Genomic DNA, 72,089 nt, shown 5'->3' with positions numbered 1-72,089 from the left:
TGCAACACAGCCTGGTATGGAAACACCAATGCCCTTGAATTAGAATCAGATTTAACATCACAGTATATATTGTGAAATTTGTTGTCTGTGCAACAGCAGTACAATGCAATACATAACAATAGTGAAAAAACGAATTATGTTTTGTGTGTTTGTGTATACACACACACACACACACACACACACAGACACACACATATATATAGGCATGGCTCTGGGCCTAGACAAAAGGAGCAAAAAAAACAAGCAGCTTGTAGGATGGGGGAAGAGGCAGAACGAGCCTCTTGTTGGATTTGGAGTAGGTGAGAGGAGGGAAGCCGGAAGCCAGGAGCAGATGGGCAGTGATTTGGCCACCACTGCCGGCCCTCCAACTGGAGAGTGTCCTGGTTGAGGGTGGAAACACTCTGTGAAGGTTGGAAACCACCTGATGATATCTGCTCCTGGCTGAAGGCTACGGTTACCTCATAAGGTATCTGGAGAATGCACCCTAACAGGTGTTCGTAACAAGTAAGATATATATATATATATATATATACATATAAGATAGTTAAATTAAATAAGTAGTGCAAAAATATAAATAAAAAACTACCTTCTGTACCTCCTTTCTTACAGCAACAAGGCATGAAAACAAGGCATGACCTGGATGATGAGTGTTCTTATTGATTGATGCTACCTTTTTGAGGTGTTGCTCCTTGAATATGTCCTGGATATACTATGGTGGCCAGTGCACTTGATGGAGAACATGATAAGTTTATAATTTTCTGCGGCTTGCTTTAGTCCTGTGTATGCAGCCAGTTAGAATGCTCTCCACAGTATATCTGCAGAAATCTATGAGTGCCTTTGGTGGCATACCAAATCTCCTCAAACTTCAATTGAACGGAAAATCCTACAAAAGAAGAGATTTGGCCCAGCCACCAAAGGTACAGCCCTCCCCACTACTGAGCACATCCACATGAAGCATTGTCCCAGGAATGCAGCATCCAGCATCAGGGACCACAATCACATAGGTCATGCTATCTCCTTGCTTCGTCCATTAAGAAGGTGGTGCAGAAGCCTCAGGACCCAAACCACCATGTTTAGAAACAGGCTTTGCCCCTCAAACATCAGGCTTTTGAACCAATGCAGATAACTTCACTTAGTTTCTCTTGCCAAATTACTGAACTGTTGCCACAACCTGTGGATACACTTTCAAAGACTCTTCATCTCATGTTCTGCATATTTTTGCTTGCTTATTTATTTGTTTATTTGTTTGTTTGTTTATTTAATATTTGCCCATTTTGTTGTCTTTTGCACATTGGTTGTTTGACCACCCCATTGGGTGCACTCTTATTGATTCTATTATATTTCTTGGATTTACTGAGTACACCTGCAAGAAAATGAATCTCCAGTCTGTAACACACGCAAAATGTGTTCGGGCCAAGACCCTCAGGGTCTCGGACTGAAACGTTAACAGCATTTCTCCCTATAGTTGCTGCCTGACCTGCTGCGTTCCACCAGCATTTTGTGTGTGTTGCTTGAATTTCCAGCATCTGCAGATTTCCTCGTGTTTGCCTCCAGTCTGTATATGGTGACATAAATGCACTTTGATAATAAATTTACTTTGAACGTTGAAAAAAGCGAGTCAAGAGTGGATATTGGACCACTGGAACATGACATTGGAGAGGTTGCATGGGTGACAAAGAAATGGCAGATGAACTTAATAAGTATTTTCCATCGGTCTTCACTATGGAAGGCATCAGCAGTATTCTAGAAACTACAGAGTGTCAGTGAGCAGAAGTGAGTGTAGTTGCTATTGCGAAGGAAAAGGTGCTTGGGAAGGTGAATGATCTGAAGGTAGTCAGGTGGAGTACCCTAGAGTTCTGAAAGAGGCAACTGAAGAGATTGTGAAGACATTAGTAATGACCTTTCAAGAATCACTAGGTTCCAGAATGATTCTGGAGGACTGGAAAATTGTAAGTGTCACTCCATTCTTTAGGAAGGGAATGAGGCAAAAGAAAATTAGTTAGCCTGACTTCAGTGGTTAGGAAGATGTTGGAATTCAATATTAAGAATGAGGTTTTGGGGACTTAGAGGCACATGATAATGGAGGCCAAAGTCTGTATGGTTTCCTCAAGGGAAAACCTTCCTTGACAAATTTGTTGGAATTCTTTGAGGAAATGACCAGCAGGACAGACAAAGGAGAGATTGTGGATGTTGCTTACTTGGATTTACAAAACACTTTTGACAAGGTGCTGCCCATGAAGCTACTTAACAAGAAGAGAGTCCATGGTGTTACAAGAAAGATGAAGACTGGTGGATGGGCGGGAGGCAAAAAAATCAGAATAAAGGGGGTTATTTTATTGTTGGCTACCAGAAACAAGTGGAGTCCCACACGGGTCGGTATTCTTTTCATGTTACATGTCAATGATTTGGATGATGGAATTGACGGCCTTCTGGCCAATTTTGCTGATGATACAAAATAGGTGGAGGGAAAGCTAGTGCTGAGGAAGCAGTGAGTACCAGAAGTACTTGGAAAGATTGGGAGTTTGGGCAAAGAAGTGGTAGATGGAATATTGTGCTGGGAAGTGCATGGTCATTGTCTTTGGTAGAATTAATAAAGACATGGAATATTTTCTAAATGGGAAGCAAATTCAGAAATTAGAGGTTCAAAGGGACTTGGGAGTCCTTGTGCAGGATTCCTTAAACATTAACATGCAGGTTGAGTTAGTGGCAAATATAATGTTGGCATTTATTTTGAGAGGATGAGAATACGAGAGCAAGGCTATGATTCTGAGGCTTTATAATGCATTAGTCACCCCACACTTGGGAGTACTGTGAGCAGTTTTTGGCCACTAATCTAAGAAAAGATGTGCTGGTATTGGAGATGGTCCAGAGGAAGTTCATGAGAATGATTCGGGGAATGAAAGGGTTAACATATGAGCACCATTTGATGACTTTGGTCTTGTTCTCGCTGAAGATTAGAAGAATGAGTAGAGGAGTTCATTGAAACTTATCAAATATTGAAAGGTATAGACAGAGTGGATGTGGAGAGGATGTTTCCTATAGCGGGTGAGTCTAAGACCAGATAGCACAGCCTCACAATAGAGGGATGTCCATTTAGAACAGAGATGAGAAGGAATTTATTTTGCTAAAGGACAGTGACTCTGTGGAATTCATTGCCACAGCTGGCTGTGGAGGCCAAGTCATTAAGTATATTTAAAGGAGAAGTTGATTAAGTTTTTGTTTAGTCAAGGTGTCAAAGGTTACAGGGAGAAGGCAGAAGAATGGGTTTGAAAGGGATAATAAATCAGCCATGATGGAATGGTAGAATAGACTCAATGGGCCGAGTGGCCTAATTCTGCTCCTATGTCTTATGAGAAGTAAAAACATAAATGATGTGCTGCAGGAATGAGTGCTAGGTCTTCAACACTTCATAGTTCATGTCAGTGACTTGGATAAAGGAACTCAATGAATGGTTGTAAATTCACTTATGTTGCTAAGATATACCAATAAGTTAAATTATTATGAGGATATAAGAGGGCTACAAAGGGACAATTTATAGCAAATAGAGCTTGTTTTGGGAATATGTGGATGAGCAGGCTTGAGTGTCATACTAACCATTATCTTTGCTGCTTTTCTTGCTAAGACCCAGATTTTTGCTCCTTCTTTTGTAATCACAGGCAGCCCGTTTTAATGTATTTTTTCATTTGGTGTTCTGTCAACTGAATTGCAACCAGTTTTACACAAGTGAATACATGACGTTGGCACATAACTTTGACACAATCCAAATTAACCTAACACATACAGTGGGTGACTGAATTCATTGCAGATTTTATAACCCTCCTTTTAAATCAACATTTCACTTAAAGAGAAATTTAGCTTCACATCTGATTCCAGAAATTTCAGCTTTCTGAGTAAAATTAAAGTCTCCACTTTAAATGTGGTACTTTTGAAATTTTGAATGTGAGATGGTGATATCCTTAAAACTCAGAATAAGGTTTCCTTTCTGCCAAATTTTATCTTCTGGCATCACATGGGCATTTTATTATAAATTATCTTTTTATACCCCTTTAATTATGGTTTAATCTTCTGGCTCAGAACTTGACCTTTGTTTTATATTTGCATTGCTTGGACTGGGCTACAGGACCTTGGTCTGAATGGTATTGTAAACTGTTACACAAAGGTAAAAAAGCTGAAAGGTTCCGTATTCTAGTAATTTATAATAAAGGTGATAATGAAAACATTTTCTCATGGAATAACATTTTGAACCATCCTTTAACTATATGCCTGCCTCCACTGGATGATAAGTTCCATTATTTATAGGTTCACAGCCAAAAAACTTCATTTCGGTAAAAATGAGAGAAGTTCACATTGGAGCTATTGAATTGTCTGATTGCAAAGTTCACTGTCCTGAGGCAATGGATTTTTCTTGCACTCAGAACTAAGATTGAAAAAAACTATTCACTTTTTATGTTTTCAATCCTGCTGTGAAACAGCTACAAATTCATGACGAATGTAAATTTACTGAGCTGCTGTTGTAGCATAATAGTTCTTAAATGCCTGTCAGTGTTTACAGAGAGGCACTCCTCAGTGACCTATCATCCATCTCAACACAAGTGCTCTCACATATCTGCAGTTCAGTGTTAGTAACAGACTGATTAGGAACAAGCACCACATTATACAAGCGAGATCTACAGAACCAGCAATAGAGTAGTGTTCGCATTCTAAGCAGTGAAGTTTATGTGAGATCATTTAGGAATAAACTCATGATTTATATTAAAGTGGAAACCTCAGGTCTGATGATGAAAATATGGGGAAAACAAACACACAGCTTTTTAAGCACACTTTAAACAAATCGAATTTCCCTTCAAATTATTTTTGGACATGCTGTAAAAACACATCCCTGTGGATTATATTCCATACCACTTAATAGGTTAAAAATAGAAAAATGGTGTTGTGTACCAGAAAACTGGTTGTGCTATTTATTAGAAGTGGTGTTATAATTCAACTGGCAGGCTTTGGGACACAAAAGGAAACCTATCTGAGCACTTCCCAGGGCAAAACAATGACATTAAATATATCTGTCATGAATATTTAATGGCCTCTTTCCCCACACTGACCCAGTTTAATACTCTTGACCCTAATTAGAAATGCCATTGTCGAATGTAGGGATTGTCGTTTTGACAGTATGACATGCCCGAGGTATGTTGTAAATGTAGCTGTGAAATAATAGAACTCTTAGTCAGTGAATATTTGGCAGGCTGACAATTTGTAGATGCACAACCTTTATTCATAATTATTCAATTTTCCCTGAAAATGCATCCCATGCCAGTAAATCTCTTACAGATAAATGCATCATACAGCACTAAAACCAGTTTTTAAGTGCTTCATTACCTGATGAGTAAGGTTTGTTTTTATAATCTCCTGCTTCTACTCACATAAATTAACATTGTTGTTACTAGAAACAGTCGCTTAAGATTTATCTAAAGGCTTATGTGTGTAGGAATCAGATTTCACCCATCTTTGGTGCTCTAAATGGCTGCTATGTTTTGCCAATGACAAATCTGGTATAGCCAAAAGAATTGCTGATTGGTATCCTCATGTTTAGATATCACTGTCAATATTTTCTCTCATTAATAGGGCAAGAAACTGTTCACTGATTGCAGCTGCTGCCATCTTCATCTAACACTGCCTGCTGGGAAATGAGTCAGCACCATCTGAGAGTTCACTCCATGGCAACCAGACAGACAGTCATAAAGATAGGGGCAAAATAAGTAAGGGATGGAGTGGAGATAGGCTGTGGGTAGACGATCCAAGTAGTGGTGGGAGACAGAGCAGAGGGGATAACAATGGGGAGTGGGAAATCAGGACAAAGTTGATAATTAAACAGTGTGAACAGTCTTTCTGCTAAGATGGAGCCCAAAACCATGATTGGATCCCATGCTGCCATCAGGCTCTTGCGAGTTTAATCTTTGGGGTCACAGCCCACAGCACCTGGGCAACTGTTTCTAATGGTGCCGGTCTATGACAGGCAGCACTGAGAAATCAGTGCAAGGGAGTCAGTGAGGATAACATTGATGTCCTATTCAAAACAGACTTCTATACTTTCTTCCCAATTTGCTCTTTATTTTACTGTGAGTGAGCAAGAAAGGCTGTAGACTGCTTGATCCATTTTTTTTGTTGGAACTCATCATGTGATATATGATAAGGAGATGTTGGGTAAATCACAAGAGGATGTGCCTAGTCCAACTTCCTAATGAGTCAAAATTCTGTTGCAAATGGGCACACAGAATTCAAAACATATACAAAACAAATTATGTGCATACACACTAGGAATTAATGGTTTATTTCTAATTAAATTGATGGGTTCCACTCTGAAAAGAGACTTCAGAAATTTTCAGGCAGCATAGCTCCAGTGACCCAGGTTCGGTCATGGCCTACAGTGCTATCTGTGTGGAGTAAGCACATTCTCTGATTTCCACCCATAAGACAAAGGTACAAGAGCTGGTGGGCTAATGGCCACTCTACGTTACCCCTAGTACTGTATGTAGGTGAATAGAAAAATCTGGGGAAAGCTGAGACAGACGTGAGAAGAATAAAATAGAATTAGTGTGGCGTTGGTGTAAATTGATGCTTGATGATCTGTACAGAGTTGGTGGTTTCTGGATGTTACTCATCAGTTAGGCAATTGTTTTGTGTTTTAGCTAACCAGACATGCAAAGGAATAAAATGATTGAATTTTCCAGTCTACACTTATTGTAAACATTTTCATAAATTACAAACCACAGATGCTGGAATCTGAAATACAAACATAAAATGTTGGATAATATTTCTAATGTCTTCCGTTTTAAACATTTTTCATTTTCTTCATAAAAATTATGATTCGTCATTATGCAAAATCTGTGTGCTAGAGCTTTCTAACACATTAATCATCACCCAGAGCCAGATTTTCAGATCTTAATTTGCTTTGCAGGCTCTTTTCCAATTTCACCTGTTTGACGCAGAAGTCAAAACAGTTTTGATCATGTTAACTGGAGGAAAGGTGAATACCAAGCTGGAAGGGACTGACCTTCAGCAATCTGTGACAGTGTCTGAAAGAATTTTGTAGCTCTATTACACTTCAATGTTAGTTCTCTCTATTTATTATAAAGCAGCACTCCACCACAGGACAATCCAAATCTGATTAAAGACTTATGCATGAGGAATGAACAGAAGACTAATTCAAGATCCATTAAGAGGCATTCATGCACAAAGGCATTTAGCTACTAGCAACACTCCTTTATTTTTTAGAGCACTTTACAGAATCTTCTGTAAGAAAGAAAAATGTGACATTTTGGGCAAATGGGAGAGTCCCTGAGAAGCTTCTGAATGCAAGAAGGGGTTTCATCATGTTTGTAGCTGATGCAATGAAAAAGCAACTGTGAATATGCTGTTGAAATTGTTTTGCACATTTTCTATATCCAGTCACATTTATAAGAGCAAAAGATTTGCACTTAGTTAACTATTTGTGTGACCTCATAACCTCCCCCAGCAGCATTACAGAGGAGGTGAAAAAATACTTGAACTTTTATGGATGCTCATTAGTTCATGCTGCCTCTTGAACTGACTCAACAGGGCTGAGTGCAGCCAATTCACAGGATCCTGCAGGAGACATTGCTAAGGGCTGCTTGAAGACAATATTTTATCCTTAAAGTCAAGCCATCTTGAGCTCAGAAGGAAACTGAAAAGATCTGTATGCCTGCCAGAACTTCTTTATATTACATTAGGACTAGAGTGTTAATCAGAATTCATTCTTCAAACAATGCCTCAACATAAAAGTATCCCACATAATTTTACTAAGTTGAAAATTTAAAATGTGTCGCTTTATAAAACTGAGCTTCATAAAACCTGGTTGAACAATTCTCAACTGTAATATTCTCTGATTCATTAATTAGATTAAGATTAGCCATGTTTGTCACAAGTGCAACGAAACATGCAGTGAAATGTGTCATTTGCAGCAATGACCAAAGCAGTGTGAGAATGGCGCTGAGTACAGCTCACAAGTGTCGCTATGCTTCCGGTGCCAGCGTAGCATACCCACAACTTACTAGCGATACAAATGTCTTACAAACAGTGGCGAGAATTGAACCTTGATTGCTGGCGCTATAAAGCATTGTACTAACCACTACGCTATTGTACACTATTGGGCCTTCACCCCATCCTCCTGTCACCACAACAGGGACCGTGTTCCCCTTGTCCTCACCTACCACCCCACCAGCCTCCAGATCCAGCATATTATCCTCCGCAACTTCTGCCACCTTCAACAGGACCCCACCACTAAAGACATCTTTCCCTCTCTACCCCTCTCTGCTTTTCGCAGGGATTGTTCCCTCTGCGACTGCCAGCTCCTCACGTCCCTCCCCACAGATCTCCCACTTGGCACTTATCCCTGCAAGCGTAAGTGCTACACCTGTCCCTACACCTCCTCTCTTACCACCATTCAGGGCCCCAAACAGTCCTTCTAGGTGAGGCAACACTTCATTTGTGAGTCAGTTGGGGGTCATCTATTACATCTGGTGCTCCCGGTGCGGCCTCCTCTACATCGGCAAGACCTGATGCAGATTGGGGGACCGCTTCGTCGAGCACCTCCGTTCCATCCGCCACAACAGACAGGATCTCCCGGTTGCCACCCACTTCAACTCTGCTTCACAATCCCATTCAGATATGGCCATACATGGCCTCCTCTACTGCCATGATGAGGCCAAACTCAGGTTGGAGGAGCAACACCTCATCTACCATCTGGGTAGTCTCCAGCGCCTTGGTATGAACATCGAATTCTCCAACTCCTGTTAATTCCCTCCCTCTCCCTTCTCCCATCCCACTTTCACTCTGTCTCCTCTTCCAGCTGTCTATCACCTCTCTCATGATTCTGTCTTCTTCTACTACCCATAGTGCTTTCCCCTTACATTCATAACATAAGAACATAAGAGATAGGAGCAGGAGTAGGCCAATCAGCCCTTCAAGCCTGCTCCGCCATTCAACAAGATCATGGCTGATCCAATCTTAACTCTAGTTTTCATTGAATCCCAGAAGGCAACAGTGCCAACCAACAGGGCACCATGCCACCCATTTTATTTTATTATTCATCCCGCCCAAACCCATGTGATCACCCGGGGGAAAAAGAAACTGATTTGCCAATTGAGGAGAAAAAATCTGGAAAATTCCTCTCTGACCCATCCAGGCTATCGAAAACTGGCCCAGGAGATCACATGGCTGATCTAAACCTAGCCTCATGTCCACTTACCTGCTCGCTCACCCTATCCCCAATGCCATTTTTATCCAGGAAAATGTCTATCTCCATTTTGAATTTATTGAGTGTAGTAGCTTCCATAGCTCTCTGGGGCAGAAAATTCCACAGCCCCACTACCCTCTGAGTGAAGAACTTTCTCCTCATCTCAGTCCTGGAACGGCATCCCCTTATTTTAAGATTATGCCCCCTAGTCCTAGTTTCACCCATCATTGGGAACATTCTCCCCGCATCCACCCAATCAAGCCCCTACATAATCTTATATGTTTCAATAAGATCGCCTCTCATTCTTCGGAACTCCAATGAGTAGAGTCCCAATCTACTCAACCTCTCATCATACATCAACCCACCCATCCCTGGAATTAACCTAGTGAACCTTCTCTGCACTGCCTCGAGAGCCAGTATGTCCTTTCTTAAATATGGACACCAGAAATGCATGCAGTGGTCTCATCAATACCCGGTGCAACTGCAGTAAGACCTCCCTGTTCTTATACTCCATCCCCCTAGCAATAAAAGCCAGCATTCCATTGGCCTTCTTGACCACCTGCTGCACTTGCATACTAACTTTTTGTGTTTCCTGCACCAGGACCCCCAGATCCCTTTGCACAGAAGCACTTTCCAGTTTCTCTTCATTTAGATAATAACTTGCTCTATTATTTTTCCTGCCAAAGTGCAAACCTCACACTTGTCAGTATTATATTTCATCTGCCAAATGTCTGCCCAATCACTCAGCCTATCTATGTCCTCCGCACTCATTACACTTCCTCCCATCTTTGTGTCATCAGCAAACTTCGATACGTTGCACTTAGTCCCTTTCTCCAAATCATTAATATAGATTGAAATATAATATTTTAATATAGATACATTAATATAGATTCCTTCTTCACCTTTCCTGCCTAACCCCTCCCTGCGTCCCCTCCCCCACCCCTTGATCTTTCCTCTGATTGGTTTTTCACCTGGCACCTTCCACCCTCCCCTCACCTTCTTTATAGGGCCCCTGCCCCCTCCATCTTCAGTCCTGACGATGGGTCTCGGCCTGAAATATTGACTGTTCGTTTCCACAGATGCTGCCTGACCGGCTGAGTTCCTCCAACGTGTCTGTACATGACAATATTGTACCGCCTTTGCCTACAATGCCTACTGGAACCTTGGATTTTTTTTGTTTTGTCCTTGACTACTTACTGCACTCCCAAATATTCATGCTCCATTTGTTGATTTCCATTCTGTATATTGTTTTTCATTTTAATAAGTCTGTCACAACCAAAACTAATCTTGTCCTCAGCTGAGCTCTAACTCCAGCTGGACAAGAACTAAAACAACCTGCAACAAACGCACACCCTTTCTGGAAGGTCAGTCCACAATCAAAAAAAAGTTTTAATGCCCAGCTAATTGCAAGCTTTTCTTTTGTTGAAATTATATGTAATGCACAATATTATTCCTACATCCACAAGAGATGAAAATTTAATCCGTTGCCTTCAGACTCAACTGATAGTAAAATCAACATGTACTGTAAGCAAGCAGGCAACCGATTAATTTTCATTTTGTACATTATTTTGATTTTTTTTGTAAAGTATACAATACAGGATTGAGAATCCAACAAATTGCATATCAAGCATAGAATGATTTGATATTTAATATCTGCAGATTATACCTATAAAATCTGGTTGACTTCATATCAGTTTATTTATTTTGCGCAAAGATTCCTCTCAGAGTTTTTCAAAGCAAAGGATTATAAATGATTTCTCATATCTGATATATTAGATCCCAGTATTACACTGACAAAAAGAAACGTTGCTATGGATCTAAACTAATGGTCTAGAGATGAATGTATCAGTTGTTAAAGGAGAAAATGATTTTTTTCCCTCTTTCTTATGATAAATTATTTCAAATAGAAGGTAAAATCCTTTCTTCTTGGCACAAACCAGATTATATAGTCAGGATCTCACAAGTTTAGTTTCAAGTAAAAAAAAAACAAACCATGAAGGGCTTTTTTCTGATAGAGAAGTTTTGATCAACTCTGATAATCTGTAGTTTCGGGAATGGGTTCTCTTATTCTCTTAAGCAACAGGAAACATTCCTTCAGCTTTATGTCTGTGTTATGAATAGTTCAATACATACAAAAATGTATTCATAAGCACTGTCTGCAGACTCCCTTTAACCAGTGCAAATTAATGTCATAGATAGATTAAGTTAATTAAAGTGGTATGCAAAGTCAGATAGATCAGAAAGTCTTGAATTCATCTCTGCTGACTGTGGTATGGCCAATCTCAGGGTTAGAGCAGGAGAAAGGCTAGGTCAGATTTCCAGTTTCAACTGGATGGGGACAATTATTTACGAGGATATTGGATATGTACCCATATATTTTGTTGCCTTTAGTTCTATATTATATGGATAATAAGAAAATGAAATCTGTTTTAATTTTCATCTATGGCAGATTTCATATGTAGCACTCAGGAAAATACTTATTGATTACTTGGACCCCTGTACTTTGGAAACCTGCAAATACTTGTAAAACTACATCCTCTCTCTGCAGCCCTCTGCTAAGAGAGAGCGAGAAAAAATGCCATTATTTCTCTTTTACTGAACAACCTCTGGCAGTAGGCAACATTTGCGAGGTATTGCAAATACTTCTAGGTCCAGCCTGGTAGAAATGAGTTGGAACCTATTTGGGAGATGTGAATGACAAATGGAACTAGGACCACATGGGAGAGTTGGTGAATAAAATATATAATTGGCAAGTGGATGGAACTACACTGTGAAGGAAATGAGTGATGGGGATGGAGGAGTGTGTGGTGAACTACATATACCTGTCTGGACACGCCCCCCCCCCCCCCCCCTCCGCTGACTGCTCCTGTGGCTCCTCCCACAGACCCCCGTATAAAGGCAATTGGAGGCCCTGCTCCTCCCTCAGTCTCCAGGATGTTGTGTGGTGGTCTCTTGCTGCTGAAGCTGCTTTCTTCCAGCTAATAAAAGCCTATCTTGACTCACATCTCCGAGAGTTATTGATGGTGCATCAGAGTGGAAAAAGGGAGAAAAATAAGGGGATAGGAGGAGGATCGGAAGGAGAGTGGCGGGATTAAGGAAGACTGTCAGTGAGAGTTACCTGAAATTTGAAAACTCAATGATCATGCCATTGGGTTCTGGCCTAACCCAGGTGTTGTTCTACTAAATTACATTGGGCCTCACCGTGGCATGGGAGAAGACTAAGGATGGGTACAACAGTATAGAATTAGAAGAGGAAATTGAGGAAATTGAAATGGCATGCAACTAGGCGCTCAGGATGGCCAATGTGGTGTTCTACAAATCAGTCAGCACTTGATCTCACCAAGGTGAGAAAGAGAGAGAAAGTGAGAGAGAAAGAAAGAGAGGGAGAGAGAGGGGGGGAGGGGGGAGGGACTGAGAGAGAGAGAGAGAGAGAGAGAGAGAGAGAGGGAGGGAGGGAGGGAGAGAGGGGAGAGAGAGAGAGAGAGTGAGAGAGAGAGAGAGAGAGAATTTTGTACTCCCTCGAACAGATGAAAGTGCCAGGAATCAGGAACGGTTAAGTTGAAGAAAGTTGAATGGACTAGGGAACTACTGAAGAACTACAAATGGACAAAAGACATGAAGGAGGTGAAGATGTGGCTAGTAGTGGAATCTTGTTGCAGCTAACAGAAATGATGATGGTTGATGTACTGGATGCAGACACTGGTAGGCTTAAATTCTCCAATTCTATTCTGTTCTGTCTGGAGAGCGGATCCATCACAGAAAAAGCCCTCCTGACCTTTGAGCATATTCACAAAGAGCGCTGCCACAAGAAAGCAGCATCTATCATCAAAGAACCCCATGATCCAGGCCATGTTCTCCTTTCACAGCTGCCATCAGGAAGAAGGTGCAAGAGCCTTAGGTCCCACACCACCATGTTCAGAAACAGTTATTACCCATCCACCATTAGGCTCCTAAACCAATATATATATTTAGAGCATAAGAGTGTAAGTCCAAGAAACAGAGAAAATGTGAGTCCACTCCATCAACCACAGTAGCAGAGACACCACATTCTGATGAACATTTCAGATGACCTGCAATGGAAGGACTCATCTTGACAGCAGATACAGCAGAGATGGAGAATTGAGAGAAAGGGAAGGTATCCTTACATGATCAGGGTTGGAAAACCTACCATCTTGTTATGTATATGTGGGAGTAAGTGGTTTTATAGCAAATATCCATGTATAGCTAGTGTCCTGAGATAGAGACAGGGATCTAGCAAAGTGAGAGAATTCCCAGATAAGGTCCCTGAAAAATACTTGAGAGCAGCGTGGAAGTTAGTAGCAAAGGTCATAAAATTGATGAGCATGGGTGCAGCAGGAAGCAGCAGTAATGGAGGAGTCAATGCAAGAAACAGTTTGAATGGTATCAGAATGCAAGAGCACATTGCACTTGTCTGTATCAAATTGCTCTGTATGCTCACTTATAAATTATTGTCTAATGGTACATAAACAATACTGTAGCAACAGCTATTTGCCTCTGAAGTTCATTCCGTTACATGGATTTGAGGCAGAGTAATGCATTTATTAATTATAACTGGGGATTACTTTTTGGGCATTTAATCACAGATTTCCTCAGCCTGACTTATCATTGACCATTACTTTGCCAATTAGTCAACTGTTCTCTTATATTCAAACAATTACTTCCTCATTTCAATTCTATAGTTAAGCCCATATTTTTCCTTTATGAGTGTAAGTGGTAAATCTCTGAGCAAACTGTTAAATCTACCTTGGAAGTTAAAATGCAGCATGCTGTATTGAAAAGTACAATCCCTGACACACAAAAATGTCCATTAACAGTGAAAGTGTGATTAATGGTAGATTTCCCCATTCATTTTATAGACAGATATACCAAATATCTGCTGCCCAACTGCTTCGCACTATAGACGGAAAATAACATACCTACAGAATTTACCAACAAATGCAGTAAATCACCAAGCATTAGCATGGTTCTTAAGTCTAAACATGTCTCTGAGAGATGCAAGTTCAGTCCTTGATCAATGTGGGGTTTCAACTTACTTTATTGGTGGCCAACTTTTGTAAGATTGTACTTGACCTAGTCAAGCTCGATCCCTAACCTCCTCAGTGTTTTGGTGTTTATAAACAGGTGGTGAACTTATCCTCATCTCTAATCAGTACACAAAACTGCCTTCCTAAGCCTTGTGTGCCATGATATTATAGCTTAACACAATGGCATCGTAGTCAAAATCAAACTCTAGTTTATTGACTGACTGCCTGTAAAGAGTTGTGTTTTCCCTGTAACCGCAAGGGTTTCCTCCAGGTGCTCCGGTTGCTGGGTTAATTGGTCATTGTAAATTGACCCATGACTAGGAATACAGTAAGTCATGAAATTTGTTGCTTTGAGACAGCAGCATAGTGCAATACATTTAAAATTACTCTAAGCTGCAATATAAAAATATAAATAATTTGTGAAACAAGAGAGGAAAATAGTGAGGTGGTGTTCATGGGTTCATGTACTCTTCAGAATTCTGATGGCAGAGGGGAGTCCGCTGCGGTCAGGTCGCTTTCAGTGTGTGCTGCATCTGCGAGGCTGGATTCGACTGAGCTTTCATTGTCTGCTGCATCTGCGAGGCTGAGTCGGGCGGCGCCGTGGAAGTCCATAGCGGGGGTATTCCCTTCTGCCGTTGGTGTGGGATGGCGAGTCTGTCGGGACCCTGGGGACTTGTGGAAACTGTGTGATGATTTCTTTTGAACTTATAGTCCTTTAACATCTTTTACTGTGCCCATAGTCTGTTTTTTTTTTATCAATTATGTTATTGTTTGCACTGTTGTAACTATGTGGTTTTGTGCAGGTCTTGTAGCTTTAGTTTTTGGTCTTGTTTGTCTGGTTTAGAGTTCCTTTCTGGGGAATGCGCTAACACTGTAGTGTGATATTAATACGTAGCAGCCTCTCCGGACTCTGGATTGGGGATTGCCAAACGTTATGTGGATTTTCTAGTGTAGTCTGTTTTGTCATATGCTTTTGTGTTATCATTCTGGAGGAACGTTGTCTCATTTTTTAACTGCATTGCATTTGTGGTTTCTAAATGACAATAAACTGAATCTGAATCTGTAAGTGTTCTTAAAACATTGAGTGTACATCTTCAAGCCCCTGTACCTCATTCATGATGGTAGTAATGAGAAGAGGGTCCTTAATAATGGATACTGCCTTCTTGAGGCAACAACTTTTGAAGATGTTCTCTATAGTGGGGAGGCCAGTCTACAACCCTCTGTAGTTTTATTCAATCTTGTGCATTGGAGCTCCAAACCAAGCAGTGATGCAGCCTCTCAGGATGCTCTCTATAGTACATCTGTAGAAATTTGTTGGTCTTTGGTGACATACTAAATCTTCTCAGACTCCCTGAATTTCCCTTCATGACATTCACAATCAATTCCTTGATTTTACCAATATTGAGGGTAAGGTTGCTGTGACCCCACTCAACCAACTAATCTATCTCATTCCTGTACTCCCAATAAAATGCTGCACTTTCATAATGTTAGACTTTTCTGAATAAATCATTTTGGTTTCAGTAAGACAATATATAAATCCTGTAGTTATCTTTGTTCCTGGTTCTTGCAAACCTTAATAAGATTCTACACAGCAAATTGTAAATCCAACTGGATTTCTGGCGAGGGATTAAGCTGTTAGTAGTTTGCCAGAGAGGATTATCTCCTTTGCAATAGCTTCCTTCTCCACTGTTATGTTTGTGGAGTAATGCAATTTATTTTATTAATGCAAGACTCCAAAATAATAAGTTATGTATTAATGAGATGATGGTGAATTGTATCCCAATTAATTAGAGGGTGACGCATTGAATCACGTGATTGAACATTTTCAGCTCATGTAACATTGCCTGTCAGATGATTAATAATATTGCACATACATACTGTTTTCTGCTGATAATCTGCATGTGCTTACTTGAAGGATACCTTTAATATGATAAGCCTTTGATAACGACCATGTTGAGTGATTAGAAAAGGAAGTGGTATAAGTATGGTGAAAGACAGCTACTCGCGCAAAATTTTCAAGATTTGCTATTATAATTTATGATATATCTGAAATGAGTTATTGCTTTGTAACTGAATCCTTTATACCTGTTGTCAGAATGAAAAGACTTATAATGCACTTAAGGCTTATGGAGTGAAAACTGTCAATACCTCCAATTGAACTGTCTTTTTGTGTGTTTCCCCCTAGCTGTCAGTCTGTGGTTTGGCTCCTGTCCCCACTCCTGCTCTACTCCGGCCCCTGTAATACTGAGTACTCTGTCTCTCACCTGTTTCTCTTTTTTACCTGTATTGCTGCCACTTGTGTCTCATTGTGCTCCACCTATCATCTGCCTCTCTGTTTATTGCTCAGTGTATTTCAGTCCTGTGTTTTCAGCTGTTTGTTGCCAGATTGTGCCAGTGAGTTTTCCTGAGCCTTTTTTTTTGCATTCGTATCTGTACTCTGGCTGTCTGAAGTTCGACTCTGCCTGTTTCCCTATTATGGTTCTTTGAATTTCTCTGGATGTTTTAATCTCTGACTGAACTTTGATGCCGACTTTGTTTGCACCTCAGGATTTGTTACTCAATTAGTGTCACTGTGCACAGTACTGGGTCTGCAATTGGATCCCTGCTCCAGTGTCCAGACAGAAAACTCAATGTATGAATTCTTCCCTGATGAATGGAAGAGACCAGTGGAGCAGCTTGTCCCTGATCTTTGTTGAATTACTGGAATTTCATCAGAAAATAACAATGAAAACCATTTGTTTTGTATAATAGCCCTGAACTGAAATTACTGAGGATTCTAAAACCTAACTGTTCTGCCATAATTTAATAAGAATTAATCAAATACAGAACCATATTCTGCACTAATTGGATGAATTAAAACTAAATAAGTTTATATTTTATGAACTATCAAGTCACATGATGATTGGCAGAAAGTTCATAAAACTATTGCCTTGGTCTGGACAAAAAAAGACAAGATGATTCTGTATTGAGAAATGCCAAATGTATTTGTTCCCGTCCTATCTTCTGAAGGCAAAGACTGATATTAAGGACATATTTATGGAAGCTAGCAGGCTAATTCCGTACGTTCCTCATGATCAGTCCTCATGTGAGGATCTTAACAGAGTGGGCTTTTTTTTTAAGGCTATGGGAAGGGTGAAAATGCTTATAAATTAGTGATCCCCACATTATACTCATTAAAATCTTGAAGGTTTTCCCAGAAAGTTTGAGAATGGTAAATGGACTGTTATGGAATAAGTTTTCCTTAATACTGACCATTGGAAACTATGTCTAAAGGACTCACAAGACATTAATGTCACATCCCAAATGTCTGACTGCCAATCCATGCTCAACGTATTGATATCATGTGCTAAAGATTCAGCTAGCAGTGACAATAGTGTGGAATGCAAAACCGTGAGATTTGGTACCTGAGTGAAGTGGGGAAAATATCAGCCACACAAGAGTTAATTGATGCATAAAAATACCTGAGCCTGTTTCCAGAGGGGTATAATTGCACACCATTTTTATGCAAAATTTGCAGAAGGATTGTGCACAAAGCCACCTTAATGTGACTGATTGGTATTAAAACAATTATGACTGGATATTCTGAACCACATTACCATTTCAAAATTTCAGTAAGAGCCATGCTACTGAACGAAGTCACAAGGAAACCTGCAGATGCTGGAAATTCAAACAACACACACAAAATGCTGGTAGAACGCAGCAGACCAGGCAGCATCTTTAGGGAGAAGTGCTTGTCGACGTTTTGACAAGACCCTGAAACATCGACAGTGCTTCTTCCCATAGGTGCTGCCTGGCCTTCTGTGTTCCACCAGCATTTTGTGTCTACTGAACGAAGTATTGTTCAATTCTCTCTATTCCTGTGAATACTGGTGAATAGTGTGCAATTTTTTCATAAATGTAGTTAAAACAATACAAAACTCTGTGATCTCAAAGCACTACTTCTTCCTGAGAATACTTTTCAACTTAATTAAGTGGACCATTTCTGCATTACTATCTCACTTGTTAAATTTGGATTACTTCTGACCCAAATATATTGTAGACCAGTTATAGGGTAGAATTAAGTGGGCTTTTAGCAGGTTTGGAGATTGTTGTTAGTTCATTGCTGGAGTCATCATTCATTCATAATTCACATTGTTGACAGAGGAAGGGCCACAATAGTTGCTACAAGTTAACAAATCTGAGCACGGGATACCATAAATGGAACACTGTTAAATATTCTTGTGCAGAAGAATTTATGTCATTGTTGCCATGTACAATGACATAAAAACAGAAGAGAAATGTATCAATTATGAACTAAATGGTACATAGTCTTCGAGTGTAAGTGTGATGAGAATAAGGAAAATCTTGGTAACTACTGATGCAGGAACTGTTTAGGAGAAAATGCTGGAAGCAACGAGCAGACTAGGCAACATCAGTGGAATCAGACACTGAGTTAACACTTGGTTAATAATCTTTCAGCCTTTCTGATTTTCTTTCCGATTTTCAATATTCTCTGAAGTTCATAAAAATGAAAGATCTCATTAAGAGTTTGTCAAAGCATGAAAGATTATCTAACATATATTGTTTCTTGCAGTTTGAAACTCTACAACTCAACTGGCCATTTCAAGCCAAGGTCACACTGGTCACTGAGAAAATTTGGGGCTTCTCTAGCCCAGAAAGCACAGATGTTGACTGCAGATGTTTCTCAAAATACAAGCTGTCCAATAAAATTTCTTAAATCAATAAGGCTATGCAACTCACAATCTGGGAACTTTGGCACAGCATACTTTTTTGAGTAGAGAACATTATTCATTATTATTTAAAAAATTGTAAATCACATACACCTTACATCAAGAGGCAATGGTGCTGTAGTGAAAATTAATAAACAGAACACTTATAACTCGAGGTCTATCAGTATTTCAATGCTGAGGTTAATAGTTTTTTTCTTGGAACTTAGACCCTAAACTATGATGTATATTCACTTCCCAGGGCCCAAGACACTCATTGCCAAGCTCTGCTTTCCAGCACAGCTGCATGAGCTTCCCCGAGGGTAAAAGATGCTGGTGATAACACTAAACTTTTAATAAATATTCTTGCAACACACACAAAATGCTGGTGGAACGCAGCAGTCCAGGCAGCATCTATAGGAAGAAGTACAGTCGACGTTTTGGGCCGAGAACCTTCGTCAGGACTAACTGGAAGAAAAGATAATAAGGAATTTGAAAGTGGGAGGGGGAGATCTGAAATGATAGGAGAAGACTGGAGGGGGTGGGATGAAGCTAATAGCTGGAAAGTTGATTGCCGAAAGGGATACACAGCTGGAGAAGGGAGAGGATCATGTGACGGAAGGCCGAGGGAGAAAGAAAGGGGGAGGGGAGCAGCAGAGGGAGATGGAGAACAGGCAAGGAGTGATTGTGAGACAGGCAGAGGGAGAAAAAACAAGGGAGAGAAAAAACGGGGGTTTGTGGAAATAATAACTAAACAAACAAACAAATAAATAAATAAGGGATAGGGTAAGAAGGGGAGGAGAGGCATTAACAGAAGTAAGAGAAATCAATGTTCATGCCATCAGGTTGGAAGCTACCCAGCCGGTATATAAGGTGTTGTTCCTCCAACCTGAGTGTGGCTTCATGTTGACAGTAGAGGAGGCCATGGATAGACATATCAGAATGGGAATGGGACATGGAATTAAAATATGTGGCCACTGGGAGATCCTGCTTTCTCTGGCAGACCGAGCATAGGTGTTCAGCGAAACGGTCTCCCAGTCTGCATTGGGTCTCACCAATGCTTCGTGAGCACCGGATGCAGTATACCACACCAGCCAACTTACAGATGAAGTGTCACCTCACTTGGAAGGACTGTCTGGGGCCCTGAATGGTGGTGAGGGAGGAAGTGTAAGGGCAGGTGTAGCACTTGTTCCACTTACAAGGATAAGTGCCAGGAGGGACTTTGATGGGAAGGGATGGGGGGAACGAATGAATAAGAGAGTCCCGTAGGGAGTGATCCCAGTAAAAAGCAGAAAGGGGTGGGAGGGAAAGATGTGCTTGGTCGTGGGATCCCGTTGCAGGTGGCAGAAGTTACGGTGAATTATATGTTGGAACCAGAGGCTGGTGGGGTGGTAGGTGAGGACAAGGGGAACCTTATCCCAGGTGGGGTAGTGGGAGGATGGGGTGAGAGCAGATGTGCGTGAAATGGGAGAGATGTGGTTGAGCGCACAGTTGATGGTGGAGGAAGAGAAGTCCGTTTGTTTAAAAAAGGAAGACATCTCCTTCGTCCTAGAATGAAAAGCTTCATCCTAAAAGCAGATGTGATGGAGACAGAGGAATTGCGAGAAGGGGATGTCATTTTTGCAAGAGACAGGGTGGGAAGTGGAATAGTCCAGGTAGCTGTGAGAGTCTCTCTTCAACAGGAGTTCAATGAAACCCTCACTTGCTGCTCCCCATCTATAATTTCTTTGGTCCTTCAACTTTTCGATCACATTTTGACCCAGACCAGTTCCTACAGCCATATATCCTTCCTTGGAACGTGTCTCTGCTGTCAATTTACTCCAGTGGGCTTTAGGATTCGTTTTTGAGCATTTTGGATGTCCCCCTCCCACTCCCACTTTCAAATCTCATACTTACTTTTCTTTCAGTTAGTCCTAACAAAGTGTCTCAGCCTGAAACGTCGACTGCACTTCTTCCTATGGATGCTGCCTGGCCTGTTGCGTTCCACCAGCATTTTCTTGAATTTCCAGCATCTGCAGATTTCCTCATGTTTGTGTTAATAAATATTCCTTATGTGTCTTTTTGTTGCAAACAAGAACTAGTCTGAAGTTCTGAATATAAATTGCAAACAACAGTTTCATGTTGGTTGCACAAGGTTGCAAAGTAAAGTTACCAGGAGACTTGTCTATATTAGCCTAACACAAGACAATGGGGTTATGTTACTGCATTTGGAAATCCTAAATAGTTTGTAAACCTTGTGTAATATTGAAATCTTTTTTCAATGAGAAATCTTCCATGAGTGTTAAGAGTTACTTGTGTAAATTTAAGCATGTATCATTAAAAATAAATAACAGTGTTTAAACTATTTCATTAGCTGAAAGTATCTCCTCTTTGGTAGGGAGGGAGTCCCTACTACTCAACAATTGGGTATTGGCAGATAAAACTCAGCAGAGGCCAGTCAGGAAAGCAAGCTAGTCCATAATACCACAAGACCATAAGACATAGGAGCAGAATTAAGCCATTCAGTCCATCAAGTCCGAACCACCATTCCATCATGGCTGATCCCAGATCCCAATCAACCCCATACACCTGCCTACATCATTTGATGCCCTGACTGATCATGAAACGATCAACTTCCCACCTTAAATATACCCACAGACTTGGCCTCAACCGCATTCTGTGGCAGAGCATTCCACAGATTTACTACCCTCTGGCTAAATATATATTCTCCTTACCTCTGTTCTAAAAGATCTTGCCTCAGTTTTGAGGCTATGCCCTCTAGTTCTGGATATCCCCACCATAGGAAAGGTCTTCTCCACATCCACCCTATCTTAGTCCATTCAACATTCAGTAGGTTTCAATGAGATCCCCACGCATTCTTCTATTTTCAAGTGAGTACAGGTCCAAAGCTGCCAACCACTCCTCATATGTTAACTCCTTCATTCCCAGAATCATTCTAGTCAGCCTCGTCTGAACACTTTCCAATGACAACACATTCTTTCTGAGATTTGGGGCCCAAAACTATTGACACTACTCCAAATGTGGCCTTACGGGTATCTTATAAATGCTCAGCATTATCACCTTGCTTTTATATTCTATTCCCCTTGAAATAAGTGCCAACACTGCATTTGTCTTCTTTACCACACATGCAACCTGTAAATTAACCTTTTGGGAATCTTGTAAGAGGAATCCTAAGTCCCTGTGCATGTCTAACATTTGAACCTGGTCCAAGTGACTTTTACACCTTAAAACCTTTGAGCTTGCCTAGCACTTTTTCCTTTGTAATAGCAATGATACTCACTCCTGCCACCTGACATTCATGGACCTCTGGCACACTGCTGGTGTCTTCCACAGTGAAGACAGATGCAAAGTACCCATTAAGTTCAACTGCCAGTTCTTTGTCCCCCACTACTCCCTCACCAGCAATTTTTTTCCAGTGGTCCAATATCAATTCTAACCTCCCTTTTATGCTTTATATAACTGAAAAAGTTTTGGTATCCTGCTTTTTAATATTGGCTAGTTTGCCCATATTTCATTTTTTTCCTTCTTATAGCTTTTTTAGTTGCCTTCTGTTGGATTTTAACAGTTTCCCAATCGTCCAACTTCCCACTCACTTTTGCTACCTTAAGTGCCATTTCCTTGACTTTTATGCAGTCCTTAACTTCCCTTGTCAGCCACAGTGGCCTACCCCTGCCATTTGAGAACTCCTTCCTCTGTGGGACATATCTATATTGCACCTTGTGAACTATATCCAGAAACTTCAGCCATCTCTACTCTGCCATCATCCCCATCAGTATCCCCCTCAAATCTACCTGGGCAAGCTCCTCTCTCATGCATCTGTAATTCCCTTTATTCCAATGTGATATTGATACATGTGAGTTATGCTTCTCCTTCTCAAATTGCAGTATGAATTCAAGTATTTTATGATCGCTGCCTCCGAATGGTTCCTTTATGTTAAACTCCCTAATAAAATCTGGGTTATTACACAACACTCAACTTTCTCTGAATAGGCTCAATCACAAACTGCTCTCAAAAGCCATCTTGTAGGCATTCAACAAACTCCCTCTCTTGCCATCCAGCGTCAACTTGATTTTCCCAGTGTCCTTGCATATTGAAATACCCTATTACAACTGTGCCATTTCCCATATTACATGCTTTTTCCAGCTCCCTTAGCAATCTTAACCCCACATCCTGGCTACTATATGGAGGCTTGTATATGGCTCCCACAATGGTTGATTATACCTTTGCAATTTTTTAACACCACCCACAAAGATTCAACATTCTTTGACTCTACCTCTTTCTAAAGATGTAATTCCATCTCCCACCAACAGAGCCACTCAACCGACCACCTATGTTTTCCTGCCTGCCCTCGATAGAAAGATTATCTTTTGACGTTAAGTTCCCAACGATGGCCTTCTTTCAGTTATGACGTCATACTGACCAATCCCTAATTGCGCCATGAGTTCATCCACCTAATTCTGAATGCTAAGCACATTTAAATACAGCACCTTCAGTCCTGCATTCTTTGCCCTTTTGAATTTTGCCTCTGTGGTACAATTTAACTCTTTGCTCTTCGCTCTGCACTTGTACCCAATCATTGGCTTGTCCTTTCCTACATTCCTGTTACATCCATCATCTACTTGTAAACCTGTTGGCTCATCCTCAGCTCTATCATACTGGTTTTTATCCCCCTACCATATTAGTTTAAACCACTCCCAACAGCTCTAGTCCTTGAAGAGTAGGTGGAAAAAAGTATAACCTGCCTACAGTGAGGGTCTCTATAGATACCTATATCAGATAGGACTTAAAATCTTCTTTCGAGTTCAGGTTTTTGCAGACAGGGAACCTAATACCATCACAAAACCATCCATAATATCGGCAAATAAGCCTCATTTGGGGGCTTTGTTAGGGTTTGGTACTGTAGGATGGTGGCTATTTAGCTGCTTATTCCAAGTTTTTAATGACCTTATGTTATCAGCCTACAAAGCTGGATTAGTTTCATAACTACATTTGTAAAATATGCAAAGATTTCATGTAGTATTAAGAAAGGATTAATTCAGAGCTTTCATGTTCTAAACCCGTAAAATGAATGAGCTGTACTCACTATCTCTCGTAATCATCATCTCATATACAACAATATAACCTTGCAACAACCATTTCAACATTTCTTTCTCCCTATTATGCAATTCCCAAACCAAATTATAACAATAAGGTAGAATTCTTTGCAATATTAATAAGAATTAATCAAGTCAAAACCACCTCCCTAGCAGCTGTTCAGAATTAACTTGACATTACATCCCCTGGCAGCTTAATTAAAACAGATAAAATACATTTACAGATGTTCCAAAAAATTTTGAAAATTAAAACAAGAGCATAGAATTTTAAACTTGTCTAAATGGGTTCTAAACATACCATAGCATAACACGATGTTCTGTTGCAAATGCAGCTAAATGCATATTTAGCAACATCGCATTGCATATTGTAGCTCACCTCAGTAGGTAGAATTCTTACTTGATTCAGAATGTTATTTGCTCCTGGGCCATGAATAATCTACACTAATATTCCAGTGTTACGTCTGCATCAAACCAGAGAATGTTTGTTCTAGTTGTTCAAGTGATAGGGAGATGACCTGACAAACTTTACTTCATTAAGTAAAGTCACCAGAAAACAATTAAATGGTCAAGTTCAAACACAAGAAAATCTGCAGATGCTGGAAATTCAAACAACACACACAAAACGCTGGTGGAACACAGCAGGCCAGGCAGCATCTATAAGGAGAAGCACTGTCGACGTTTCGGGCCGAGACCCTTCGTCAGGACTAAAAGATAGTAAGAGATTTGAAAGTAGTGGGGGAGGGGGAAATGTGAAATGATAGGAGAAGACCGGAAGGGGTGGGATGAAGCTAAGAGCTGGAAAGGTGATTGGCGAAAGTGATACAGAGCTGGAGAAGGGAAAGGATCATGGGACGGGAGGCCTCGGGAGAAAGAAAGGGGGGGGAGCACTAAGGGGGAGATGGAGAACAGGCAAACAACTAAATATGTCAGGGATGGGGTAAGAAGGGGAGGAGGGGCATTAACGGAAGTTAGAGAAGTCAATGTTCATGCCATCAGGTTGGAGGCTCAAGTTCATGTAACTGCTGTTCATGGTATCTGCTGTATGACAAATGGCTGCTTTCTTTTCCCCTTTGCCAATGGTCCCCGTATTTTCTTACATGGGAGGTCATAAAGAAGCAGCCTTTTTTGTTGAGTGGGATTTCATGGAATAAAGATGCCATAGCACATTGCTCAGCTCAGTAAAATTATAATTTGTTGCTCTGTGATTGGATGATATACTGTAAGAAGACAACTTGAGCTAATTAAGGGTTCAAGTGGGTTTCTTATATTAAGAGCTGCCAATGACCATGAAATTCCTCCTCATTGAGAAATGTGCCCGAGCAGCAAAAGGGAGTTTAAAATTCTTGCATGTATACAATGAATGCACATCAAAATGGTAGCAAAGTGCTTTACACAATGTCATGAAGCTTGGGGCAAATGCAAGGGTTTTCAATAAACTGGCTCCTGCTACAATCTCTTGATCAGATTCACAAAAAGCACACAGAAGGGCAAGAAAGCACATCACATTCAAAAACTGCTGGAGGAAAAAGTGAATTAGTAAGTGATTGCAGCTTCAAGAACTGAGTTTCAGTGATGATGAATGAGAGTTCGAGATCTTGAACAGGAAGTAACAGGGAGTGTGGAGGTTACCCCAGGCACTTTGCTCTAGCAGAAAGTTGCACTCCTTTGATTAAATACTGCACAAATGGTGGAGATGGTTGAAGTACCATTAGAGAAACTTCAGCTGTTGTATCGGCATGATAGCAAAGTGGTCAGCTCAAAGCTTTACAGTACTAGCGACCTGGGTTCAATTCCCACTGCTGTCTCTATGTTTGGCTATGTTCTTCCCATGACCATGTTGGTTTCCTTTGGATAACCCGGTTTCTTCCCACAGTCCAAAGTCATACTGGCTGGTAGACTAACTGATCATTGTAAATTGTCCCATCATTAATCTTGGGGTTAAATCAAGAGTTGCTGGGCGGTGCGGGTCAAAGCGCAAAAAGGGCCTATTCCACACTACCTCAATAACTAACTAAATAAATAAATATCCATGATGCACAAAGCTCAAGCTCATGAAGTTTGGATGAATGAAAGCAAGGACAAGGAGGACAAGGACAAGCACTGTATTAACATGAGAAAAGGAATGTAGAGGTGATAAGCTCATTTTCTCTGAAGCTGCGAGTCCTGAGGCTGTATAACCTACTGATGCACCATCAATAACTTTTGGAGACGTGAGGCGGGATATCGGCTTTTATTGGCTGAAAGGAAGAACAAGCAGCGATTGACCGCCACACTACATCCTGGAGGCTGAGGCCGGGGCAGGGTCTCCAATCGCCTTTATACTGGGGTCCGTGGGAGGAGCCATGGTCAGTGGGAGGGGCCACAGGAGCAGTCAGCGGGGGGGGGGGGGGCGTGTCCAGACAGGTATATGTAGTTCACCACACCTACCCAGTGACAGGCATAAGGACATCTCTTGAAGGATGGAGGAATTTAGATTGATGGGAATGATCCAGTTACCATGTTCTATGAGGGAAGCAATAACATAAAGACAAAGTGGGTATTTCTGCTGAAGGAAAAGGGGAAACTGGAATTAAAAAAAAAGCAGTAAGATAATAATCTCTGAAATACCATACAAGTCTAGTGCAAATTAGCAGAGGGTCAAAAGGATAGAATTAAATGCACGGGCCAAGGATTGGCATGAGGTAACTGGGTTTCAATTCATGGGACACTGATGTCAGTGTTGAGGAAAGTTGGAGCATTCTGATGAAACAGTCTTTACTTGACTTGGTTTGGGAACAATGGTCCATATAAATTGACTTTCTTTAAACTCTAACACATTTGGAGGGAGGGAGGGAGGAATGTAGTGTGGAAGATGGGCAGATGCTTCAGTTGAGGAGAAATTTAGCAATTTAAAGATAAGACTTCTGAATGTATGCAGTGCGCAAAAGAAGATGGACAATTAATAATAAAATAAAAAATAAATGTATATAATCTAACAAATGCGGTGGCTCAAGAAAATGGTTGATAGTTGGATAGTTTACAAGATAGGAAGTTGTGTTTATTTCAGGAGCACAGCATTGAGATGAAACATCAAGCATAGCACAATGAGCACAGGGGCCTCCTCAAGCTTCGACCTCTTATCTTCTTATACATCTTTGAAGAGTGAAGCTATTGGGAAGCTTAATGTAAAGAAAAAGTATTTTTCATAGAAACTGCTCAGGTAGTTGCCAAGTTTCTTACAAAATCACATTCAAACTATGCTCCCAATATTTGAATTTTCTTTTGTTTTATAAGTAAAACTAATAAAAATTACAAAACAAGTAAATTTAAAGAGAATTTGCAAGTGGAACTAGGAATGGATTAACTTTTATCCTTGATAGTATAATTTGTGTTACATAACTTTTCTCAGTCTCTAAACATTTAATAAGATCATCTTTAATGTATAAGGACAGTCCCAATGTTAACAGTGATTATTAAATTTCATTTTATTCCCCCGTTTTGTCTAAACTTTGTCACTCAGCTATCAGAGGAGAGGGAGTTCAAATTTTATTCAAACTAATGTTGTTGTGTCCCACTTTGAGAAGATTTGATTTTTTTCAGCCCTGTCACAACAGTGGATAAAATCTATTGCCTGGAACTTCAATATGTTCTTGCTGTTTATTTTAGTACGAGTGAAAATGCAATACAAGCAGTGGGAAAAAACATTATAAACATCTGTAGGTCACTTCATGTCACTCTGATGCATTTCTTGAGTATTATGTTGTACACATATTATAACACCTTTTCTAAGCAACATTAAGCAATCTTGACAGTATTGGCACCAATAACGTAATGAAGGCCATAAATACCATTACTGACAAACCTGTCTCAAGTGGCACTGGTCGTCTAGTGGTTCTAACCCACAAGACCTCCATTCTCAGGTCAGTAACCCCAACATTCATTGTGATTCCAACATTCAGCTCTGGTTCAAACCAACATATTATCACTAAGAATTTCTAGTAGTGTTTGAAGCCTTGGCTTTGGGTGCTTCTGAAGATCAAAGAATATACATATAATAACATAAGAGGAGGCCAATCAGCTCAATTAATCCTTGCCAGCTACAAAGAGCAATCACATTATCTGAAACTGCTTTAACTGTATTCCTACAACTTAATTCTCTCCTGTGTGTCCATTAACTCTTAATGTCATCATGCTACACTAAACAGTAGTTTTTACATTTTCCAATTAACCTACCTACATAAGCTTCAGATGTGGGAGTAAACCAGAATGCTCAAAGGGAACCTGCACATCCATGGAAAGAATGTGCAAAGTCTGCAAAGGCAGGAACCAAGGTCAGGCCATGACTGAAAAATCATCAGCATACTAACCTGTGACTATAAAGGCAATTTGGGGCCTTTTACCTTGATAACTGTGCTCTCTTCTAACAAGCTCAGCATCACGGGCATTCTCTCTTTTCCCTCATTTCATCAGGCACAAGATACAAAAGCCTGAAAGCATGTACCACCAGACTTAACAATAGTTTGTACCTTGCTATTGAATTTTTCTCAGAATCAGAATGAGGTTTAATATCATTGGCATTTTTCATTAAATTACTTGTTTTTGTGGCAACAATACAATGCAATACATAACAAAGAGAAACAAAGATTGAATTACAGTAAATACACATACATTAAATATATATACATTAATATATGTATACATTAAATATGGACACTCAAAGCTGCAGCACAGATTGACTGTGTAGTTAAGAAGACATACGGTGCATTGGCCTTCATCAACCATGGGACTGAGATTAAGAGCTGCGAGGTAATGTTATAGCTAGTCTGGTCAGACCCCATTTGGAGCACTGTACTCAGTTCTGGTCACCTCACTACAGGAAGAATGTGGAAAATACAGAAAGAGTGCAGAGGAGGTTTACAAGGATGTTGCCTGGATTGGGGAGCATGCCCTATGAGAATAGGTTGAGTGAACTTGGGCTTTTCTCCTTGGAGCAACGGAGGATGAGAGATAACGGGATAGAGGTGTGTAAGATGATGAGAGGCATTGATCACGTGGATAGTCAGAGGCTTTTTCCCAGGGTTGAAATGGCTAGCACGAGAGGTCACAGTTTTAAGGTGCTTGGAAGTAGGTACAGAGATGATGTCTGGGGCAAGTTGTTGTTGTTGTTTTTTTTTTTACACACAGAAAGGGCTGCCAGTGACAGTGGTGGAGGCAGACATGATAGGATCTTTTAAGGGACTCCTGGATAGGTACATTGTGCTTAGAAAAATAGAAGCCTATGGGTTACCCTAGGTATTTCTCAAAATCATTACATGCTCAACACAACATCATGGGCTGAAAGACCTGTATCGTGCTGTAGGATTTCTACAAACGTTTGTACATTTCAATGTGTAAATTAAATAAGCAGTGCAAAAATAGAACTAAAAATCAGTGAGACTTAGGTCATGGAATCAATGTCCATTCAGAAATCAGATGGCAGAGGGGAAAAAGCTGTTCCTGAATCATTAAGGGCATGCTCACAGGCTCCTGCACCTCCTTTCTGATAGTAGCAATGAGAAGAGTGCATGTCCTGGGTGATCGGGGTCCTTAACGATGGATACTGTCCTGAAGTATTGCTCCTTGAAGATGTCCTGGATGTTCTAGTTCAAGAAGATGGATTTTTGAGCATACATCACTAAGTCGTTATGATTTTGCACCTTATTATTTAATCAGCATTGCATTTTCTCTGTAGCTGCTACACTTCATTCTGTATTCTGTTTCTGTTTTACTTGTTCTACCTCAATGCACTATGTAATGATTTATGAACAGTACGTAGGAGAAGCTTTTCACTGTGTCTTGGTACATGTGCCAATAATAATAAATCAATATCAACTCCATGTTTCTGCCACTAAATCTACCTGAAAGCGATCTTGGGGCTGAATTTAAGTCCAGATTTTTCTTAACAGAATACACTTTATTAATAATAAAAAATATTTACATGAATAAACTTCAACACCTCTGCGTTCTTTACATTTACAATCAAGGTTTTCCATATTGTTCTATTGCATTCATGCATATCAATAGCACTGTTGCCACTCAAGTAGAAATGCAGCAGTCAGGAGAGACTGGGACTTTGATAGCTCCAGCAAGAGAACCAAACCATTTTCAAGGCTTTGAATCAGTGAGCTGCTGCCTTTAACAAGTCCAGAGAGTCAAACAACCAATCAATGGACAGTGATGAGATGGAGCTCATGGGAGACTAGAGTTCAAAATCCAGTGGCCCCTCCTGATTAATGAACTGGAAGAGAATGTTAAAGCAGTGAGTGGCAATTCCAAGGAGTAGGGGTGGGCACTGCCACTGAGGAGGAAGATTGCTGTGGGGTATGAAAAAATATTTAAGATTTACTTGATAGGTTCAAATAATTTCCAAATAAAGCACATACAGTAGAGCTTAAATAGTGGTTGCAATTGTTACTACATTTTTGCACGTGAAACAAGGTACAGAGTTAGCAGAATACTAAAAACAAAAGAAGGACATGAAGTTAATAGATCAAAGATAGAGGGATGGGAGTGTGATAAAAGATCACTTGGAGAATGCCCAGAGATAGATAAGAACATACAAGCACATCAACCAGATAGAATCAAAGGAGATGCTAAGTTATTTGAGTGTGAATAGAATGGAAATCTTCCCAAAACATGTTCTCTTCTGATATAGTCATACAGTATAAGCACCATTTTCTGGATATCACTTAGTGGTAATCCCAACTAATTTTTACCACCCTAACTCAAGGCAATAGTTTTGATCTCAATGGATGGAGCAAATTAGTGCAGTCTGGACACGGTATCAAATCTGGGGCCTTCCTCACGTATTTGACATGGTTGCCCTTCTCCTTGAAATGGTAGGTGTTAGGAATACTTCCAAGTGAGATGAAATTTTGACCACAGTTGTTCTTTCTGCCAAACCTCCCCTAAAGCATGGATCTCTATCTTTAAGTGTAAATCCCAACCCACTCATTTTAATTAGTCGAATTACTGCTGTGTAATTTAGATACAGATGGGAGAAAAGAAGTGGCACTTGAAGTGATATCCGAAAACTAATATCTCATTTTAAATTAATGACAATTTCAACCATATATTATCTTAATTTACATAATACTATGTTTAATTAGCTGCAAAGTTTGCCATATACACTTAATATTTCATGCCTTGTTCCTTTTTATATTCTTGTTTTATTAATTTTGCATTGCGATTTCATTGTCACACTTGTCAATTAAGAAGAGAAATATGTAACCTAGTCAAGGCTTCGATGAATGTTGCAACTGGTCAATAGAAGATGAAACAATAAAATGATTTATTTATTTAGTGACACAGCATGGAGTAGGGCCGTCAAGCCTTGCTATCCCAGCAACCTCACCACCCTGATTAACCCCAATGTAACCACAGGACAATTTACAATGACCAATCAACTTACTCAGCAGGTCTTTGGACTGTGAGTCAAAACCAGTGCTTTCGGGGAAATTATCTAATTTTTATCCACCAAAGAAATAAAATTTGTTGCCTTCTTAATATGGGTTAGCTAAGACTTAAAATTCACTCACTGGAATCAATAATTAACTTCAAGCCTTATAATTTTAAGGTATGTTGTATTGATACATTAATGTAACATGCCACTAGGCTGTCTGTTCATCAAATTGTTCCCTTGAGGTTGAGATTTCCTATTCTACTTTTTCATTCATCAATATTCCAAGGCTATTCTTTCCTTCCCTGAAAGCATGGGCTCCTTCCTGAGATAGAATTCTGCAACTCCAAGCATTTATTTGTTCTGTAATTCATCTGCATGTCTGGTGAGTTAATTTAAATTAACTACAATTTCTTAAATTAATATTCCAAACCTGGAAATGTAAACAAATGTTTGTAATTTTGCTCAGTCATTCTCACTTTTGTTAACTTGGCATAATTGAATTATTAAGTTATCAACTAATACATGTTATATTCCATTAAAATTTACTATCTTGAATAACTTAAAGTTTCTGTCATTTTACCATGTCTAAATATTTTATAATTTTATTTGCACACAAGATTGAGGTCCTTGGCTTGTTTTAACATTGCAACTTTCAGAATCAAAATCACTTTATTGCCAGTATGTGAAGCATACCAGAATTGACGGTGGTTCAGTGCCAAGCAAGCATAGAACACAGAATAATACCACACCAGGCAACACAATGGCAACCAACAATTTATGAGACAAAAGTGTGAATAACCATGAGCAATCAAAAACTAGCAGAACAGTCAGATGTGCGAAGATCAATAATCAAAATTAAATAAAAGTGAACCTATGAACAGACTAAGTGTTTACCAACAGAAGAGTAGGAAAGACCATTTAACTGATACTGTGCGGGGACAGTTAGTGTGTTACTCTTAAATGAGTTTTGTTGCGATGTTGTTTAGCTACAGGAAAGAAGCTTAGTCCTGGTGGTGATGCACCTGTGGCTTCTCGCAGATGGCAATTTGGTGAATAGGTGACTGCTAGCATGGGTGGAGTCAGTAGTTTTTCTCAGCTCTTTCGTAATGATTATGTGTCAACCCTTGTTTTGCTGATTTACACAATTGATTGACTGAGTCTCTGGATGTTTCCTTCACAGACTGAGTTGAATAAATTGATGCTTGCACATCTCATTCATCGACTAGATAAATGAAGTAGATCCAGTGGTCTCTGAATCCATAATCCTACCAAATGACATCAAATTGAGAGCTTCAGCTGTGCAGGGATGGGAAGTTTCACTGCCGCAGGTGATAAACAAGCATTTTCTTGGTTGCATCCCCTGCAGGGTTTACAGAGCAAGCAAAGGAACTTTATGCTCCATCCATGTTATATATTGGCTGCTTGCTCACAACTCCATTAAAAATATGTTCATCAACAGCAGATATTCTGCAGATGCTGGAAATCCAGAGCGACATACATAAAATACTGGAGGGATTCAGCAGGTCAGGCAGCATCTATGGAGAGGAATATAGGGTCGGTGTTTTAGGTTGAGACTCTTTATCAGGACTGGAAAGGAAGGAAGAAGCCAGAGCTTAAAGTGGGGTAAGAGAAGGAGTGCAAGAAGGAGTGTGTTAGTAGAAGCCAGGTGAAGGGAAAAGTATAAATGTTTTGGTCAGCAGTCTTATCATTTCCCAACCTTAACAATATTTCCCTTCTTTTGCCATCTTCCCCTTTAATACAAAGTGTGTGACCAACATTCTAAATTAGCGATGACAGGATGTTTGGACCTAGATAGTACATTCAGCCCTGAGCAGTTTTATAATCATTTGCATTCTATGCACATATAACAGTCACGACAGAAACTGGCTGTATGAAATTGACAATTCTTGTTTTTAATCATTCTGGCATAGCTGCTCCCTAGAAGATAACAGGCTGGCACAGTCAGAGCATTTCAGCATAGTTTGTGTGCAAGTCTCCAGCCAGGGGAAACGGGAAATGCTCCAGGATCAATATGAAGCTGCACCAGGACAGAAAATGAGATCCACACTGTGTAAACCATCAGCATCTGACCTTTAGATCTTAAATCTGGATTTGTTGCTAAACATCTTCACTTCCTTAAAAAGATTTTGTTCCCCCCCCCAACAGAAAAAAAATGCTTGAAATTACAAATGTCTTTAACTGTAGCCACTGGATTTACTTTGCAAATTTTTACTTCACATGCAATAATGGAGGAGTGAGTGGAAGGTAATGAGGTATTTCTGCATTCCTCATGAATATCCATCAAAATCTCTTAATCCTCCAGAAGCAATTAGGAAGCCAAGTAGTGAAATAAATGGCATTGATAATAATCGGTTGGCCTTACCACATCATCTCATTTTAGACAACTTGCCAAAATTGTGCCATCTGCTCTGTAAGATGCTAACATAGAAAAAAGACTTTTAAACCTGATGCAAGACTAAATGATGAGCAGGCTCCAGAACCTGCAGTATTTATTCATTGCAGTCCCTTTAGAAAGAGATTAAGAGCGCTACCGATGGTTCAGTAAGTTTATTCAAGAAATAACTAAGCCATTAAGATCCTCCTTTCAATCCCTTATAAGCATCAAGTTTTGTAATCTCAGCTGGACTCAGCTCTGTCTGATTCACAGAAGGGTGTGAGGGTGTGGGGGTGGAAATCTTCTGTGTTCCTGCAGTATCCACGAGTCTCTGGTGGAAGCAAATATTGTGTGAACAAGTAGAAAGTGTGGCATGACATCTGACTTTGATGTTTTTTATTCGATGTCATAAAACCTGACTAATGATAATCATTCCTGAATAATGTCTGCTTGTACAAGGTATCTTAGAACATACAGCACATGAGCATGCCTTTCTGATGTCTGTGCTAACCATGATACCAATCTAAGCGAATCCCATTTTACTGTAGATTATTGATATCTCTCCATGGAGGGTCTCGACACAAACCGTTAATTGTCCATTTCCCCTCACAGATGCTGTATGACCCACTGAGTTCCTCCAGCATATTGTTCATTATCTCTAGATTCCATTACCTGCAGTCTCTTGCCTCCCCCAGTTCATGTACCTGCCAAAGTGTCTGTTAACTGTTGCTATTTTGTCTGATTCTACCACTTCCCCTGGATCCCACTACTTCCCCGCAAATGTCAATGTCCTAGCAAACTGTCAAGATTCAAATGGAGGAGAGAATAGGACAAGAAAAAAAATTAGGATCTGTCCACTACTTTCTTCAGCACCAGGTGAATCAGCACAGAAAATGACAATGTGAAGTATGGAAGACCTGGAAGATTTCGTACAACAAAAGAGATTTTACTTCCTCACAGTATCATTACCTTACTTGGGACAGTGATACTTATAAAGGTACACAAAGGGTGCAGCAGGTTTTAGACACTAGCACAGATTGATGTTGGTGTATTGATAGCCTAGCAATTCAACCTTTTTTTCTCCTCTGTTAAAGAGATTAATCTCCTGTATTTTGATGATTTAACAACATTTCATGGATATTAACATTTGTCCAAAAGTTCCGGAACCCTTGCTTGCCCTGGCAACAATGCTGCTGCTTTCCGATAAATAATCCTCTCTACAAGAAGCACCCTCCACCATCTGTGGTCTCAGAAGATGGGCTCAGTTTACCTGCGCAGTTCCTACTTATTTCCCTTCAAAACCCTTACCTTCAAAAACTACTTCAGAACCGAATCTTTATCACAGACCCTTAGACATCTGTAAAGCTCCAGCCCAGCAAAACTGCATGTTTTTCAATTTATGAACTGCATTAATGATTTTTTTTTTTCATGTCAAATGAATTAGTGTTGTTGCTGATAGTTCAAATTACCCTTTGGGGCTTGTAACACCACAGACCGATCAATGACCACAGTCTTCTAGTTTATTCAGATTACTTTCAACTGAGCAACTTATATTCCTCAAATGAAAGTTAAAATTACAAGACTATAATTTTATAAAAATAAAAGTATTACCCAATAAAATAATGCAAATTTGCATACTTTATATTTCGAGTCTGTGTGGAAGGATGAGCAGTGGTTGGTTTGTCCCCAATATTTTTGCTCTAATAATGATTTTTAAAATTCCAGTTCCTAGAGAAATACTGCTGGATACAAGACCAGGTTTGAGTAACGTCAGTAGAGATTGCAATTGCAATCATGTCGCCTAGTGAAATCTGGATAAATTACCTGAGGCAATGAGACTTTCAGACCTCAGTCTTCATGGACTTCGTTGAGTTTTCTACTTTCATTGTCTGGAACAGAAATACACTTTGCCTTTATGCAGAAACTCTTGCTGAGTAGCATACATGCCAAATTTTCAGATAGAAAAACTCAACCTTTTCCTTATCTTACTGCACCATTAAAGTTGAACCTGGCAGCTTTGAGTTTATTAATTACAGGTAACATCTAAAACATGTATTAGAGCAAAAGTATAATTAAGTATTGGGGTCAAACCAGCCGCTGTTGATACCTCCACAGAAATCTAAAGGAAACCCCCATGGTCAGGGCGAGAACCTACAAACTCCTTAAAGAAAACAACAGGAATTAAATTCTGATCTTTCAGCTGGCACTGTAAAACGATGCATTAATAGCTAAGCTACCGTGCCACCATCTCTGTTTTCTTTTATTAATTAAGTACTATCCAAATGATTATATTGCTGAGGCACTTCAACAATAGCCCTTTATAGACCAATTCCATCATCCAGAGGACCAAGTAAGGTGATGAAAGGGTATACATCACCTCACTGTTCCTCTCCATGTCAAGGACCATCTGGAGCTGGGTATATCTCACTCGTGTATTTGGCTCACTAAATACCTTAGAAACATAGAAAACCTACAGCACAATACAGGCCCTTCAGCCCACAAAGCTGTGCCAAACAAGTCCCTACCTTAGAAATTACTAGGCTTACCCATAACCCTCGATTTTCCTAAATCCATGAACCTATCCAAAAATCTCTTAAAAGACCCTATTGTATCCACCTCCACCACCATCACCAGCAGCCCATTCCATGCACTCACCAATCTCTGCGTAAAAAAACTTACTCCTGACATCTCCTCTGTATCTACTCCCCAGCACCTTAAACCTGTGTCCTCCTGTGGCAACAATTTCAGCCCCGGGGAAAAAGCCTCTGAATATCCATACAATCAATGCCTCTCATCTTATACACCTCTATCAGGTCACCTCTCATCCTCCGTCGCTCCAAGGAGAAAAGGCCAAGTTCACTCAACCTATTCTCATAAGGCTTGCTCCCCAATCCAGGCAACATCCTTGTAAATCTCCTCTGCACCCTTTCTGTGGCTTCCACATCCTTCCTGTAGTGAGGTGACCAGAAATGAGCACAGTACTCCAAGTGGGGTCTGACCAGGGTCCTATATAGCTGCAACATTACCTCTCGGCTCCTAAATTCAATTCCACGATTAATGAAGGCCAATACACCGTAGGAGTTCTTAACCACAGAGTCAACCTGTGCAGCTGCTTTGGGCGTCCTATAGACTCGGACCCCAAGGTCCCTCTGATTTTCCACAATGCTAAGAGTTTTACCATTAATACTAAATTATGCCATCATATTTGACCTACCAAAATGAACCACTTCACACTTATCTGGGTTGAACTCCATCTACCACTTCTCAGCCCAGTTTTGCATCCTATCAACGTCCCATTGTAACCTCTGACAGCCCTCCACACTATCCACAACACCTCCAAACTTTGTGTCATCAGCAAACTTACTAACCCATCCCTCCACTTCCTCATGCAGGTCATTTATAAAAATTACAAAGAGAAGGGGTTCCAGAGCAGATCCCTGAGGCACACCACTGGTCACTGACCTCCATGCAGAATATGACCCGTCGACAACCATTCTTTGCCTTCTGTGGGCAAGCCAGTTCTGGATCCACAAAGCAATGTCCCCTTGGTTCCTATGCCTCCTTACTTTCTCAGTAAGCCTTACATGGGGTACCTTATCAAATACCTTGCTGAAATCCATATAAACTACATCTACTGCTCTTCCTTCAATGTGTTTAGCCACATCCTCAAAAAATTCAATCAGGCTCATAAGGCACGAACTGCCTTTGACAAAGTCTTGCCGACTATTCCTAATCATATTATCCCTCTTCAAGTGTTCATAAATCCTGCCTCTCATGATCTTCTCCAACATCTTACCAGCCACTGAAGTAAGACCCACTGGTCTATAATTTGCTGGGCTATCTCTACTCCCTTTCTTGAATAAAGAAACAACATCCACAAACCTCCAATCCTCCAGAACCTCTCCTGTCCCCATTGATGATGCAAAGATCATTGCTAGAGGCTCAGAAATCTTCTCCCTTGCCTCCCACAGTAGCCTGGGGTACAGCTCATCCAGTCCTGGCAACTTATACAACTTGATGCTTTCCAAAACTTCCAGGACATCCTCTTTCTTAATATCTACATGCTCAAGCTTTTCAGTCCACTGCAAGTCATCACGACAATCACCAAGATCCTTTTCCATAGTGAATACTGAAGTAAAGTATTCATTAAGTACCTCTGCTATTTCCTCTGGTTCCATATACACTTTCCCATTGTCACACTTGATCGGTCCTATTCTTTCACGTCTTATCCTCTTGCTCTTCACATGCTTGTAGAATGCCTTGGAGTTTTCCTTAATCCTGCCCCACCAAGGCTTTCTCATGGCCCCTTCTGGCTCTCCTAATTTCCTTCTTAAGCTTCTTCCTGTTAGCCTTATATTCTTCTAGATCTCTGACATTACCTAGCTCTCTGACCCTTTTATAAGCTTTTCTTTTCTTCTTGACTAGATTTATTACAGCCTTTGTACACCATGGTTCCTGTACCCTACCATAACTTCCCTGTCTCATTGGAACGTACCTATGTAGAACTCCACACAAATATCCCCTGAACATTTGTCACATTTCTTCCATATTTTTCCCTGAGAACATCTGTTTCCAATTTAAGCTTCCAAGTTCCTGCTTGATAGCCTCATAATTCCCCTTACTCCAATTAAACACTTTTCTAACTTATTTGTTCGTATTGCTCTCCAATGCTATTGCAAAGGAGACAGAATTATGTTCGCTATCTCCAAAATGCTCTCCCACTGAAAGATCTGACAACTGACCAGGTTCATTTCCCAATACCAGATCAAGTATAGTCTCTCCTCTTGTCGGCTTATCTACATATTGTGTCAAGAAACCTTCCTGAATACACCTAACAGACTCCACCCCATCTAAACCTCTTGCTCTAGGGAAATGCCACTTGATATCTGGGAACTTAAAATCTCCCATCACGACAACTGTGTTAATATTACACCTTTCCAGGATCTGTTTCACGATCTGCTCATCGATATCCCTGTTACTGTTGGGAGGCCTATGAAAACCACCCAGTAAAGGTATTGACCCCTTTCTGTTCCTAACCTCCACCTTATCTAATATTATTGTTTGGCTACCTTCTTCTCATGTGTTACATGAGTCTGCCTCACTTTTTTTTCAATGCTTTAGCTTCAATGAGCTTTTTACCAGAATATATTTTTTTTAAATTAATCATTGTATGAAACTGTCACATGGTTACTGGCAGTAGAGTTATTTGTATAATTAGTTTGGGAAATGGAAGCACATTGTTGGTTGTGCAATCACAGTATTATCACTCCTGTAATTGTAACATCACAGAGTTTTTTACAGTTTCAGTTCATTCAACAGTAACTGAGATATGTAATCACTACCATCATTATGCTGTGTTATAAAAACATTTATTTACCTTATACTTTCACTTAAAAAACTAAATATCTTATGAGCAGCTGCTCTGTATTCTCAAAATGCATCTCAGTGAACACCTCAGAGTTAAAACATAAATTAGCAAAAGGAGAATTAAAATTTTTGTGAACAATTTTATAATACATTGGGATCGTTGACACAGAATTTGGTTAACAGTATAGACAAATAGCTGCTCTAATTTGTTGCTTTGTACTCAGTACTTTCAGATTGTGAGCAATGGTGAAGAGAAATTTATTCTGTCAATGTGTAATGGATGTGCAGTACCTCAAAATCAATATTAAAAACACCATCAGAATATCTTAAGTCATTTTGTTTTAAAGCATTACATGTTCACAATGATTTTCTGTAGTTGTACTTCTGAAAAAACATCTAAAAATAAACAATAATTAGTGATTAAAGTAATATTTTTGAAGTCAATTAAATTTAATTTTAGATATGCTCTATATTTAGATACAACATCATTGTTGTCAGCTTTTTATAAAATTTAAATACTGGTCCACGTATTCATTGAAGACTACGATTGCACAAATAGCTAATTCTATATTTAATATTGTGGCAATTTTCAAATTCTGCATATCCATTCTTCCATTAGCAGGAGAGCTAAACCTAGCACCTTCCTTCCTAGAATGCTTATATTCAACCTTTAGAACACAAAAAAGGGGGGGGGGGGGGAAGAGGGAGAGAGCCTTCATACTTCATGAATACCAAATTGCAAACAGATCAAATATCATTTATTTGGTGAACTAACTTATTTTAGTAGAACAAGTAACTTGATTTGTCAGTTGATAGACAAATTGCAGATTCAAATCCTGGTAAACGCTGTTATCTACAAAAGTTTCAATTGATGCCCAAACATTCTATCATTGTGTTAAGTCTTCAATTTTTCAGGATGAAATTGACAGTAATATAATTCAACAGATCATTTCCTCTAAGTTCAATGAATAAATTGTTCATTAGCTATATTATAATATGCCCGTGTCCAAGGTTGACTAAGCTCTAATTCTATTAATTTATGTAATATGGCTATCCTTCAATATGTTTATACACTGGACTACAGAAGCAGAACCATATTTAGTGATGAATATTTTATTGAAAAATCAACCTCAATCCTCTTTCACTCCTTTCTGAGGTATACCTTCCCAAGAGCCAATGGTCATTCAGTAGTTTACTCAGGTACCACTTCCAGACCTGTTGACACGTTATTCATTTGTGGGACAGCATTAGCACTAAGCTTGATCCTGATCGGTCACATTAACATTTAATTCCAAGCCAGAGATACCATGGAGCCTAATTAGGAGTAATTCCATCATTAGGCTACAAAGCCTCTCCAATTTGGAGTAGGGTGCACAGTCAGCTTAAAACTATCATCCTAGAACCCTGCAGTAGTACATTTCTGAAACAGATGTAGTTCTTAGAAATAGATGGAATAAAACCCTAGAAAAGGAGTATGTTCTAAAATTATTAGAACTGTGGAATTCTTTGCCACAGGCAGCTGTGGAGGCCAAGTCTTTATGTATACTTAAGGCAGAGATTGATAGATTCTTGATTGGCCAGACATGAAGGGATACAGGGAGAAGGGAGGAGTCTGGGAAAAATTTGGATCAGTCGTGATGAAAAATTAAGCCAAATGGCTTAGTTCTGCTCCTATATCTTCTGGTCCTATTACTCCATTAGTGTGAATGATTAAAACACTTCCTTCTCCAGTCAGGCAGTCTAAACTCCATCCACCACCACCACAAACCCATATCTGCATCTGTCATATACATTTATACAATCAAGCAGAAGAGCGACTGATGAATCGAATACTCAGCAGTCTTTAAACTTCAACAACTATAAGGGCAAATTGGTTTCAAAGAATGTAAAGGACTTCAAAATAAAAACAAATGCATGCTACAAGTTCACGACAGTCCCCCATCAATTAAAGAGAAAAGAAAGATTGGTACACAAGTTCTGAACTTTCATGAAAACTATTGTTTCTGAGACATACTGTAAGTAATCACCCTTTCAGTTGTTTATTGCCCTACAGTACTTTAATAAACAGTTTCTGGTTTTGCTATAAGTCATTTAAGTTTCTTACTGCATGTACTAACCAGAGCCTTTGTATGTGCCATGAGACTCATAAAGCTGCCGAGGGTCAGATTACTGGCATTCAGGTCTGGAAACTAAGTAAGGAACAAGAGGTCCAAGTATAATCTCTGGAAAGCCGTCTCGTGTGAAGTGGCAATTTCGGACCAAACTTGAATCACTGAAGGATGCTGGACATCTATGGCAGGGCCTGAATGCTGTTACCTCCTACAGAGTGAAACTAAGTGCCATGGATGACAACAAGGCTTCATTCCCTGATTACCTCAATGCCTTCTATGCTCGCTTGCTCTGACAAAATATGAAGGAAGCATCACAAAATCTCACAGGCCCTGATGACCCCTGTGATTTCAGTCTCTGAGGTCGATGTGAGAGCTTTCTTCAGGAGGGTGAACCTACAGAAAGCATACAGCCTAGATGGGGTACCTGGCTGAGTACTAAAAACCTGTACTGACCAACTGCCTGGAGTGTTCATCAATATCTTTAATCTCTCACTTTGGCAGTCTGAGGTAACCTGCTTCAAGCAGGCTTCAATTACACTGGTGCCTAAGAAGAATGTGGTAATCGGCCTCAATGACTATCATCCAGTAGCACTTAAATCCACTGTGATAACAGAGATGACAGGCAACATCACTGTCTGGTATGGGAAGGCTACTGCACAGGACTAAAAGCAGCTGCAGAATGTTGTGAATTTAGTTGGTTCTGTCTTGGGAACTAGCATACGAAACACCCAGAATATCTTCAAGGAGCACTGACTCAGAAAGGCAGCGTCCATTATTAAGGACTTCCAGCACCCAGGGCATGCCCCTTTCTCACTGGTACCATCGGTTAGGAGATACAGAAGCCTGAAGACACTCAGAGATTCAGGAACAGCTTCTTCCACTTTGCCATCCAATTCCTAAATGGACATTGAACCAGTGAATACCATCTCACTTTTTTAAAATATATATTAGTTTTGTTTTTACATGATTTTAAATCTATTTAACATATGTATACTGTAATTGATTTATTTATTTGTTTAATTTTTTTCCTTCTATAAATGCATTGCATTGAACTCCTGCTGCTAAGTTAACAAATTTCATGACACATGCTGGTGATAATAAACCTGATTCTGATTCTGTAATGAACTGTGTTGAGAGGATGGAGACGAAACATATCAACACCTGCCTGAGAAGCCACTTGGCTCCATTTTGACTTCCGGCACAAGAGGTCCACAGTACATGGCATTTCATTGGATCTTCACTCAATAATGGAACATCTGGACCGCAAAGATGCATAGTTCTTCATCAACTACGGACGGCTCTGCATTCAATACTATCATCTCCTCAAAACTAGTCAATAACCTTCAAGATCTAGGCCTCAATGCTTCTTTGCGCAATCGGACCCTTAATTTCCTCACTTGCAGACACCAGCTTGGATTGATAACAACATTTCCTCTACAAACTCCATCAGCACAAGACTGTGTGCTTCTACTTACTTATGTCTGTGAGGATAAGCACAGATCCAATGTCATATTTAAGTTTGCTGACGACATCACTGTCATTGGCCAAATCGGTATATAGGAGGGAAATTGAAAATCTGGCAGAGTGGGCCACAACAACAACCTCTCACCTAATGTCAGCAAGATCAAGGAGCCGATTATTAACTTCCGGAGGAAGAAACCGGTGGTCCATGGATCAGTCCTCATCGGGAGATCAGAGGTGGAGGGGGTCAGCAACTTTAGATTCCTCAGTGCTATCATTTCAGAAGTTCATTCCCAGGCCTTGCATGTAAGTGCAGTTGCAAAGAAAGCACAGCCATGCCTCTTCTTCCTTAGAAGTTTGTGAAGATTCTGCATGATATCTAAAATTTTGACAAACATCTTTAGATATGTGGTGAAGATCATATTGACTGGTTGCATCACGGTTCGGTATGGAAACACCAATGCTCACGAACAGAAACACATCCTACAAAAATATAGTGCATGCAGTCCAGTCTGTCACAGGTAAAGCCCTCCCCACTATTGAGCACATCTACATGTAGCACAATTGCAAGAAAACAGCATCCATTACCGATAACCCACCACCCAATGCTCTCTTCTCACTGCTGCCACTGGGAAGGTGGTACAGAAGCCTCAGGGCTCACACCACCAGGTTCAGGAACTATAAGGCTCTTGAACCAGAGGGGATAACTTCATTCGCACCATCACTGAACTGTCTCACAACCTATGGGCTTGCCTCCAAAGGTTCTTCATCTCATGTTCGCAATATTTATTGCTTATTTTTTTTTCTCTTTTGTATTTACACTGTTTGTTGTCTTCGCTCACTGGTTGCTTGTCTGTCCTACTAGATGAGTCCTTTCATTGATTTTATTGTTTGTAATTAAATTTACTGTGTATGCCTACAAAAAAAAACAGAATCTATTGGAGACATATATGTAACTTAATAATAAATTTACCTGGAAAGTTTGATGTACTTTGAACTTGTAGATTACTACAATAATAATGAAGGATTTATTTCCTCGGTAAGATCAGTTCTGAGATTAATATTAAACTCTTCCACTTTCCAAGTGATTTTACTTTTAAGGAAGTGATGGAATATGATAGGACAGGCCCTATCATTTACGTGTGTAGTGGGGGAGGGGGGTTGATATTTTATATTTAGCACAGATCGATGGGCAAGCCAGTTTTGAAGGGAATAGAATGAATGGCAAGTGAGAAACTTTTATGAAATTGATAGCAAGTATCCTGAAGCAGCATGTTCCTGCAGGGGGGAGAGCAAACCAGCATTTGGATAGACAGTGTTTGATTAGGAGAAGTCAGCATGGCTTTGTGTAAGGTAAACTGGCTCAGGGGTTGGAAGCAGAGAGTTATGATTGAAGATTGTCTCTTGGACTGCAGACCAGTGGTGTGCCGCAGGGGTCAGTGGTGGTACATTTGGATTAATGATTTGGATATGAATGCACAAGGCTTGATTGGTAAATATGCAGATGACATGAAATTAGAAGGTGTTGTTAATAGTGAAGAAGGCTATTCTAGATTATAGAGGATCTTGGTCAGTTAGAGAAGTAGGCAAATAGATTTCAATACGGAAAAGTGTGAAGTGATGCACTTTGGAAAGTCAAACCAGTGTAGGTCATATTCTAACTTCCTGGTAAGGCACCAGGAAGTGTAATGAAACAGAGGAACTTAGGAGTACAGGTGCACAGTTTGTTGCACGCAACATCACAGGTGTACGAGGTGGTGAAAAAGATGTTTTGCACACTAACCTTCATTGCTCAGGACACTAGTCAGGGCATTATAATGCAGTTGTACAAGTCTGGTGAGGCTGCATTTACAGTACGATGTACTGTTTCGGTCATCCCTTTTAGTAGGAAAGATGTGGTTAAACTGGAGAGAGTGGCAGAACCAGGAGAGGCTTATTTTTTAAGAAATTGGCCGGGCTAGGTCTTTATTCCTTGGTACGCAGGAGAATGAGCAACACCATACAGAAATACTCAAAATTCTGAGAGGCACAGAGAAGGTGGATGGTAACAGTCTTTTTTCCTCAGAGAAGGAGAGGGCAAAACTTGGCATGAGAGAAAAAAAGATTTAAAAAGGATTCTGAGGGACAGCTTTTTCATGCAGACAGTGGCAAGTAAATGGAATAGACTGCTGAGACAGGTATAGTTGCATCATTCAAAAAGCACCTGGTGGGCCAAGGCTTCAAGGGATACGGCTCAGATGCCAGAAATTAGGACTACCTGTACGGTCAGCATGGAACTGATGGGCCAAAGAGGCTGTATCCATGCTGCACTACACTACGTGGTCCCTTCCTCCATGATTGCAAGCAATGGCCAAGCCTGGATCAATGAAAGTTAGTGAAATATGCATATAAGTGGTAACCACAAGTTCTGAGTCTAGTTCTGGATTGTACTTCAACAGTCCAAGTCACCTTCTGAAGATGTGAGAAACTGAGCAAACTCTGGTTACTTTCTGGTTTATGTTGCAATGCCATCATGATCGTTCATGGCCACAAATCAGCCAAATACTCAAAGAAGAAAAATCTTATGAAATCTCTAAACATGTCATAATTCTCATGTGGCACCCTCAAGGGTGCATATTAACACAATATATAACACAATCCACAGGCTCTGTGCCACAACTTGCAGGAACCCCGTGTACTAAGGCATGCTACAAATGGCAATCTTCTACAGAGGCTTAACTGTTTGGAAAGTGCAGAAGCCCAAAAAAGTTAATGTTTATCATTCCTTTCATTGCCACTGGAAATGTAGCTCTTTCTTTACTTTATGGATGCAGCATGTAGTGCAATTCACAGAACAACTCCTGGTATAAAAAGTCTCCTGACACTCCTTCACACCAGAAGCAAATGTAGAAAAACAGCCCCTAAACAACCTTGGTCTTCAGAGCTTCCTTATGACAATGTTCTCTGCCTACTTTCTTATTTGTCTCACCTAGACTGCCTGGTCCCAAAGCCAGGTCAAACTGCAAACATGCCACTCTTTGAAGGTTCCCACATTTCAGAAATACCAAACAGCACTACTTTCTCCTCCCAAGCAGTCACCAAGAAACTCTTTGTAAAAGACTGACACCTCTCTCTGCGTTAGTTGAATGCATCATGGTAGCTGCTTTGTCAAGGTCAAAATTTGGCAGCACTGGCATCACAACAACAAAAGTCACAATCTGACTTTTCTGTATGACTTCAGCAGGAATTGCACATGCTACCATCCCTGCTGAAGTATAGAGCAAGGTGTTAAGGCATTAGGAATAGAGCCAAATTGCTACCAAATATCCAAGCGATACTCATTATGGAGCTTAATTACACTCTTACAGTTCGGTTTGCACATGATTGAATGTACTGTACTGTATATGATTACACATTCTCCATAAATGCTGAATTGCAAGAGTATTACTACTAATTAAATATGCATACAAAATAGACAGATTGTGCTGGAGACTACACAAGGGGAAATGGCAGTTCACACACACCAACCCCCACACCATCCTATTCTCCAGCACACATTTCCTGTCATGCTCTATTAACATCGCTATGGTGTCCTGTTCTCCCGAGGATTCTGCAGCATAACCACTGCTACATCTAGGAGAATCAAAGGATAAATCTCACTCAGTCCCATGAATGGAATTAGCAGAAAATTATATCTTTCCCTTCTGAAAGCATTTCCCTTCAGTTTATTTTTTTTTGCTGGAGCACAGTGCCTAATACTTTCAATGAAACTTTTGATTAATATTTTATACGTATCGTAATTTGGTATCTGAACAATTCTCTAAAGCTCATCAAGATTTGGTCTCACAAGGATGAGACCAATACAGTGAAATACAGCGAAAAACTACGTAAATCCCCTGCAGTCTAAGAATATTCTCTGGATTAACCTCCTGGCTACTTCCACTTTATCCTGCTTGTCTTTAAAAAAAACAAAGGACTCAAACTGGCCTGAAATGTCAGAATATTACATGCCTATGCTGACTGACAAGGCCAAGTTCTTACGGTGTGCCACTCTTGAGGAATGTTGTATCTGCATTAATGCAGACTTTAGCAGCTTTGGAATTCCAGTCACAGAAGTACGGCAGTACTGAAGTCTTGATCTCAGCACAATGGCATTCCCCAGTTGCCTGGAAGCGTGTGGTATAGATCAAAGAAGACAGGCAAATGGGATATCAGGGTGGCATTTATCTTACAAATGATAATGAAATCATTCTTGAAAGCAACAGCCAAAGGGATATACTTTTATCCAGGGATTCACATTGCAGAGCTAGTCCTTCAGAACAGGTTTTAAAGTTTAGATGAGATTTGCAATATATGGAAAGAAAGCATGTGATTTAGCCTGAACAGTTTTTTTTATTCTTTTCAGGATCTCAGCAGCATTTCTGCATCTCAAGACAATTTGATGATAACCAGTGGAAAGTAAACTGCTTCTTTTCAGTGGGCAACAGTGCCAGTTCTCTCTTTTCACCTGCACACTTCACAACTTTTTTTATACTCTTAACATCTACATAATCGTAAGAAAAGAATCATTTTATTTATGAGACATCTACAGCCACATCAGCTGCAGAGGTTCCATTCAACTGTATAATCTGATTCTCTATCCATCCTTCCCTCGCTATCTCAGTATGGCAATGGACAGTAAATTCACACATACTATAGCCTGGCATGGAATATATGCATTTTCTAAACTAGCAGATTCCCTTTACTAACATTGCTTTTATTTGGAAAAAAAAGATTTTTGAAGGTGTTATAGAAATCATTGGGTAGCAAGAACAAACAACAGTGTTAAAAAATGGATCAGTGAATGATCATATATTGCTTTCACTTTAAACTAAAAAGTGTTAAAACTGTGTGAAATCAATATACCTATTTGCTTCTGAAGCTGAAGCACCATGAATGAGGAAAAATTTACTTGAATTGAGGTACTTAACTTTGTTCATTTTATATCCAAATGCCATAAAATTGATGTTATTTATTACATTATCAAATATGCAATATCATTTTATTAATGAGTAGTTTGTGTTATGCACACCATCTCTGCACAGCATGCCTGAACTATTCGCCTCTGAAAAAGTGATGCCGAAATTCTGCAACCTAATGAATTATTTGGCACTAGGAAATACCACTTTTTCAAAAAAAGATTTCCCAAGATGCAAACTTAATGGTGCATTCTAGCAAGAGGTATATATGCCAATCAACAACGTTTCTCTGTAGTTTCTGCAAATAAGAGTCAGAGTGAAAGAAAGATGCAACACAGAGAGTTCTGCAGCCCACCATCTCTGCACTGACCATCAACCATCCAATTACACTGACTCAACATTAATTCCATTTCCTTTTCATTCTTCCTGCATCTTAATCCATAGCTCCAGATTCTACCGTTCATCTATACACCAGGGGAAATCTTAACAGTAGCCAGTTAACCTAGCAACCAAAATATCTTTTGGATGTGGCAGGAAACTGGAGCTTCTGGGGAAAACCCACAAAAGTGACTGGGTGTATGTGCCAATTTCTTACTGTCCGCACCCAAGGTCAGGATTGAACTGGGATCTCTGGTGTTGTAAGGCTGCAGTTCAATCAAACTGTATACTAAGCCATCCATGATCTCTCACGACAGTGATGAGGAGATTTTTCAGCCAGAGGAGGTGAACTTCTAGAATTTTCTATTTAAGAATACATACATTCAAGATAGAGATTAATATTTTTAGATATGAAGTGAATCACAGAATCTGGGACTTATGCAGGAAAAAGGCCCTGAAGTAAAAGAGTATCTATATTATTAGCAGAGACAGAAGGCAAGAAGGATGGAATAGTTGCTCCTGCTTCATTTGCCTGCTACCTATGTTCTTACCTCTTCTGCCAAAGTTACAAGGATGATTGGGGGAACCAGAGAAAAATTTAACACTATTATATCTTAGCTGACACATTTAAAATGGAAACACTGGACATGTTCCTCAATGCTGTATTCCCCTGCATAACTACTTAAATTAGCTGAATGTGTCTACCCTGGGCCTTAGAGTGGTTTCTGTGCTGTAAGGTCAAATGTGGACATAATTTTCTCTCCTGCCAATTCCAGGAGAAGAGCAGAGAGAAAAAGAAGCCTCTCTACACTGTGTTTATTGATCTCACTAAGGCATTTGACTTGCTCAGCAGTGATGGGCTCTTTCAGATTCTCTCTGAGATAGTTGCCCACCAAGACTACAGTGCATGATCAGATCCTTCCATACAATATGAAGAGGACTGTGCAGTACAACAGAAGCTCGGGAAACATAGGCTATGCCCGCTAGGCCATCTCTGCCACATAAAGTATGGCTGCACCCCAAAAGGCATCCTCTATGGTGAGCTGGTTCAGGCAAGAGAACCACTGGCCACCTATAACTGTCCTTAGTGGATGCCGTGGTAGCATGGTGATTAGCGCTACACTATTACAGCTCAGGACATGTCTGGTGTTCACTTCCAGTACTGTTCTATCAGGGATTTGTACATTCTCTCTGTGGAATGTGTGGGTTTTCCTCAGGTACTCCAGTTTCCTCTCAGAGTCCAAAGACGTACCAGTAATTCAGATAACTGGTCATTGTAAATTGTCCCATGACTTGGTTAAACTTAATCAGATTGCTGGGGGCTGCTGGGCCAGAAGGACCCACTCTGTGCACTAGAATATCCATTCGGGGACTCCTGGTTAGTGCCTCTACCTCCAGCTCAGAAGACAATTTTTGTTTCAAGAATTAAGTGGATTAGGAACTACTGAATTTGGAACCAGGAATTTTCCATCTTTACAGAGAGTCAACTTTGTCCATTATTTGAAATTGTAAGTTTCAATTTAAATTAAGAAGACCTCCATAATTTACGTCATTTCACAGTCTGCAGTGATAAATGCTTTGGAATTAAAGAATAACAAGTGTAGTGTTCAAAGTGTTTACATCAAAAGAGCTTGGTCCTGTATCATGGTGCCTATTCATCTACATGGATTGTTCTTTCTTTGTTTTAAGCTAAAAGCAAATTAACAATATTACTTATATCAAAACCATTGTGCTTTCCTTACACGAAGTGTCAACTGACAACTAATAATCTGTTTACAATGCAGCTCTGCCTCACTAAAGACTTGTGCTTCCCAGTTTAGTCTGATTAAATGTGAATGGGAGTTTTGTGAACCTATGATGTATTGATTGAAATGATTGGCATTAACCGGTAGGATGAATTGCATTATTCAGTAGATTACAGACATAATGTCTTAAGTTTTAAGTACTTAAAATATTTTAAATAAAGTATTTAAGTATTTAAGGGGAGATTTGATAGAGGCAAACAAAATGATGGGGGGTATAGAAAGGGCAAATGCAAGTAGGCTTTTTCCACTGATGTCATGGTTTAAGAGCAAAAGGTGAACAGTTTAAGGGGAACATGAGGGGAGGCTCACTCAGAGCCCCGTGAGAGTGTGGAACGAGCTGCCACTGCAAGTGGTGCATGCAAGCTCAATTTCAACGTTTAAGAGAAATTTGGATAGGTAGATGGATGGTAGGCATGTGGAAGGCTACGGTCCCGGTGCAGGTCAACGCGAATAGGCTGTTTAAATGGTTTGGCATAGACTAGATGGCAGGGCCTGTTTCTGTGCTGCACTTCACTATGACTCCATGACTATTACTTTCAAAATAACATTTCATTTCAAAGAACGCAAACAATCACACAATATTACCTTATAATTTGTTCATGCAAAATGTACTGTTTTAAGTACAAATAAGATGAGGATGGCAATTTCAATAATAGCTGATAATTGTAATTGTCTGTTTTACATTATACTGTACATTATGGAACATTACAGCACATATGGTCAACTCTAAAGAGACAAATACCATTGCATGGTGCATGCAGTGATATATTAAAAAAAACTCTTGCAAAAAAAAACCCAGGGACCATCGTAAAGTTCCTCCAAATCCACACTGGCATAAACCCTATCCCCCGGAGCAACATATTTTCATGCTGATTTGAGATTGGCACCTGTAATTTTCAAGCTTTAGGCTGCCAAGTTCATGCTGCAATTTATTCCATTGCCAGGTTTGTAGGAAGGAAATTAGCAAGCCTAGTTTAACCCACTGCTCCCAGCAAAAACTTATCCAGACTATCAAGTTTCCTCATCTAAAGCATTAGTCTAAATTGCAGGTGTTGCCCAAAGTCAAGTCTACCGCTGGTAACTAAGTGAGAAACACTCAATGTTTGTTATTAATTTTGCTGCCTCATTTTAGCAATAATAAAACCTTTATTTATAGAGCACTTTTTATACAGATAATGTAGTTCAAAGTGGTTTACAATGGGATAAAAGTATAAACATGGAAATAAAAATAAAGCATAGAAATAAAAGACAAGAAGATGTTAGGTAAAAGCAAGGGTAAATAAATAGGTTTTGAGCTTGCATATAAAAGTGTCAAATGAGTCTGCACCCTCTGCAATATTCAATATTAAGTATTGAATTCCATAGTTTAGGAGCATAGTTCAAAAAAAAAAGCAGACCTGCCAATTATCTTTTGAGGAAGATTGTTTAAATGTAAGAGACCATTGAAAGAACTCCGGTCACAGACCATTATGAGCTTTAAAAACAAGTGCGAGAAGTTTAAAATCAATCCTAAAGAATGCAGGAAGCACTCAGATAAACTAGCATGGGAAGACTGGAAATTGCAAAAGTCACTCCACTCTTCAAGCGAGGCAGGCAGAAGGAAGGAAATTATAGGCCAGTTAGCCAGACCTCAATGGTTGGGAAGATGTGGGAATTGATTTTTAAGGATGATGTCTCTAGGTATTTGAACACATATGGCGGATAGGCCAAAGTCAGCATTATTTCCTGAAGGGAAAATCTTCCCTGACACATCTGTTGGAATTCTTTGAAGAAATAACAAGCAGGATAGATAAAGGAGAATTGCAGGTGTTGTGTCCTTGGATTTTCTGAAGACTTGACAAGGTGCCACACATGCAGTTGCTTAACAAGAGGTATTACAGGAAAGATATTAGCAAGGACAGAATATTGGTTTACTGGCATGAGGCAAAGAGGGGGAATACTTGTTGGCTGCTGGTGGTGTTCCACAGGGGTCAGGGTTGGGACTGCTTCTTTTAATGTTATATGTCAGAGATTTGGCTGATGGAATTGAAGGCTTTCCCAAGCATGCATACAATATGGAGATAAATGGAGGAGCAAGTAATGTTGAGGAACAGGGAGGCTGCAGAATGACTTAGACAGATTAGGAGAACAGGCAAGGAACTGGCAGATAGAATACCATGCACTTTGGTAGAAAGAATAAATGCATAGTCTGTTTTGTAATTGAGGAGAAAATTCAAAACACTGAGGTTCAAGGGGATTTGAGAGTCATTGTGCAGGATTCCTTAAAGGGTAACTTGCAGGTTGAGTTGGTGGTGAGGAAGACAAATGCAATGTTAGCATTCAATTCAAGTGGACAAAAATACAAAAGCAAGGGTGTAATGCTGAGGCTTTATGAGACCATACTCGGAGAACGTGAGCTGTTTGGGTCCACTCATCTAAAAAAGGATATGCTGACATTGGAGAGAGTTTGAAAGAGATTCATGAGGATGATTCTGGGAATGAATGGGTTATTAAATGGGGAACATTGGATGGCTCTGGGCCTGTACTTGCTGGAATTTAGAAGAATGAGTGGGAATCTCACTGAAACCTATCAAATGTTGAAAGGCCTAGACAGATAGGATGCGGAGAGGATGATTCCTATAGTTGGGGAGTTCAGGATCACAGAGCACAACCTCAGAATAGAGGGATGTCCATTCAGAGCAGGGATGAGGAGGAATTTCTCTAAGGAGAGTGTGGTGAATCTGTGAACTACATTGCCACAGGCCACTGTGGAGGCCAGGTCATTAGATGTATTTAAGACAGGTTGATAGGTTCTTTATCAGGACATGAAAGGATATGGGGAGAAGGCAGAAAAATGGAGCTGATAGGAAAAAATGGATCAGCCATGATGAAATGGAGGAGCAGATATGATGGGCTGAATGGCCTAATTTTGCTCCTATGTCTTACAGTGTATAGAAATGCAGTATAGAAATGCTGCAATGGTCACTGTTTTAAGTGGGGTTTAAAATTCAAATCTGAATCAAGGTTAACACCCAGGCTACATTTTACAGGACAGCCCAGTTCACAAGTTTATCACTGTGCATCATCTGAGTAATTGTGGAAATCAAGTTTCTGCTAACAATGTCTCCGAAAGGGAACATGTATAAAGAGTAGGCGATCAAGACAGCTTCCCAGAGCACCAAATACAGGTAATACATTGTATATCTTAGAAAAGTGGTCTCTAAGACAGACCAATGAAAGAAAAATTCTCCAAGATATATGTATGAAACCAATTAAGGATAGTAACAGAAATGCCAACCCTGTTCTCAAGGTCATCTAATAGGGGCGTTAACTGATATAACAGAACTAATTTTCTACATTAAACAGCAGAGAAAAATCTTACAAATCACAAAAAAACTTGGAAGTACTTAGCAGGCCAGGCAGCATCTATGGGAGAGAGTAAACAGTCGACATTTTGGGTCCTGATGAAGGCCCAAAATGTTGACTGTTCACTCTTTTCCATAGATGCTGCCTCGCTTGCTGAGATCCTCCAACATTTTGTGTGTTTAGTCCAGCATCAGCAGAGTTTTTTGTGTTTGTGACAAAGATAAAACTTCATCTATTGCAATGTCATTTGAAGGACAAACAGCACTTTCGAATATTTCTAAGAATGGGGGAGTAAAATGTCAAAATGTTTTAAAGAAACTTGTCCAGTACAAAATTCTCATTAACCGCTTCACCTGATTTTATATGATACACACTACAACCCACAATTCCTGGCCAAATTGACAAGTGCGATGCATGGCAAAGCCACATGTGCCACGGGGGAAAAGGTGCTTTGGCAGCAGTAAGATAAATCCTTCTTCATACAAGAATAAAAGTTAACTTTGGGTCAGAGCAGTTTGTAGATCACAATTAAATTGGCAAGTGGAGCACTAGTTAATTGCACGAGTTGAAAAGGGAAATAGAACCAGGATACCTACTGCTGATCCCAATCCAGTGACCCTGCTGATAAATATATTAAATTAGAGCTAAAATAGGATTAGGACAATCAGTCACATAACCTGTGGCCGCACCCAATATGTCTTAGTTTCACAGAAGCCAATTTGGTAGCAATGGTGGGAACAATGAGTGCCTGAGGCATCCATCGCTGGGAAAAGGTCATTGAAATAAAATCTCATATTTACAATTGCCTGCATCACTTTAATTTACCTCACTGTTATTAAAATGATACAACTCATTTGTGGATTTTTGACTACTATAGATGAATCAAGATACACTGGAGAATTAGCTGTCATGTGCTAATCATTTCAACCACCCTCCATGGAGTCACAAGAGATTTTGTGGATGCTGATAAAAAGCCTCCACAAATTTATAATTTCCTGTTTCAATGAGGATTGATCATGCATACAGTATATCGTTCAATAAATAACATATCCAATGTTGCTTTATTGCATTTCACTGAGGCAGGCACTCAAAAAACTCTTTTTTAAAAACAGATAATATTGAAAAACAGTATTAATTAAACAGTGAAAAACTTACTGTCACAGGTAGTATTGACAGCATTTGCAGGGAGCAGCCTTTCTGACAAATATTGTGAGTATTGATGGTATTTCAAGTCTAATTGCCTGTTTTATATTATGGAGCATTACATTATATGAAGGCCATGTTAGATCCCACTATTCTTTTTAAAACAGGGCAGTGACATTCTCTTTTCTCCCCTTTAATATTTAACCAATATCACAAAAAATGGTCTGCTCACTTACTTAAGAGTAATACATAATGAAAATGCGCCCTTCAGTCATATTCATGCGTGGCGACAATACCAACAAAGCTAATCTCCCTTGCCTGTATTTCACTGAAGTCCTGTAAATCCATTCTACGTATTTATGCTAATGTCTTTTGAAAGTTGTTATTGTACCTACCTCACACATTTTCAGTCCATATACACACCACCTTCTGTGTGAATTCGCCCCTCAAATCTCTTTCACCTCTCAAGTTTATACTCTTTAGTTTTTAGCTCCTTCTCCTTTGCAAAAAGACCACGTACATTCACCTTACCTATAACTCTTATGATTTACATACCTCTATAATGGTTACCCTTCACTCTCCTATGCCCCAAGGAAAATTCTTTGCCTGCCCAGTATCTCCCTCAAGTTCAGGCCTTCAAGTCCTGACACATCCTTATAAATCTCTGCACTTTCTCCAGTTTAATTATGTCTTTACTGTAACAGGGAGACCAAAAATTATTTATGGCTGTGTGTTTGGATATTGTGTATCCTTTATTACAAGTAGAAGTAAATTAGAAGTCCTTAAAGTAATTGAAAATCAAAAATCTACAGCTGCTGTAAATCTCAATCTAATAGTCCTCTATTTGATGTGAAATGCTTTGTGATATCATTAGATTTTAAAAGGTGCAAAACACTTCAAGTAAAAAATACATAAGTCTCCTTTTAACTTTGTGCCTTTTCACCTTAGAAATAAATTAATTGTTCTAGTCTCTTTTAAAAATACATTTAAGCATGTTATTCAGCCATGAGGGAATGAATTTTGTGCTTTAGTAACTGGACTAACTGCCTCCAATCCAGTCTTTATTATACAGTCACTAATTTATAATGGTACTCCTCACATCTTTTCATCAGTGCTACCTTTTCCACTGATTACTGCACAGTAACAGACACCTCCGTTGTGAGCATGTAAACTGAAAACAGCTTTCAAAATTACAAAATATAATTAGCAAGTCCAATTTATCCACAAAAAGCCCAACTGTCTTTATCAAACCTCAAATGAATACACTGTTATAAAAAAGCTATATATGGGAGTCATGTATTTTTCTGAAATTAAGTAAAATTAATCATCACTCTATCCCCACTTCCCATTTTCAATCCCTTGCAATTATTTAGTTAAGTGACAAAAAAACTTACATAAATATAATACCTTAAAGTTTCTTCAGGATGTATCGAGGCACTTCATGACCAATAAATTACTTCTGAAATGCTGTCATTGTTTTAATGGAGGACGTTCAAATGAAGCTAGTTAATTCATTCAACCATGGAAATCTTCAGAATCTCTCAACAAATTGTCTGTCACCAGACTTGGAACTTAATAAGCCATGGCAGAAAACAGCTAGGCATGAGGGGGAAGAAAGTTTCTATGAAGCTGCATAGTTACAGGTTACTCATTAAGTGCATCTCCATGGAAGACAAATGGAAATAAATTTATCTTTCATTAGGCATCATACCAACTAAATATATATTCTGGCTAAACTAGCATACAGTCAATAGTGGAAAGCATACCTGACTGATTCCATCAGCAATGTTTAGCAACCATTCTGCCTGAGAAGTAACAAACACCTTCATGGAAAGATAGGGGGCATATGGTTTAAACCATTGAGTGTATTATCTGTACTGTTTAATTCTGATTTGTATTTTTTTCCCAATAAAATTTAATCTTTACTTTTACTGAGCAAAAGAGTGATGGTGTATCCTCCCTCATTGTGTACAATTCACTCTGGCACATTATCCAAGCAATGATTTTTTTTAAAAAAACAGCACTTTTACGTTCATTCTGGTTAGGCATCTTTATGGATGGGCTGTGATCCATAAGGGTGAAACTATCTGTATCTATTTCTATTGTTTAGGGAACACAATGCAAATACTTAAAGTTTAATGGCACAATCATGAATCCATTATTTACAGCATGATGCTCCATGTTCCTGAAAATTAGGCTGGCATGTATAATGGAATGATGTTGAAGAGAACTTAACTTTTGTAATCACTTGTTTTCATTTAGTAGATAAACATAGATAGAGATGTTCATTGGGTATAAACTCTCTTCCAGAGACAAGACAAATTCCTCATTTAATATTTGTTGTGTAGAAATTACATGATCATATGTATACATTCAGCATATAATTTTAAAAAATCTCCCCAGAGGAAAGGGATAGAAAACAAATTAGGTTTTCTGCTTGATGTCCAGAAATCTTGTGCAAAATATTTGACTATTATTAACGAGTATAGCATTGAGACTTATTGTCTTGACCAGACACATAGAACAATGTCCACTTAAACAAGATTGACCATTAACACTGAACTTGTGGCAAAATACTGAAGCATATTGAATTGTTCTTCAGAGTGTGGGAAGCAACAGCGTGAATTACTCCCCTGTACATGTGAGTAGCAAATTCTGAATGATCATTTCACCTTCAAAAATCAATTTCCATGAATCGCTGGATTCTTCCCACATAGTGAAAAGTCAAAAATGGGTTTCTATTAATTAACCAGGCTAACCAGTCACTTATTGCATAGAGGAGTTTAAGTTTAATTTTGTAATGGGAGCTTACTTTAACAGTATTAATCATTGGCTCTTACGTTGTCCAAGTTACATGGGGCAGTTTCATCCGGGTAGGTGGCATGAAGAAGCCTCTGATGGAAGGAGTGCAGGTGATGTGACAAGCCCTTCCAATAAATCAAACCAAAAATAAACATAAGTATTATGGATGAATGCACATCCACCTCACAATGATTGGGACAAGTGCTCATGCCCATCGAGGAGGCGGCAAATTTGAGCACTTCATATACCAATGCCTGATGAGATCACCCTTGCAGATGCTGAGGTAGGCAATTGCAAGAACACAAATGGGCCTCAATGACTTCTAATGAGGGTCTTACATCCACAAGTCAGCTGGTTAATGGAGTTCTACTCCTAATAAATGTTTTCTTTTAACTGTCAAAAGGGGAAATCAATAATGGAGAAGTGTAGAATATGAGTTGATTTGTAGAACTAAAACCAAAAACTCTCATAACAAACTTTGGACTCGAAACACCAAAAAGTCTGCTCATGTGTTAGTGTAATGCAAAAAATGTTTAATGAAGAAATGGGTTTTGCACATTAAAACACATGTATACAAAATGAAATACACAGGCCATACCAAAAATACAGATTATGTGTAAATTCAGAAATAAATTTTAATTTTAAATGAAAAATGGTACGTCTATCACTAATGTTGAAATGGAGCTACTTTACACCGCATTGCACTTTTAAGAGAACTCAACTATTGCTTTTAACAAGTACAGCAGCAAGTAAGTTGCTTACTCAAAATTGAAAAAATAGTCAACATACACAAGTCTGCAAAATGTTGCACGTTTTACAAACTTTTGCATGTCTGCAGTCAAACCTTATCATTACAAACTCAAGTGGTCCTTTGGCTATGTCTCATTGTTTATCTACTCCGATGGATCTTGCACCAAAACTGTGGTTAAAACAAGTTAAAATACGATCTATATAATTTGTGCTCTTTACTGATTAAGGCTAGTTTGTATTGAGATATGGGTTGTAGATACAATTGATGCCCTCGAGCAACTTACCATGTTCCCATGATATTCAGGCAGAAGGTATCATGGTCAACGTTGATCCCCTAAAGCAACGTACATAGATACACACTTTATTACAGCAAGTCACCAAATGGTTCAGATTGATAGTACAGACACAGGTGACCAACTGCAACAGGCAGTGCAACGCTTCCTCCTGAACACAATATGCATTGAGGTTAGAGTCTATGCTACAGCAGTAGAGATCACAGATCAAACTTGTGATCTTCCTAGAGCAATAATTTATTAAGAACATCGGTGCAAACTAAAGTCCAAGGTGAGGGATTTATTTTAAAAGATGAGTTTGTAATAATGAAGTTCCACTGCAATCATTTTGATATCAAGACACCATGTTGTACATCAAGAAAGAACATTAACTCAAAGTGAACAGCTCATTTCAAAATAAACAAGCACTGCCTCACATATTTAGATTTAATACTGATTGTTTCCCCCTGCTCAGTCACTTGACAGGTGTTACAAGTTGCACCAAATGAAAGTCTGTCACTCATCTTGTTTCACTAACACCACCCATTGATACTTCAAAATGAGAGACAGGTTGTACTTATTCTATAATCTTATTATAAAATCATAACATTTCTTTGAACAAAATCAAATGACCTGAGCAAAATCTGCCAGCTCCAAAAGAACATATCTTGCGGAACCTCAGCTCCCATTTGATTTACTGCATGCTTTGTGCTTATTTGATTTACAGTTCCAGATAAAGCATCTGTACTACCATAGATCTACGTGGAATATCACAGAAAGTAATACACAGAGCCTGGAAATTATATCCTGGACTTAACCATGGATATTATTAAGAATTGTAAAACAAGCCTGTTCTGTTGCTCTCACATATCCCTCAATCTGTGGTAATGAATCAAAATCTAATGGAAGTCTAATATTAACTCTGAAAATATTGTAACTATAATTTTTTAAAGAATGAACAGAACATCATGGTTCTCCAAACTGGTCAACTAGCAACAAATGTATCTTATCAAATTGGCCAACAGCGTCCATAATGACACAACCGTCGTTACCTAGAAGGGCCATAAGTCTAACATTGTTAAATAGTGTGTGTGTGTGTGTGTGTGTGTGTGTGTGTGTGTGTGTTTATTTATTTATTGTTTATTCTTAATTGCAGATTATCCCTTTGTCCTGTTAACTAAGGGTGAATTTCAGAAACAATGTTGGCATGGTTTGAAATGAAACCTTTACTTTCATAAAATATTTACAGTATGCTTTATTTTAAAGTGCCCTCATATTGTTTATACCTTGAAAGTTCTGTTACAATTAATAAGGGCCTCCATCTATGGAAAACCTGCATAAACTATCTGAGAAGCAATGCTTTCTCCCATCAGCACCATGATAATAACCCCCACCACCAAGTAAGTTTACAGACATTTCCTCAATCAGTGTGAGAAGCTTGAACTATACTACAAAGTCAATCTGTGAAATTATTTTGGTATGCATGGACAGTTTCAGCAAACATGCTCTGAACAGACACAGAGAAGGAGAGGCCGACTGCTGCACCAATTTATCTCACATTCTTTGTGAAATCAGGTTATAACCTTATTTACCGTGCAATCCCCAGAAAACCACAATCTAATCTAGCAAACTGGTAGAGCTACTGACTCCTAGTGGCTTAATTGGTCCAACCTGTGTCGCAAACCTAAAAATGTTGCAAATAATTCAGAGAGGGGAGGCAAAAGTACAGTTTAAAATTCACATGGATGCAACAGCCACAGACCTATTTATTGTTAGCTTCAAATTAAGTGTTTATTAGTGTTAAGAGGCAAACATTGATGAATGAATAGGTTCCAAATCAGTATGTAATTCCTGGAGTGAAATTCTTCTGTAAATCATGGTCAAAGTTGCTCAGAGAATTAACTCATATTAGCAGCAAGGGTTTTTTTTTTGGTGATTGGATATACTTGTACATTGGCCAAAGTGACAGACAAAAAAAAAATCTACTCACAGGGAAACTCTTGAGACAAATAGTACATGCAATTGTCCTCCAAGCATATGAATAATTGAGTCATATACCGTTATAGCTGGTAGCTTCTTGGCTCCAGCTCAGATTCCCTTTGCCTCCCAGTGTTAAACTGGTCTCAAAGGAATTTAGGATAGTAAAGAATAATGGAGATTCAGAAAGACACATTGAACAACAGACACTACAATGTTCAATAATAGCAGAACAACATGTACTATTTCATCTGAGATATTTGCATATTATTGAGTAATTTTGTCACTATAAAAAGTTTCCAAATACATCCTTCCCCAACACACTTGTCAACCAATAATCTTTGAAAGCACCCACAACACCTTTGCTTTTTCCACACTGGTACTTCTCAACACCTTGGTTCACGTACATTTTCAATCAACCTGCCACTCCCCAGTTTGCATTTGCCCTGTCCTCCTTTCCTCAGAAATTGTGCATATTATGGAACAGCACAGGATAAATGAGAATGTATTTCCCAGTTAAGATCCAGAGGCCTGGCTTCATAAACTGTGTCAAATTCTTAACAGATCAAAGATACAGGATATGCCTGCTGCCTAAATTCTTTGACGTGCATGTTCAACATTTTTTTCAAAATGGACAATTTTAAGCAGCCAGTCACTGGCATGCAAGTAGGGTGACAGAAGTGATATCAGAAACATTAAAACTCAAATAATCATGCTTTTGAAATCTTGACATTCCAAGGTTTAAGCAGTTGAGATTTTCCATTTACTTATACTACTAAACAGAATTGAGAAGCTGCTCTTTTGCCCTGCTCCCTGCAGATCTCTAAATTAGAAATTACAGAGCATTCCTTACAGAAGCATATTTATTTAACAGGAAGGCAATGGTCAAGTCACAGCAGTTTTATTACAATTTTTAAAATATATTACTGTCTTTGTTCTTCCGTATAATGGGATACTGTTTTGCTGTGTAATGTGTGGTCTGTTCCTCCCTTCCTCACTGCTGGTGCCAACGTCTCTGAACAGAAACCAAAAGATCGATTTTGTACAGCCTCACATTGCACCTGCACTACGCATCTCAGGATTCCTGTGCCTGCTACTCCACAGCATACTTGCAGTGCCCTTCTCTTCAATAATGCTGCAGCTTTCTGTACACCCAAGGAAGTACTACAGTGCCACCTAGAGACCATGTGGTTGAAACACAACTTAGCATCACCACCAGCTAAATGCCACTTCATTCTAATTTCTCTCTCCAACATTGATGAATCACAAGCTGTTTACATTTCAATGCCTCAGCCATGCATGACCATTCAGGCTTTTAATCTTCACGACAAGATCTCTCTTTGAGGGCCAGTTAGAATCTCTGCATTACCTGTCTGGTGTGGATTGGCCCTGCAGTCTTGAAGCCACCCTGACAACTGCACTCTGAAACGCTGTAGGGGTCAGAACTGCTCGAGGAACACTTGGACAGGGAGTCACAGCCCACCACAAACGTGTTATCCAGCGGTAGCTCTTGGATGACATGGTGCTTCTTCATGGGCACTGGAGTCTCAGGCTTGATTTGAAAGGAGGGCTGGGGTGAGGCAGACTTATAGTGTTTTCCAAGATCTGGGCTATCAGGTTTGAAAGTGGTAGGTGTGGTGCCCCAGTTATACTTCCCCATAGTCTGATCCTCCAATTCCACTGGAAGATCCAAGGTGCCATTGATGTGCTCGTGGGCAGGGTCATCTGGTTTGGACTCCTCAATTGTAACAAAATTCAGAAGGAGGTTCTTTGGAGACCTCTTCTTCTTTCGTTTCTTTTTCTTAATCTGCCTGTTCTCCTGATTGGGGGAAACCCACTCCCCACTCTGTTTCCCCTTCTGCGCAGCCTTATGTCTCGGCGTGTGACGGCATCGCACCAAAGCAGTAACAAAAATGACAAGAATGACGGTCATGGTCCCGGCTATGATGGCAATAACAATTTTAATGTAATCGTTGGTCTGAGGGGTAATCTGACTATCCCCAACATTCTTATCCAAAGGGGTCTCCATGCTCTTCCGCACCAGGTCTTGGACATATGTAAAATTATCGATGGTTTCATTGACAAACAAATGCACAAGTGCTATGGCATGCAGGGATTCTGGCTGTCCCAAATCAATGACCTTCACTACAAGCCTGTATAAGCCACGGTCTGTTGTTGTGACTTTTTCCTGCAGGGTAATGTTGCCAGTCATTGGATCAATGGCAAAGAGCCCTCTGGAATTCCCACTGACTATGCTGTAGCGAAGCTCCGCATTCATCCCTGTGTCATTGTCAATGGCAAAAACCTTTCCCACCACAGAGCCAGGGTTAGCAAAAGTAGATACGAGCTCGTACGAAAAGTTAGAGGAAGGATACACAAACACAGGGCTGTTATCATTTACATCAACAACATTTATAGTCACTCTCGCCACTGAAGTTCGTTGAGGCCTACCTCCATCGACAGCTTTGACTTGAAACGTATAAGAACTCTGCTGCTCCCTGTCAAATGTAATATTAGGTTTGATAACCCCACTGGTGGGATCAATTATAAAGTAGCCTTTATCATTCAGTATAGAAAGGCTAACAGCTGCATTACCTCCTGCATCGGCATCAGTGACTGTGATAAGTCCAACAGTTCCATACATGGGCAAGTTTTCAGGCACATAGAAATTGTATTCACTGTGTGTGAAGGAAGGACTGTTGTCATTTTGATCCAACACAGTCAAAATCACAGTAGCATTGCTCTGAATAGAGGGCTTGCCACCGTCCCTGGCTAGTACAGTAAAGACATAACGGTCTTGCTTCTCTCTGTCTAATCTCCTCATAGCTGACAGGATTCCGGTTCTCCGATCTACGCTGAAGATGGATGGGGCATTGGGACCCAAGAGGTAAGTAATTTCTGCATTCTTCCCACTGTCTGCATCAGTAGCACTGATTTTTGTTAACTGTGTACCAGGGGTGTTATTTTCAGGAATTGACAGCCCAATTATGGGCTGATTAAAAACAGGAGCGTTATCATTCTCATCCTTCAGTTTAATCACCACAGTGGCTGATTGATTTAACGGTGGTTTGCCTGCATCAGATGCCACTATCTTAATAGTGTATTCTTTTGTGCTTTCATAGTCTAGCAGGGCTCCAGTTTCTAATAAGAACTGATTATCAAACACAGGCTTCAAACGAAATGGGACATCATGATCAGTAAAGCAGGTGACTTTCCCATTTAAATCAGAGTCCTGGTCTGTAACTGTAATCAGTGCAATTTTGGTATTAAGCGGAGCATTTTCAGACAGCAAGACAGTACCGTTGACGGGGTTAATGATGTACCTGGTGTCAATGGTCGGCACGTTATCGTTAACATCTGTGATGTTAATGGTGACCACTGCTCTGGACGGAGTCGAGCTGCCATCGCTGGCCAGGACAGTCAACTTGTGAACTGGAAACTCTTCCCGGTCCAGGGGCTGCCTCACTGTGATCAGGCCACTGGTGCTGTCGATGGTGAAGAGCCTCCTAGCCAAAGCAGACACCTGGTTACTGAAGAAAAAACGGACAATAGCATTAGGGCCAAGGTCAGCATCCGTGGCATGGAGCTGGATCACCGAGGTGCCCACAGGAGCATTTTCTGGGATGTGGACTTCAATCTCACTCTCCTTAAACACAGGACGGTTGTCATTTACATCAGTCACAGTAATCTGGAGGATGGCAGTGCTCGACCTTGGTGGCACCCCACCGTCTTCCACTTTGATCTTCATCACGTAAGTGTCTTTTTGTTCCCTGTCCAGGTTCTGCTGCACGATCAGCTGTGGCCACTTGTCGCCCTCGGGAGTTTCGATTATGTCCAGCCCGAAGACATTCTGCCCCTTCAACAGCTCGTAGTGCTGAATCCCGTTGACTCCCACGTCGGGGTCCACGGCGGAGGGGATGGAGTAACGCGAATTGACCACGGTGTTTTCGGGAATGGAAATGTTGATCACGGTGGAAGGGAAGAGGGGAGCGTTGTCGTTGATGTCCTCGATCAGGAACCTCATCTTGACCAGTTTGAAGACCTCGTTGGGCAGCACGGCCACCTCGACCTCGTAGAAGCAGCGGGTCTCGCTGTAGATGTTGGCGCAGAGTTTCTCCCGGTCGATGCGGTGCGAGGTGGTGAAGAGCTCGCCGGTGCTGTCCTCCACTCGGATCAGCGGCGTGTCTCCCGTCTTGTACACCAGCTTGAAGATGAGCGGCAGGTTGGCGTCGCTGAGATTCAGGTCCCGTACTAAGTTGCCGATCAGCACGTTCTCCGGCAGCTCCTCCCGCACCGTGTAGTCCTTCTCCTGCCCCAGCCCCGGGACTACGATTGCAAACAGCACCGCCGCCACCAGGTACAACTCCATGCCCAGATCCTGGACCGAAAATAATCGCATCTCCCCCTCCGCAAAGGCCGTCAACTTCTGGAACAGTTGGGTAAGAAGGGAAATATTGGGGGGTGGGGGGGGGGAGGTTAAGGGCAGAAAAAGAGAGGAGGAAAAACTAATTAAAAGCTGTTTGTAATTATACATGACAAGTTCAAAACCGCAGCCTGAAATCTACAATAATTACTAATGCCACGCACTGCAATCAGAAGCAACAAATTGATAAGCCATTCGCAGCTCTGCAATTTACACAGCAAAACATTAAAACATAGGGGTATTTGCAATAGTTGAAACAGCGATTTGAGATGCGCCCAGAGAAAAAAAAGACCTGAAAATTCATTACACATCGCTTTGCATTGACTGCACAGTAATTCCCGGGGAAATAACGTCCCGCTTACTTTTAATAGGGAAAAAAAAACAAGCAATTATTTATTTTCCTTTTTCCCTTCACCTTTGATTTCTTTGCAAACGTTTTGCTTTCAGAGACGATCGGCGTTGCGTATGGCGCTGTATCTTGCAGAGTGCTGAAACATGCTCCAGATGAAGTTGGCAGCAGGTCGTTTGCTCCTCCAGCGCTCCCTCTCCTGAGTTGGAGCTGCACGAACTCGGCTTCTGCGTTGCAGCCTGCCTCGTCTCCAGCTCTCCGCTGCGCCGCAACTTGATAGCGCCGCACCAGCTGAGCGACACCTCAGCCCACCACTTCTGAGCTCCCTTCTCCGCCGCATCTCCACCCTGAGCCCGCCCACCGACCATAGCACTATCCAATCGTCAGCAAGGTAGGGCGGAACTCTGCCGTACACAAGCCAATGGCGCTCTCCGATTCCCTGATGTCACTGCAGGCGGGGCTTGTGTTTCGGAGCAAGCCTAAGAAAGATTGCTTTTAAGAAAAGGAGCACGTTAAAGATATTTAAACCGAGACGATTAGTCGAAAAAAATGGGAGATTTTAAGTTCCTGCTTCGATATCATTCTTGATGCAGAGAATCTAATACATTAAAATCACCTCTCCCTGCGCTTCCCTCCTTTACCTATTCATATACCTTTTTATTTCTGCAATGTCCTAAAACTCCTGTTCAGTGACCGAGATTATCTGCTACAGCTATCTGCTCATCATTCCTTTCCGAGGTTTTCTGTAAATTCCTTCTCAGTTTCCTTTGCAATTCAATTACACAAGAAACTTCAATTGTGTTCTCTCCTCAGATGCTGCCTGATTTGCTACTTGTCACAGTATTTTTTATTCTATTTCACATTTCCAGCCCATTGTTGCTTCTCATATTAAGATGCCTGTAAATCTTTGATGATTATCGGGCAGGGAATATGCTCAAAATATTAAAAGCCAAAACTGTGGCTACGTTCTACTACTACTAACTATATGTGTTTGTTTTTCAGCCAGCTCCTGTTTTATTTACATTAATTTTATAATGCTTGATTTTTTTTTCTCTTCCAAAATTAAAAGTGATGAGTGGATAAGTACAGGCTATTTTTTTGTGAAACATATGTGTAGTTAGTATTTCAGTAATATTGTAAATGTATGATTAAGCATTCTTTGCATAATTCATTATGAGTTACATGTAAAAGTACATGAATGGCATACGTCATTTTGCCACCAAGTCACGTGTGAGCACCTCACTGAAGTAAAATGGAATAGACCAGTTTCACCGGCTGCTGTGCTTTTCTTTCAATTAGTGTTGGGAGTTCCAAAATATAACAGAACAGAGGGGTTTGAGGGGAGACAGTGCATACAAAATTATGAGGAGTCTGGTAGTAGTAACTAGAAAAACCATAGTCCTTTCAACAGAGGGATTAATAACTAAGGAGATAAATTTAAAGTAATTGTCAGCAAGATTAAAATAATGGAAATGTTTACACAAGCAAGGATGTGGAAATTATTAGAAATACACCAAACTCTCACCACATTTCAACAGTACTAGAAAATATGTTTACAAATAATGGAACTATACAGTTAAGGGACCTGCAAACTGGAAGGTGGGATTAAGATGAAAAGCTATTATAAAGCCAGCACAGACATGATGGACCAAATGGTCTCCTCTGTGCCATAATTTTCTAAGAAAGGAATATTTCCATTTATATATTGCTGTCAAGATTCTCCCAATATTCCAAAGCATCTCAAGGTCAATTAAGTATTTTGTGAAGCAGTGTCACTGTTATAAAGGATGCAGATGTGGCAGTCAAATTGCACATTGCAAAGACCTAAAATAGTAGTGAGATAATATTTTGGATACAGGCCATTCCTGGGTAATGGACAGGTTCTGTTTTCACAGATAACCATAAATCTACTTTGCCCCTATGTCGACAAAAATCACTTGAAATTGTAACTATACCTTCTCACTGTTGTAATGAATGGCTTCAAAAGCACAGAAGACTAATAAAAAGAAAACAATTACTTCAAGTGGAACGAGAGAGGAAATTAGTTCTGCCTTTCATTGGAACAAATGCACGTTCATACAATAGATTGAAATTAATAACATTGTAGCATCTTGTGGACATGCAGGAGTGTGCATAGGTTGGGGGTTCATAACCTGTTTTGGAGCTACTTGTTGAGGGAATAAATATAGCTAGAACACTGAGAGGGTACCTTTATTTGTCTTTGAAGATTACCATGAGAGTCCACCAGCAGGATAAAGTATATTCTCAGTTTAACAATGCATCTCTAACTATACTGCACTTCCTCAATACCACATTGGACTAACTTGGGTGAAGACTGAAATTAAATACTTGACTAAGAGTGTGAGTGTTGACTTTATACACTCAGTGGCCACTTTATTAGGTACAGCAATGTACGTAATTCAGAGAAGCATCACTGTTGTAATGCGCGGTTACTTGAGTTACTGTTATGTTTTTGTTGGCTTGAACCAGTCTGGCCATTCTCCTCTGACCTCACGTTCGCAAGATATTTTTACTCACAGAATTTGTTTATTTTTGGTTTTTACACCGTTCTTTTAAACTTTAATGACTGTTGTGAAAATCTCAGGAGATCAGTAGTTTCTGAGATATTCAAACCGCCCAACTAGCACCAACAATCATTCCACAGTCAAAGTCACTTAGATTAAATTTCTTCCCCATTCTGGAATTCGGTCTGAACAACAACTGAATCTCCTGTCTATGTCTGCATGTTTTTATGCTTGCATGATTGGCTGATATTTGCATTAATATACAGGTGTACAGGTGAGCCTAATAAAGTGAGCACTGAATATATGTTGACAGCTAAAATATAAATCCCCTGAATGGTCATGGTGGACAAAACACACAAACTTATCCATTTTAATTAAAAAGGTAGTGCAGCCAATTCCTGTGTTACAGGAAATTGGGGTAGGCAGTGTTGCTTTCCTAGAAAACCATACTAACGTTGCAGTTACTGTGATGCTGTTACAGCTTGGGGCATTGAAGTTTGGAGTTCAATACTTGCATCCCACGTAAGCAGTTTGCAAATTCATGGGCTTTCTCCAGGTGCTCTGGTTTCCTCCCACAGTCCAAAGGTATACTGGTTAATAGGTTAATTGATGATTATGAATTGTCCGGTAATTATGTTCGAGTTAAACCAAGGTTTGCTAGGCAGTGTGGCTGCAAGGACCAGAAGGTCCTTTTCTCTAAATGTAAAAGTAAATAAACAAAACTGTCCCTACTGCAATTTTCTGTAATGTGAAGCCACACCATCTGCACATGCATCAACCAATGCAATTTGAAAAAATTGTGTTAATTTATTTACTTTTATCCACATATCTTTTGTACATGCAAATTTTTATTCCATATCACTGACTTTTATTTTGGTACTGACTTATGAATTCTCTAAAGGTACATTTCTGATAGCCTTTCCACCATAAGGTGGGGGAGGGTCACCTGTTCTACATATGCTGAAACATAAAACTTTTCTTTTAGATCAGATTAAACACAGATCCTATCACTATCAAATCATGAGGATAAACTTGCCCATCATTTTTCAGGCAATGCGTATTTGTGGGCACTTTGTATGAGCTGAATAACTATCACTGTTATATTGTGGTTAGATTATTTTAGAAAATCACACTAAGATCCTTCCAAACTAATGTAATGGGAATCAGATTAGATGTTAACAATCTTCTGAAATCAAGTATCAGGCCTACACTACAGCAACATGACAATAATCAGTCAGCTTAGAGAAAATGCTGAAATATCTCAAAAGAGCATGATGGTACTAACTTGTAGATACAGATCTCCTAAACCACATTTCAGAATTGGTAGCTTGATTAAGAAAATCAAAAACACAGAGAAACATTGGGGAAATGGAAAATCATATTTCATTTAACAGTCAGACAGAAGTCATTATGCATCGTAAGTCAGAAGCAACATCAGACATAACCAACTCTCTACCTTCACTTTACACAGATAAATTGATTTTTGTTCCTGCTATTTGATCACCACTTTGAATAATCTAGATGATTTCAGTCTTTGTAGTTCTCATTCAATTTACTCAAACATATTCACTCTGTTTTTTTCAGTTATATATTCCAATCACAGTATATATTTTTCACATATGCTACTTATAAAAAGAAATTAAATGAGTGTTTGTATGTGGTGAAGGAAGTTTGGAGGCCAGTAACCAACACAAAATCCTATCTAAGCAGAGTTATAAGGAATTCTTTTACCTATAAGCTCTGTTCTGATAGTCAAAAGAGTACCAGCTAGAATAAGAACATATTTACCCTAAACCGTACGGTCAATTTCTTAACAGTTGTTACATGGACCTTGTAGCAAGCAGAATTTTATTTGCCTGCTTCAGTGCAATCATGCATAATAATTTCTATGTATACAGTACATTGATATTCAGCTTCCATCCCAATTTATTGAGTATATTCTGTTTGATCCAGGATGCAGACCAAGGAATTCTAAACTGAGTTGTGATCCAGTTCACAGCAGTTAATTACATTTGGAAATAATTTTGAACAGCTCTGGAGACAAATGCATATCATGTGCCAGCTCCATTGACTCTGCAATATACATGGTTACTGTACAAGTTTACTGTGAAGTTTAGCTATCTCATCAGCATTGTGTGGAATGTCATAAAGGGACATTAGTACATGAAATCTCACTGTGGTGACTATTGCAAAAGAAAAGCAGACAACAATGACAATCATGATTGAACAAAATCATAAATCATATGTCATCTCCAAAACTTCTTTCTTTAGCTGTCCAGCTTCTCAACAAAGCTCATTCAGGTGTAATACCCTAACTGTCCCTACACAACGTCCATTAAACAGTCTTTCCTGCTCTTGTTGTTCTGTTGATAATTATTCAGTCTGTTTACATGTTCACATTTACTTAAGTCTGATTATTGACGTTTGTGCATGTAACCATTCTGCTAATTGTTGATTGCTCATGGCTGCTTGTACTATTGTCTTGTAAATTGTTGGTTGCTTTTGTGTTGTCTGTTATGGTATTGTCCTGTGTTTTATGCTTGGCATCAAACCACAATCAATTCTGGTACGCTTCACATACTGGCAAGAAAGTGATTCTGATTTGGATTATAATCCTGATTTCTGGCATTTTTGTCCTTAGAATTAGTACTTAAGATGTGAAACTGTAATTACATAAAGACTATATAAAATCAGGTTTAAAGATGAATATTGTAGGCAAGATCAGAAACCATTGCACTTATTATGCACAGAGACTCTGAACCACATTTACGTTTTTAGACATATATTTTATTCAGTGCTGCAGCTATGCTAGAAAATGCAATTTTTCTTATCAAAAAATCTAGCTATGCTCTTCAACTCTAATCCTCTAATATCTGAGCTGGTTTGTTTGACTCTAAAGATATTCATACATCAGTTTTGGAGTCTAATTTTGAGGAGAGTATACCAGCTAGCTGAAACATAATGATTGTTCAGCAGAATTCATGAAGGATGATGTGGTTGTAACTTAGACATGGGGTCCAGCAAAACAGTGTTCATTTCACCAGTTTTGTTTTGTTAGATCCAGTAATGCCCGTACATGACAAATAAAATGATAGGTTTATTTCTGACTTACATTTGATATAAATCAAATATTTGAACGGACCAGAGTATCTCAGTTCCAGAGAAGGCAACCTATAAGATTGGCCAATGTCAAGTTGAATCACAGAGCTTCATTAGTTAACTTCGATCTAAAATCAATGACCAGGAAATAAAATCTCACCATAGGAATATAAAGGCTGACAGGTTTCTTGAATGTACAAAAGAAGACTGTACACTGTAGTAAAAATGGATTTTACTCTTAATGCGTTTCTCAAAAATGTACTTCAGCTGATGTTTATTTTATTAGTAGATATCACCCTGTTCAGATGAAATAGATGTTTTAAGATGTGTAGCTTTTGAAGACATACCAATAGATTGTTTACCATTATTTTTCTTCCAAGCGTGGTATAAAAATAGGAAAATACAGGAAAAAAAATCTCTTCGTTACTCTATACTATAATATATATTAAGTGACTAGAAAACTGGAGGAAGGGTCTGAAACTGAAATATCAATTGTCCATTTCCCTGAATAGGTGCTGCCTAATCTCCCAAATTCCTCCAGCACTTAGCGTGTTCCTCCAGATTTGAGTATCTGGAGCCTCCTGTATCACCATTTTCTTCCCCGAGTAACTCAATTACTAAAGCAAAGAAGGAAGTACTTTTGACCACTTGTGATCATCTGGTTTCAATTTGGGCTGTATTTAAGATGTATCAATAGATTAATATCTATAGGTTACAGAGAAGAAAAACAATTGAAGTGGTTGTTTCTGCTTTAAAAAACATTGGAGAGGGCCTGTAGCATCTATAGAGCTGAAACCGTCCAATGTATCTTTGACCTGAATTGTTTCCTCATTTCTCTTTCCTTTGACGCTGTTGACAGACTGAGTACTTCCAGCATCTTCTGGCTAGACTTCAAAGTTACAGCATTTGCAATATTTATTTGTGTATACTTACTCCTGATTATACCACGGAGATGTTTAAACTAGACTGTTAATGCTCTCATGGCTACTAATTGAAAAGTTTATAACTCAGTAATGATTACTTTGTCTAGCTAATAGCATTAGGAATTGATCAAGAAGTCAGAATAAATAAAGCAAAACAAGAAATATTTGAAGTATTTGTTTAGATATTTAATTAACAATGCAGTGGGGAGTAGAGCTTCTGACCCTTCTAGCCATGCTGTCCCAGCAACCCCCCCCCCCCAATAAACCCAATTAACCCTATCCTAATCACGGGGCAATTTACAATGACCAATTAAGCTACCTGGTACGTCTTTGGACTGTGAGAGGGAAACCGGAGCATTTGGGGAAAGCCCAAAGGGAGGACGTACAGAGTCTCCTTGCAGAATGGCACCGGAACGAAACTTGGAACTCCAGAATGCCTCAATTTAAAAATTTTCACTATTAATGCCCAGTGTTTAATGTTGAGATAATATTTACATTTCCTGTACACTTAGATAC

At 39.7% G+C, this 72,089-nt stretch overlaps 1 protein-coding gene across 1 annotated transcript; it reads right to left on the bottom strand.

The window, feature by feature from the left end:
• Positions 1-30,308: 30,308 nt before the first annotated feature.
• On the bottom strand, positions 30,309-65,230 carry pcdh11 (protocadherin 11). The gene is made up of 3 exons (XM_059977299.1): positions 65,093-65,230; positions 61,624-64,680; positions 30,309-30,423 (listed from the first exon to the last, which is right to left on the bottom strand). The coding sequence occupies exons 2-3, from the start codon at positions 64,651-64,653 to the stop codon at positions 30,361-30,363; spliced, it is 3,093 nt and encodes a 1,030-aa protein (XP_059833282.1). The 5' UTR covers positions 64,654-64,680; positions 65,093-65,230; the 3' UTR covers positions 30,309-30,360.
• Positions 65,231-72,089: the final 6,859 nt, after the last annotated feature.

Source organism: Hypanus sabinus, chromosome 8, assembly GCF_030144855.1.
Source record: "Hypanus sabinus isolate sHypSab1 chromosome 8, sHypSab1.hap1, whole genome shotgun sequence".
NCBI classification, from domain to species: domain Eukaryota; kingdom Metazoa; phylum Chordata; class Chondrichthyes; order Myliobatiformes; family Dasyatidae; genus Hypanus; species Hypanus sabinus.
Note: the sequence above shows the minus strand (reverse complement) of the source record. Positions and strands in the feature narration are given on the sequence as shown.

Bases quoted from the DNA above. Each gene is read 5' to 3' on its own strand.
- pcdh11 (XM_059977299.1), bottom strand. From the start codon at position 64,653: ATGCGATTATTTTCGGTCCAGGATCTGGGCATGGAGTTGTACCTGGTG. The intron at 30,424-61,623 runs GTAATGCAGAGA...CATACCCCACAG, and splicing joins GGCCAATCCACACCAGACAG to CAATCTTCCTCCTCAGTGGC.